This window comes from Corvus hawaiiensis, chromosome 4 (genome assembly GCF_020740725.1).
Source record: "Corvus hawaiiensis isolate bCorHaw1 chromosome 4, bCorHaw1.pri.cur, whole genome shotgun sequence".
Classification (NCBI taxonomy): domain Eukaryota; kingdom Metazoa; phylum Chordata; class Aves; order Passeriformes; family Corvidae; genus Corvus; species Corvus hawaiiensis.
This window is the reverse complement of record NC_063216.1, coordinates 8858796-8927395: the sequence shown is the minus strand read 5'-3', so window position 1 is coordinate 8927395 and position 68600 is coordinate 8858796.

The window sequence follows — 68600 nt, the reverse complement described above, 5'->3', positions numbered from 1 at the left end:
GGTTTCCACGCGTCGAGGGTAAGCTCCGGCTAAGCTCATTGACCTCAAACTGTTCTCTGTGCGAGACTTAGCTGAGAAGCTTTCCGTTAAGATTCAGGCTACCACGCAGACCGAATGTGCTGCTACCTAGCGCTGAGAGAGAAAGTGCAGAGGCCAGGCGTGTTTGGGCAGAGGCAGCAGCCTGGAGCATTTCTCTGCCGGCACCGTGCTCTCTGGGTGAGAAGTAGACACCGGTTCCACTCCGGCACAATGAAGGCGCAGAGCACGGAGCTGGTATGCGCATGGCACAGGCTGCAAGAGGAAGCGTGGCTGCCTCTCGCTTGTGTGCGGATTCACGTTAGCACTTGAAAACAGAAAGTTCAACCTGCGGCCACTTGTGCTGCTACCTATTTCTCTTCCAGCTTTGCCTGGAAAGAATTGTGCCCAGCTTGATGCTTGGAGATGCAGAGATGACAGTGGTAGATGCAGCGGAGACTGGAAATACAGAGTGCAGCCGAGAGTTTCTGGTGCTTTGACGTGAGGCAAGGGGAAAGTGCAGCCCAGCAGAGGCCTTGACTTCTGGAGCCTTTTATCTTGGCAGCAGCTGCTGCAAGTGGGCAAGGGAGCTGCGAGAGTGAAGAAGGGGACGGTCCATCTAGCTGAGGAAGAAGCTCCCCGAGGCGCAGTGTGTTGTGCTCAGTGGCAAGGCTGCCTGGAGGAGGGGAGTACTTGAAGAACGCCTTCTTTCTGGACGCCTCCTTCTGGCTGTGCTCCAGCTGCATGCACTCTGCAGCACGGAAGGTTTAGGAACCTGCTGCTGGCCAGCTTGTGTCCAGGAGTGCAAGGGCTGCGCCTTCCTTTCTGAAGCAGCCAGAGCATTCTCAGCTGCATGTGCTTGTGAAGCAGCTCTTGGCTGGACATTTGAAATTGGCTCCCCTGAGTACATGAGCCCGGTGCCCAGCTGCTTGGTTCTTCGCCTTCTGTGCTCTGGACAGAAGTGAAGCCCAGCCATGGCTTGGAGCTTTGCCGCTCTTCAGCGTGAACACTGCACGCAGCCACAGTGTGCTGTGCAGGGAGTTTCCTTCAGCTCGGCGGACAAGCATTTTCTTGCTGTTTCACCGAGTGCAAACTGTCCGTGTAGCTCTCGCTCAGCGAAATGCGTTTGGAGAGAAACACTTGCTGGAGTAGCTTTTCGCTGGGCAAGACTTTCAACACAGCACCACAATTCGGGCAAGGAGCAGCAGAAAGGAAGACCATCTTTTGGTCCTGGCACGTTCTTCTGGGCGAGACGCCTATCCGCCTCTTCGCTCCCTGCAAGGCTGTAAGCTTGGCGCTGGTACTTGCAAGTGAGAAGGCAGGTGCAGAGAGCACCGCCGTCTGCCGGCGCGCTGTGCAGGCTGGAAAGGAAAGAGGGCTACCACTAGGATGTGCTGCAAATACAGGTTTCCACGCGTCGAGGGTAAGCTCCGCGTAAGCTCGTTGACCTCAAACTGTTCTCTGTGCGAGACTTAGCTGAGAAGCTTTCCGTTAAGATTCAGGCTACCACGCAGACCGAATGTGCTGCTACCTAGCGCTGAGAGAGAAAGTGCAGAGGCCAGGCGTGTTTGGGCAGAGGCAGCAGCCTGGAGGCTTTCGCTGCCAGCACCGTGCTCTCTGGGCGAGAAGCAGACGACTGTTCGTCTCCAGCTAAACGAAAGCGCGACCTGCTACGAAGAGCATAAGAACGAAGGCAGAGCAGCAGGCTGCTGTGCGAATCGCCCAGGCTGCAAGAGGAAGCGTGCATGGCACTCGCTTGTTTGCGGATTCACTTTAGCAGTCGGAAGCAGAAAGTTCAACCTGCGGCTACTTGTGCTGCTACCTATTTCTCTTCCAGTATTCCCTGGAACCAATTCTGCTAGCTTCATGCTTGGAGATGCAGAGATGACAGTGGTAGATGCGGTGGAGAAGGGAAAAACAGAGTGCAGAGGACAGTTTCTGGTGCTTGACGTGAGGCAAGGGGAAGGTTCAGCCCAGCAGAGGCTGTTACCCCTGGAGCCTTTTTCTTTGGCAGCAGCTGCTGCAAGTGGGCAAGGGAGCTGCGAGAGTGAAGAAGGGGACGGTCCATCTAGCTGAGGAAAGAAGAAGCTCCCCGAGGCGCAGTTTGTTGTGCTCAGTTTCAAGGCTGCCTGGAGGAGGGGGGACTTGAAGAACGCCTTCTTTCTGGACGCCTCCTTCTGGCTGTGCTCCAGCTGCATGCACTCTGCAGCACGGAAGGTTTAGGAACCTGCTGCTGGCCAGCTTGTGTCCAGGAGTGCAAGGGCTGCGCCTTCCTTTCTGAAGCAGCCAGAGCATTCTCAGCTGCATGTGCTTGTGAAGCAGCTCTTGGCTGGACATTTGAAATTGGCTCCCCTGAGTACATGAGCCCGGTGCCCAGCTGCTTGGTTCTTCGCCTTCTGTGCTCTGGACAGAAGTGAAGCCCAGCCATGGCTTGGAGCTTTGCCGCTCTTCAGCGTGAACACTGCACGCAGCCACAGTGTGCTGTGCAGGGATTTTCCTTCAGCTCGACGGACAAGCATTTTCTTGCTGTTTCACCGAGTGCAAACTGTCCGTGTAGCTCTCGCTCAGCGAAATGCGTTTGGAGAGAAACACTTGCTGGAGTAGCTTTTCGCTGGGCAAGACTTTCAACACAGCACCACAATTCGGGCAAGGAGCAGCAGAAAGGAAGACCATCTTTTGGTCCTGGCACCTTCTTCTGGGCGAGACGCCTATCCGCCTCTTCGCTCCCTGCAAGGCTGTAAGCTTGGCGCTGGTACTTGCAAGTGAGAAGGCAGGTGCAGAGAGCACCGCCGTCTGCCGGCGCTGTGCAGGCTGGAAAGGAAAGAGGGCTACCACTAGGATGTGCTGCAAATACAGGTTTCCACGCGTCGAGGGTAAGCTCCGGCTAAGCTCATTGACCTCAAACTGTTCTCTGTGCGAGACTTAGCTGAGAAGCTTTCCGTTAAGATTCAGGCTACCACGCAGACCGAATGTGCTGCTACCTAGCGCTGAGAGAGAAAGTGCAGAGGCCAGGCGTGTTTGGGCAGAGGCAGCAGCCTGGAGCATTTCTCTGCCGGCACCGTGCTCTCTGGGTGAGAAGTAGACACCGGTTCCACTCCGGCACAATGAAGGCGCAGAGCACGGAGCTGGTATGCGCATGGCACAGGCTGCAAGAGGAAGCGTGGTTGCCTCTCGCTTGTGTGCGGATTCACGTTAGCACTTGAAAACAGAAAGTTCAACCTGCGGCCACTTGTGCTGCTACCTATTTCTCTTCCAGCTTTGCCTGGAAAGAATTGTGCCCAGCTTGATGCTTGGAGATGCAGAGATGACAGTGGTAGATGCAGCGGAGACTGGAAATACAGAGTGCAGCCGAGAGTTTCTGGTGCTTTGACGTGAGGCAAGGGGAAAGTGCAGCCCAGCAGAGGCCTTGACTTCTGGAGCCTTTTATCTTGGCAGCAGCTGCTGCAAGTGGGCAAGGGAGCTGCGAGAGTGAAGAAGGGGACGGTCCATCTAGCTGAGGAAGAAGCTCCCCGAGGCGCAGTGTGTTGTGCTCAGTGGCAAGGCTGCCTGGAGGAGAGGGGGACTTGAAGAACGCCTTCTTTCTGGACGCCTCCTTCTGGCTGTGCTCCAGCTGCATGCACTCTGCAGCACGGAAGGTTTAGGAACCTGCTGCTGGCCAGCTTGTGTCCAGGAGTGCAAGGGCTGCGCCTTCCTTTCTGAAGCAGCCAGAGCATTCTCAGCTGCATGTGCTTGTGAAGCAGCTCTTGGCTGGACATTTGAAATTGGCTCCCCTGAGTACATGAGCCCGGTGCCCAGCTGCTTGGTTCTTCGCCTTCTGTGCTCTGGACAGAAGTGAAGCCCAGCCATGGCTTGGAGCTTTGCCGCTCTTCAGCGTGAACACTGCACGCAGCCACAGTGTGCTGTGCAGGGAGTTTCCTTCAGCTCGGCGGACAAGCATTTTCTTGCTGTTTCACCGAGTGCAAACTGTCCGTGTAGCTCTCGCTCAGCGAAATGCGTTTGGAGAGAACCACTTGCTGGAGTAGCTTTTCGCTGGGCAAGACTTTCAACACAGCACCACAATTCGGGCAAGGAGCAGCAGAAAGGAAGACCATCTTTTGGTCCTGGCACGTTCTTCTGGGCGAGACGCCTATCCGCCTCTTCGCTCCCTGCAAGGCTGTAAGCTTGGCGCTGGTACTTGCAAGTGAGAAGGCAGGTGCAGAGAGCACCGCGATCTGCCGGCGCTGTGCAGGCTGGAAAGGAAAGAGGGCTACCACTAGGATGTGCTGCAAATACAGGTTTCCACGCGTCGAGGGTAAGCTCCGCGTAAGCTCGTTGACCTCAAACTGTTCTCTGTGCGAGACTTAGCTGAGAAGCTTTCCGTTAAGATTCAGGCTACCACGCAGACCGAATGTGCTGCTACCTAGCGCTGAGAGAGAAAGTGCAGAGGCCAGGCGTGTTTGGGCAGAGGCAGCAGCCTGGAGCATTTCTCTGCCGGCACCGTGCTCTCTGGGTGAGAAGTAGACACCGGTTCCACTCCGGCACAATGAAGGCGCAGAGCACGGAGCTGGTATGCGCATGGCACAGGCTGCAAGAGGAAGCGTGGCTGCCTCTCGCTTGTGTGCGGATTCACGTTAGCACTTGAAAACAGAAAGTTCAACCTGCGGCCACTTGTGCTGCTACCTATTTCTCTTCCAGCTTTGCCTGGAAAGAATTGTGCCCAGCTTGATGCTTGGAGATGCAGAGATGACAGTGGTAGATGCAGCGGAGACTGGAAATACAGAGTGCAGCCGAGAGTTTCTGGTGCTTTGACGTGAGGCAAGGGGAAAGTGCAGCCCAGCAGAGGCCTTGACTTCTGGAGCCTTTTATCTTGGCAGCAGCTGCTGCAAGTGGGCAAGGGAGCTGCGAGAGTGAAGAAGGGGACGGTCCATCTAGCTGAGGAAGAAGCTCCCCGAGGCGCAGTGTGTTGTGCTCAGTGGCAAGGCTGCCTGGAGGAGGGGAGTACTTGAAGAACGCCTTCTTTCTGGACGCCTCCTTCTGGCTGTGCTCCAGCTGCATGCACTCTGCAGCACGGAAGGTTTAGGAACCTGCTGCTGGCCAGCTTGTGTCCAGGAGTGCAAGGGCTGCGCCTTCCTTTCTGAAGCAGCCAGAGCATTCTCAGCTGCATGTGCTTGTGAAGCAGCTCTTGGCTGGACATTTGAAATTGGCTCCCCTGAGTACATGAGCCCGGTGCCCAGCTGCTTGGTTCTTCGCCTTCTGTGCTCTGGACAGAAGTGAAGCCCAGCCATGGCTTGGAGCTTTGCCGCTCTTCAGCGTGAACACTGCACGCAGCCACAGTGTGCTGTGCAGGGAGTTTCCTTCAGCTCGGCGGACAAGCATTTTCTTGCTGTTTCACCGAGTGCAAACTGTCCGTGTAGCTCTCGCTCAGCGAAATGCGTTTGGAGAGGAACACTTGCTGGAGTAGCTTTTCGCTGGGCAAGACTTTCAACACAGCACCACAATTCGGGCAAGGAGCAGCAGAAAGGAAGACCATCTTTTGGTCCTGGCACGTTCTTCTGGGCGAGACGCCTATCCGCCTCTTCGCTCCCTGCAAGGCTGTAAGCTTGGCGCTGGTACTTGCAAGTGAGAAGGCAGGTGCAGAGAGCACCGCCGTCTGCCGGCGCGCTGTGCAGGCTGGAAAGGAAAGAGGGCTACCACTAGGATGTGCTGCAAATACAGGTTTCCACGCGTCGAGGGTAAGCTCCGCGTAAGCTCGTTGACCTCAAACTGTTCTCTGTGCGAGACTTAGCTGAGAAGCTTTCCGTTAAGATTCAGGCTACCACGCAGACCGAATGTGCTGCTACCTAGCGCTGAGAGAGAAAGTGCAGAGGCCAGGCGTGTTTGGGCAGAGGCAGCAGCCTGGAGGCTTTCGCTGCCAGCACCGTGCTCTCTGGGCGAGAAGCAGACGACTGTTCGTCTCCAGCTAAACGAAAGCGCGACCTGCTACGAAGAGCATAAGAACGAAGGCAGAGCAGCAGGCTGCTGTGCGAATCGCCCAGGCTGCAAGAGGAAGCGTGCATGGCACTCGCTTGTTTGCGGATTCACTTTAGCAGTCGGAAGCAGAAAGTTCAACCTGCGGCTACTTGTGCTGCTACCTATTTCTCTTCCAGTATTCCCTGGAACCAATTCTGCTAGCTTCATGCTTGGAGATGCAGAGATGACAGTGGTAGATGCGGTGGAGAAGGGAAAAACAGAGTGCAGAGGACAGTTTCTGGTGCTTGACGTGAGGCAAGGGGAAGGTTCAGCCCAGCAGAGGCTGTTACCCCTGGAGCCTTTTTCTTTGGCAGCAGCTGCTGCAAGTGGGCAAGGGAGCTGCGAGAGTGAAGAAGGGGACGGTCCATCTAGCTGAGGAAAGAAGAAGCTCCCCGAGGCGCAGTTTGTTGTGCTCAGTTTCAAGGCTGCCTGGAGGAGGGGGGACTTGAAGAACGCCTTCTTTCTGGACGCCTCCTTCTGGCTGTGCTCCAGCTGCATGCACTCTGCAGCACGGAAGGTTTAGGAACCTGCTGCTGGCCAGCTTGTGTCCAGGAGTGCAAGGGCTGCGCCTTCCTTTCTGAAGCAGCCAGAGCATTCTCAGCTGCATGTGCTTGTGAAGCAGCTCTTGGCTGGACATTTGAAATTGGCTCCCCTGAGTACATGAGCCCGGTGCCCAGCTGCTTGGTTCTTCGCCTTCTGTGCTCTGGACAGAAGTGAAGCCCAGCCATGGCTTGGAGCTTTGCCGCTCTTCAGCGTGAACACTGCACGCAGCCACAGTGTGCTGTGCAGGGATTTTCCTTCAGCTCGACGGACAAGCATTTTCTTGCTGTTTCACCGAGTGCAAACTGTCCGTGTAGCTCTCGCTCAGCGAAATGCGTTTGGAGAGAAACACTTGCTGGAGTAGCTTTTCGCTGGGCAAGACTTTCAACACAGCACCACAATTCGGGCAAGGAGCAGCAGAAAGGAAGACCATCTTTTGGTCCTGGCACCTTCTTCTGGGCGAGACGCCTATCCGCCTCTTCGCTCCCTGCAAGGCTGTAAGCTTGGCGCTGGTACTTGCAAGTGAGAAGGCAGGTGCAGAGAGCACCGCCGTCTGCCGGCGCTGTGCAGGCTGGAAAGGAAAGAGGGCTACCACTAGGATGTGCTGCAAATACAGGTTTCCACGCGTCGAGGGTAAGCTCCGGCTAAGCTCATTGACCTCAAACTGTTCTCTGTGCGAGACTTAGCTGAGAAGCTTTCCGTTAAGATTCAGGCTACCACGCAGACCGAATGTGCTGCTACCTAGCGCTGAGAGAGAAAGTGCAGAGGCCAGGCGTGTTTGGGCAGAGGCAGCAGCCTGGAGCATTTCTCTGCCGGCACCGTGCTCTCTGGGTGAGAAGTAGACACCGGTTCCACTCCGGCACAATGAAGGCGCAGAGCACGGAGCTGGTATGCGCATGGCACAGGCTGCAAGAGGAAGCGTGGCTGCCTCTCGCTTGTGTGCGGATTCACGTTAGCACTTGAAAACAGAAAGTTCAACCTGCGGCCACTTGTGCTGCTACCTATTTCTCTTCCAGCTTTGCCTGGAAAGAATTGTGCCCAGCTTGATGCTTGGAGATGCAGAGATGACAGTGGTAGATGCAGCGGAGACTGGAAATACAGAGTGCAGCCGAGAGTTTCTGGTGCTTTGACGTGAGGCAAGGGGAAAGTGCAGCCCAGCAGAGGCCTTGACTTCTGGAGCCTTTTATCTTGGCAGCAGCTGCTGCAAGTGGGCAAGAGAGCTGCGAGAGTGAAGAAGGGGACGGTCCATCTAGCTGAGGAAGAAGCTCCCCGAGGCGCAGTGTGTTGTGCTCAGTGGCAAGGCTGCCTGGAGGAGAGGGGGACTTGAAGAACGCCTTCTTTCTGGACGCCTCCTTCTGGCTGTGCTCCAGCTGCATGCACTCTGCAGCACGGAAGGTTTAGGAACCTGCTGCTGGCCAGCTTGTGTCCAGGAGTGCAAGGGCTGCGCCTTCCTTTCTGAAGCAGCCAGAGCATTCTCAGCTGCATGTGCTTGTGAAGCAGCTCTTGGCTGGACATTTGAAATTGGCTCCCCTGAGTACATGAGCCCGGTGCCCAGCTGCTTGGTTCTTCGCCTTCTGTGCTCTGGACAGAAGTGAAGCCCAGCCATGGCTTGGAGCTTTGCCGCTCTTCAGCGTGAACACTGCACGCAGCCACAGTGTGCTGTGCAGGGAGTTTCCTTCAGCTCGGCGGACAAGCATTTTCTTGCTGTTTCACCGAGTGCAAACTGTCCGTGTAGCTCTCGCTCAGCGAAATGCGTTTGGAGAGAAACACTTGCTGGAGTAGCTTTTCGCTGGGCAAGACTTTCAACACAGCACCACAATTCGGGCAAGGAGCAGCAGAAAGGAAGACCATCTTTTGGTCCTGGCACGTTCTTCTGGGCGAGACGCCTATCCGCCTCTTCGCTCCCTGCAAGGCTGTAAGCTTGGCGCTGGTACTTGCAAGGGAGAAGGCAGGTGCAGAGAGCACCGCGATCTGCCGGCGCTGTGCAGGCTGGAAAGGAAAGAGGGCTACCACTAGGATGTGCTGCAAATACAGGTTTCCACGCGTCGAGGGTAAGCTCCGCGTAAGCTCGTTGACCTCAAACTGTTCTCTGTGCGAGACTTAGCTGAGAAGCTTTCCGTTAAGATTCAGGCTACCACGCAGACCGAATGTGCTGCTACCTAGCGCTGAGAGAGAAAGTGCAGAGGCCAGGCGTGTTTGGGCAGAGGCAGCAGCCTGGAGCATTTCTCTGCCGGCACCGTGCTCTCTGGGTGAGAAGTAGACACCGGTTCCACTCCGGCACAATGAAGGCGCAGAGCACGGAGCTGGTATGCGCATGGCACAGGCTGCAAGAGGAAGCGTGGCTGCCTCTCGCTTGTGTGCGGATTCACGTTAGCACTTGAAAACAGAAAGTTCAACCTGCGGCCACTTGTGCTGCTACCTATTTCTCTTCCAGCTTTGCCTGGAAAGAATTGTGCCCAGCTTGATGCTTGGAGATGCAGAGATGACAGTGGTAGATGCAGCGGAGACTGGAAATACAGAGTGCAGCCGAGAGTTTCTGGTGCTTTGACGTGAGGCAAGGGGAAAGTGCAGCCCAGCAGAGGCCTTGACTTCTGGAGCCTTTTATCTTGGCAGCAGCTGCTGCAAGTGGGCAAGGGAGCTGCGAGAGTGAAGAAGGGGACGGTCCATCTATCTGAGGAAAGAAGAAGCTCCCCGAGGCGCAGTGTGTTGTGCTCAGTGGCAAGGCTGCCTGGAGGAGGGGGGTACTTGAAGAACGCCTTCTTTCTGGACGCCTCCTTCTGGCTGTGCTCCAGCTGCATGCACTCTGCAGCACGGAAGGTTTAGGAACCTGCTGCTGGCCAGCTTGTGTCCAGGAGTGCAAGGGCTGCGCCTTCCTTTCTGAAGCAGCCAGAGCATTCTCAGCTGCATGTGCTTGTGAAGCAGCTCTTGGCTGGACATTTGAAATTGGCTCCCCTGAGTACATGAGCCCGGTGCCCAGCTGCTTGGTTCTTCGCCTTCTGTGCTCTGGACAGAAGTGAAGCCCAGCCATGGCTTGGAGCTTTGCCGCTCTTCAGCGTGAACACTGCACGCAGCCACAGTGTGCTGTGCAGGGAGTTTCCTTCAGCTCGGCGGACAAGCATTTTCTTGCTGTTTCACCGAGTGCAAACTGTCCGTGTAGCTCTCGCTCAGCGAAATGCGTTTGGAGAGAAACACTTGCTGGAGTAGCTTTTCGCTGGGCAAGACTTTCAACACAGCACCACAATTCGGGCAAGGAGCAGCAGAAAGGAAGACCATCTTTTGGTCCTGGCACCTTCTTCTGGGCGAGACGCCTATCCGCCTCTTCGCTCCCTGCAAGGCTGTAAGCTTGGCGCTGGTACTTGCAAGTGAGAAGGCAGGTGCAGAGAGCACCGCCGTCTGCCGGCGCGCTGTGCAGGCTGGAAAGGAAAGAGGGCTACCACTAGGATGTGCTGCAAATACAGGTTTCCACGCGTCGAGGGTAAGCTCCGCGTAAGCTCGTTGACCTCAACCTGTTCTCTGTGCGAGACTTAGCTGAGAAGCTTTCCGTTAAGATTCAGGCTACCACGCAGACCGAATGTGCTGCTACCTAGCGCTGAGAGAGAAAGTGCAGAGGCCAGGCGTGTTTGGGCAGAGGCAGCAGCCTGGAGGCTTTCGCTGCCAGCACCGTGCTCTCTGGGCGAGAAGCAGACGACTGTTCGTCTCCAGCTAAACGAAAGCGCGACCTGCTACGAAGAGCATAAGAACGAAGGCAGAGCAGCAGGCTGCTGTGCGAATCGCCCAGGCTGCAAGAGGAAGCGTGCGTGGCACTCGCTTGTTTGCGGATTCACTTTAGCAGTCGGAAGCAGAAAGTTCAACCTGCGGCTACTTGTGCTGCTACCTATTTCTCTTCCAGTATTCCCTGGAACCAATTCTGCTAGCTTCATGCTTGGAGATGCAGAGATGACAGTGGTAGATGCGGTGGAGAAGGGAAAAACAGAGTGCAGAGGACAGTTTCTGGTGCTTGACGTGAGGCAAGGGGAAGGTTCAGCCCAGCAGAGGCTGTTACCCCTGGAGCCTTTTTCTTTGGCAGCAGCTGCTGCAAGTGGGCAAGGGAGCTGCGAGAGTGAAGAAGGGGACGGTCCATCTAGCTGAGGAAAGAAGAAGCTCCCCGAGGCGCAGTTTGTTGTGCTCAGTTTCAAGGCTGCCTGGAGGAGGGGGGGACTTGAAGAACGCCTTCTTTCTGGACGCCTCCTCCTGGCTGTGCTCCAGCTGCATGCACTCTGCAGCACGGAAGGTTTAGGAACCTGCTGCTGGCCAGCTTGTGTCCAGGAGTGCAAGGGCTGCGCCTTCCTTTCTGAAGCAGCCAGAGCATTCTCAGCTGCATGTGCTTGTGAAGCAGCTCTTGGCTGGACATTTGAAATTGGCTCCCCTGAGTACATGAGCCCGGTGCCCAGCTGCTTGGTTCTTCGCCTTCTGTGCTCTGGACAGAAGTGAAGCCCAGCCATGGCTTGGAGCTTTGCCGCTCTTCAGCGTGAACACTGCACGCAGCCACAGTGTGCTGTGCAGGGATTTTCCTTCAGCTCGACGGACAAGCATTTTCTTGCTGTTTCACCGAGTGCAAACTGTCCGTGTAGCTCTCGCTCAGCGAAATGCGTTTGGAGAGAAACACTTGCTGGAGTAGCTTTTCGCTGGGCAAGACTTTCAACACAGCACCACAATTCGGGCAAGGAGCAGCAGAAAGGAAGACCATCTTTTGGTCCTGGCACCTTCTTCTGGGCGAGACGCCTATCCGCCTCTTCGCTCCCTGCAAGGCTGTAAGCTTGGCGCTGGTACTTGCAAGTGAGAAGGCAGGTGCAGAGAGCACCGCCGTCTGCCGGCGCTGTGCAGGCTGGAAAGGAAAGAGGGCTACCACTAGGATGTGCTGCAAATACAGGTTTCCACGCGTCGAGGGTCAGCTCCGGCTAAGCTCATTGACCTCAAACTGTTCTCTGTGCGAGACTTAGCTGAGAAGCTTTCCGTTAAGATTCAGGCTACAAGGCAGACCGAATGTGCTGCTACCTAGCGCTGAGAGAGAAAGTGCAGAGGCCAGGCGTGTTTGGGCAGAGGCAGCAGCCTGGAGGCTTTCGCTGCCAGCACCGTGCTCTCTGGGCGAGAAGCAGACGACTGTTCGTCTCCAGCTAAACGAAAGCGCGACCTGCTACGAAGAGCATAAGAACGAAGGCAGAGCAGCAGGCTGCTGTGCGAATCGCCCAGGCTGCAAGAGGAAGCGTGCGTGGCACTCGCTTGTTTGCGGATTCACTTTAGCAGTCGGAAGCAGAAAGTTCAACCTGCGGCTACTTGTGCTGCTACCTATTTCTCTTCCAGTATTCCCTGGAACCAATTCTGCTAGCTTCATGCTTGGAGATGCAGAGATGACAGTGGTAGATGCGGTGGAGAAGGGAAAAACAGAGTGCAGAGGACAGTTTCTGGTGCTTGACGTGAGGCAAGGGGAAGGTTCAGCCCAGCAAAGGCTGTTACCCCTGGAGCCTTTTTCTTTGGCAGCAGCTGCTGCAAGTGGGCAAGGGAGCTGCGAGAGTGAAGAAGGGGACGGTCCATCTAGCTGAGGAAAGAAGAAGCTCCCCGAGGCGCAGTTTGTTGTGCTCAGTTTCAAGGCTGCCTGGAGGAGGGGGGGACTTGAAGAACGCCTTCTTTCTGGACGCCTCCTTCTGGCTGTGCTCCAGCTGCATGCACTCTGCAGCACGGAAGGTTTAGGAACCTGCTGCTGGCCAGCTTGTGTCCAGGAGTGCAAGGGCTGCGCCTTCCTTTCTGAAGCAGCCAGAGCATTCTCAGCTGCATGTGCTTGTGAAGCAGCTCTTGGCTGGACATTTGAAATTGGCTCCCCTGAGTACATGAGCCCGGTGCCCAGCTGCTTGGTTCTTCGCCTTCTGTGCTCTGGACAGAAGTGAAGCCCAGCCATGGCTTGGAGCTTTGCCGCTCTTCAGCGTGAACACTGCACGCAGCCACAGTGTGCTGTGCAGGGATTTTCCTTCAGCTCGACGGACAAGCATTTTCTTGCTGTTTCACCGAGTGCAAACTGTCCGTGTAGCTCTCGCTCAGCGAAATGCGTTTGGAGAGAAACACTTGCTGGAGTAGCTTTTCGCTGGGCAAGACTTTCAACACAGCACCACAATTCGGGCAAGGAGCAGCAGAAAGGAAGACCATCTTTTGGTCCTGGCACCTTCTTCTGGGCGAGACGCCTATCCGCCTCTTCGCTCCCTGCAAGGCTGTAAGCTTGGCGCTGGTACTTGCAAATGAGAAGGCAGGTGCAGAGAGCACCGCGATCTGCCGGCGCTGTTGCAGGCTGGAAAGGAAAGAGGGCTACCACTAGGATGTGCTGCAAATACAGGTTTCCACGCGTCGAGGGTAAGCTCCGCGTAAGCTCGTTCACCTACAACTGTTCTCTGTGCGAGACGTAGCTGAGAAGCTTTCCGTTAAGATTCAGGCTACAAGGCAGACCGAATGTGCTGCTACCTAGCGCTGAGAGAGAAAGTGCAGAGGCCAGGCGTGTTTGGGCAGAGGCAGCAGCCTGGAGCATTTCTCTGCCGGCACCGTGCTCTCTGGGTGAGAAGTAGACACCGGTTCCACTCCGGCACAATGAAGGCGCAGAGCACGGAGCTGGTATGCGCATGGCACAGGCTGCAAGAGGAAGCGTGGCTGCCTCTCGCTTGTGTGCGGATTCACGTTAGCACTTGAAAACAGAAAGTTCAACCTGCGGCCACTTGTGCTGCTACCTATTTCTCTTCCAGCTTTGCCTGGAAAGAATTGTGCCCAGCTTGATGCTTGGAGATGCAGAGATGACAGTGGTAGATGCAGCGGAGACTGGAAATACAGAGTGCAGCCGAGAGTTTCTGGTGCTTTGACGTGAGGCAAGGGGAAAGTGCAGCCCAGCAGAGGCCTTGACTTCTGGAGCCTTTTATCTTGGCAGCAGCTGCTGCAAGTGGGCAAGGGAGCTGCGAGAGTGAAGAAGGGGACGGTCCATCTATCTGAGGAAGAAGCTCCCCGAGGCGCAGTGTGTTGTGCTCAGTGGCAAGGCTGCCTGGAGGAGGGGGGGACTTGAAGAACGCCTTCTTTCTGGACGCCTCCTTCTGGCTGTGCTCCAGCTGCATGCACTCTGCAGCACGGAAGGTTTAGGAACCTGCTGCTGGCCAGCTTGTGTCCAGGAGTGCAAGGGCTGCGCCTTCCTTTCTGAAGCAGCCAGAGCATTCTCAGCTGCATGTGCTTGTGAAGCAGCTCTTGGCTGGACATTTGAAATTGGCTCCCCTGAGTACATGAGCCCGGTGCCCAGCTGCTTGGTTCTTCGCCTTCTGTGCTCTGGACAGAACTGAAGCCCAGCCATGGCTTGGAGCTTTGCCGCTCTTCAGCGTGAACACTGCACGCAGCCACAGTGTGCTGTGCAGGGAGTTTCCTTCAGCTCGGCGGACAAGCATTTTCTTGCTGTTTCACCGAGTGCAAACTGTCCGTGTAGCTCTCGCTCAGCGAAATGCGTTTGGAGAGAACCACTTGCTGGAGTAGCTTTTCGCTGGGCAAGACTTTCAACACAGCACCACCATTCGGGCAAGGAGCAGGAGAAAGGAAGACCATCTTTTGGTCCTGGCACCTTCTTCTGGGCGAGACGCCTATCCGCCTCTTCGCTCCCTGCAAGGCTGTAAGCTTGGCGCTGGTACTTGCAAGTGAGAAGGCAGGTGCAGAGAGCACCGCCGTCTGCCGGCGCGCTGTGCAGGCTGGAAAGGAAAGAGGGCTACCACTAGGATGTGCTGCAAATACAGGTTTGCACGCGTCGAGGGTAAGCTCCGGCTAAGCTCGTTGACCTCAACCTGTTCTCTGTGCGAGACTTAGCTGAGAAGCTTTCCGTTAAGATTCAGGCTACAAGGCAGACCGAATGTGCTGCTACCTAGCGCTGAGAGAGAAAGTGCAGAGGCCAGGCGTGTTTGGGCAGAGGCAGCAGCCTGGAGGCTTTCGCTGCCAGCACCGTGCTCTCTGGGCGAGAAGCAGACGACTGTTCGTCTCCAGCTAAACGAAAGCGCGACCTGCTACGAAGAGCATAAGAACGAAGGCAGAGCAGCAGGCTGCTGTGCGAATCGCCCAGGCTGCAAGAGGAAGCGTGCGTGGCACTCGCTTGTTTGCGGATTCACTTTAGCAGTCGGAAGCAGAAAGTTCAACCTGCGGCTACTTGTGCTGCTACCTATTTCTCTTCCAGTATTCCCTGGAACCAATTCTGCTAGCTTCATGCTTGGAGACGCAGAGATGACAGTGGTAGATGCGGTGGAGAAGGGAAAAACAGAGTGCAGAGGACAGTTTCTGGTGCTTGACGTGAGGCAAGGGGAAGGTTCAGCCCAGCAAAGGCTGTTACCCCTGGAGCCTTTTTCTTTGGCAGCAGCTGCTGCAAGTGGGCAAGGGAGCTGCGAGAGTGAAGAAGGGGACGGTCCATCTATCTGAGGAAAGAAGAAGCTCCCCGAGGCGCAGTTTGTTGTGCTCAGTTTCAAGGCTGCCTGGAGGAGGCGGGGGACTTGAAGAACGCCTTCTTTCTGGACGCCTCCTCCTGGCTGTGCTCCAGCTGCATGCACTCTGCAGCACGGAAGGTTTAGGAACCTGCTGCTGGCCAGCTTGTGTCCAGGAGTGTAAGGGCTGCGCCTTCCTTTCTGAAGCAGCCAGAGCATTCTCAGCTGCATGTGCTTGTGAAGCAGCTCTTGGCTGGACATTTGAAATTGGCTCCCCTGAGTACATGAGCCCGGTGCCCAGCTGCTCGGTTCTTCGCCTTCTGTGCTCTGGACAGAAGTGAAGCCCAGCCATGGCTTGGAGCTTTGCCGCTCTTCAGCGTGAACACTGCACGCAGCCACAGTGTGCTGTGCAGGGATTTTCCTTCAGCTCGACGGACAAGCATTTTCTTGCTGTTTCACCGAGTGCAAACTGTCCGTGTAGCTCTCGCTCAGCGAAATGCGTTTGGAGAGAAACACTTGCTGGAGTAGCTTTTCGCTGGGCAAGACTTTCAACACAGCACCACAATTCGGGCAAGGAGCAGGAGAAAGGAAGACCATCTTTTGGTCCTGGCACCTTCTTCTGGGCGAGACGCCTATCCGCCTCTTCGCTCCCTGCAAGGCTGTAAGCTTGGCGCTGGTACTTGCAAGTGAGAAGGCAGGTGCAGAGAGCACCGCCGTCTGCCGGCGCTGTGCAGGCTGGAAAGGAAAGAGGGCTACCACTAGGATGTGCTGCAAATACAGGTTTCCACGCGTCGAGGGTAAGCTCCGGCTAAGCTCATTGACCTCAAACTGTTCTCTGTGCGAGACTTAGCTGAGAAGCTTTCCGTTAAGATTCAGGCTACCACGCAGACCGAATGTGCTGCTACCTAGCGCTGAGAGAGAAAGTGCAGAGGCCAGGCGTGTTTGGGCAGAGGCAGCAGCCTGGAGCATTTCTCTGCCGGCACCGTGCTCTCTGGGTGAGAAGTAGACACCGGTTCCACTCCGGCACAATGAAGGCGCAGAGCACGGAGCTGGTATGCGCATGGCACAGGCTGCAAGAGGAAGCGTGGCTGCCTCTCGCTTGTGTGCGGATTCACGTTAGCACTTGAAAACAGAAAGTTCAACCTGCGGCCACTTGTGCTGCTACCTATTTCTCTTCCAGCTTTGCCTGGAAAGAATTGTGCCCAGCTTGATGCTTGGAGATGCAGAGATGACAGTGGTAGATGCAGCGGAGACTGGAAATACAGAGTGCAGCCGAGAGTTTCTGGTGCTTTGACGTGAGGCAAGGGGAAAGTGCAGCCCAGCAGAGGCCTTGACTTCTGGAGCCTTTTATCTTGGCAGCAGCTGCTGCAAGTGGGCAAGGGAGCTGCGAGAGTGAAGAAGGGGACGGTCCATCTAGCTGAGGAAGAAGCTCCCCGAGGCGCAGTGTGTTGTGCTCAGTGGCAAGGCTGCCTGGAGGAGGGGAGTACTTGAAGAACGCCTTCTTTCTGGACGCCTCCTTCTGGCTGTGCTCCAGCTGCATGCACTCTGCAGCACGGAAGGTTTAGGAACCTGCTGCTGGCCAGCTTGTGTCCAGGAGTGCAAGGGCTGCGCCTTCCTTTCTGAAGCAGCCAGAGCATTCTCAGCTGCATGTGCTTGTGAAGCAGCTCTTGGCTGGACATTTGAAATTGGCTCCCCTGAGTACATGAGCCCGGTGCCCAGCTGCTTGGTTCTTCGCCTTCTGTGCTCTGGACAGAAGTGAAGCCCAGCCATGGCTTGGAGCTTTGCCGCTCTTCAGCGTGAACACTGCACGCAGCCACAGTGTGCTGTGCAGGGAGTTTCCTTCAGCTCGGCGGACAAGCATTTTCTTGCTGTTTCACCGAGTGCAAACTGTCCGTGTAGCTCTCGCTCAGCGAAATGCGTTTGGAGAGAAACACTTGCTGGAGTAGCTTTTCGCTGGGCAAGACTTTCAACACAGCACCACAATTCGGGCAAGGAGCAGCAGAAAGGAAGACCATCTTTTGGTCCTGGCACGTTCTTCTGGGCGAGACGCCTATCCGCCTCTTCGCTCCCTGCAAGGCTGTAAGCTTGGCGCTGGTACTTGCAAGTGAGAAGGCAGGTGCAGAGAGCACCGCCGTCTGCCGGCGCGCTGTGCAGGCTGGAAAGGAAAGAGGGCTACCACTAGGATGTGCTGCAAATACAGGTTTCCACGCGTCGAGGGTAAGCTCCGCGTAAGCTCGTTGACCTCAAACTGTTCTCTGTGCGAGACTTAGCTGAGAAGCTTTCCGTTAAGATTCAGGCTACCACGCAGACCGAATGTGCTGCTACCTAGCGCTGAGAGAGAAAGTGCAGAGGCCAGGCGTGTTTGGGCAGAGGCAGCAGCCTGGAGGCTTTCGCTGCCAGCACCGTGCTCTCTGGGCGAGAAGCAGACGACTGTTCGTCTCCAGCTAAACGAAAGCGCGACCTGCTACGAAGAGCATAAGAACGAAGGCAGAGCAGCAGGCTGCTGTGCGAATCGCCCAGGCTGCAAGAGGAAGCGTGCATGGCACTCGCTTGTTTGCGGATTCACTTTAGCAGTCGGAAGCAGAAAGTTCAACCTGCGGCTACTTGTGCTGCTACCTATTTCTCTTCCAGTATTCCCTGGAACCAATTCTGCTAGCTTCATGCTTGGAGATGCAGAGATGACAGTGGTAGATGCGGTGGAGAAGGGAAAAACAGAGTGCAGAGGACAGTTTCTGGTGCTTGACGTGAGGCAAGGGGAAGGTTCAGCCCAGCAGAGGCTGTTACCCCTGGAGCCTTTTTCTTTGGCAGCAGCTGCTGCAAGTGGGCAAGGGAGCTGCGAGAGTGAAGAAGGGGACGGTCCATCTAGCTGAGGAAAGAAGAAGCTCCCCGAGGCGCAGTTTGTTGTGCTCAGTTTCAAGGCTGCCTGGAGGAGGGGGGACTTGAAGAACGCCTTCTTTCTGGACGCCTCCTTCTGGCTGTGCTCCAGCTGCATGCACTCTGCAGCACGGAAGGTTTAGGAACCTGCTGCTGGCCAGCTTGTGTCCAGGAGTGCAAGGGCTGCGCCTTCCTTTCTGAAGCAGCCAGAGCATTCTCAGCTGCATGTGCTTGTGAAGCAGCTCTTGGCTGGACATTTGAAATTGGCTCCCCTGAGTACATGAGCCCGGTGCCCAGCTGCTTGGTTCTTCGCCTTCTGTGCTCTGGACAGAAGTGAAGCCCAGCCATGGCTTGGAGCTTTGCCGCTCTTCAGCGTGAACACTGCACGCAGCCACAGTGTGCTGTGCAGGGATTTTCCTTCAGCTCGACGGACAAGCATTTTCTTGCTGTTTCACCGAGTGCAAACTGTCCGTGTAGCTCTCGCTCAGCGAAATGCGTTTGGAGAGAAACACTTGCTGGAGTAGCTTTTCGCTGGGCAAGACTTTCAACACAGCACCACAATTCGGGCAAGGAGCAGCAGAAAGGAAGACCATCTTTTGGTCCTGGCACCTTCTTCTGGGCGAGACGCCTATCCGCCTCTTCGCTCCCTGCAAGGCTGTAAGCTTGGCGCTGGTACTTGCAAGTGAGAAGGCAGGTGCAGAGAGCACCGCCGTCTGCCGGCGCTGTGCAGGCTGGAAAGGAAAGAGGGCTACCACTAGGATGTGCTGCAAATACAGGTTTCCACGCGTCGAGGGTAAGCTCCGGCTAAGCTCATTGACCTCAAACTGTTCTCTGTGCGAGACTTAGCTGAGAAGCTTTCCGTTAAGATTCAGGCTACCACGCAGACCGAATGTGCTGCTACCTAGCGCTGAGAGAGAAAGTGCAGAGGCCAGGCGTGTTTGGGCAGAGGCAGCAGCCTGGAGCATTTCTCTGCCGGCACCGTGCTCTCTGGGTGAGAAGTAGACACCGGTTCCACTCCGGCACAATGAAGGCGCAGAGCACGGAGCTGGTATGCGCATGGCACAGGCTGCAAGAGGAAGCGTGGCTGCCTCTCGCTTGTGTGCGGATTCACGTTAGCACTTGAAAACAGAAAGTTCAACCTGCGGCCACTTGTGCTGCTACCTATTTCTCTTCCAGCTTTGCCTGGAAAGAATTGTGCCCAGCTTGATGCTTGGAGATGCAGAGATGACAGTGGTAGATGCAGCGGAGACTGGAAATACAGAGTGCAGCCGAGAGTTTCTGGTGCTTTGACGTGAGGCAAGGGGAAAGTGCAGCCCAGCAGAGGCCTTGACTTCTGGAGCCTTTTATCTTGGCAGCAGCTGCTGCAAGTGGGCAAGAGAGCTGCGAGAGTGAAGAAGGGGACGGTCCATCTAGCTGAGGAAGAAGCTCCCCGAGGCGCAGTGTGTTGTGCTCAGTGGCAAGGCTGCCTGGAGGAGAGGGGGACTTGAAGAACGCCTTCTTTCTGGACGCCTCCTTCTGGCTGTGCTCCAGCTGCATGCACTCTGCAGCACGGAAGGTTTAGGAACCTGCTGCTGGCCAGCTTGTGTCCAGGAGTGCAAGGGCTGCGCCTTCCTTTCTGAAGCAGCCAGAGCATTCTCAGCTGCATGTGCTTGTGAAGCAGCTCTTGGCTGGACATTTGAAATTGGCTCCCCTGAGTACATGAGCCCGGTGCCCAGCTGCTTGGTTCTTCGCCTTCTGTGCTCTGGACAGAAGTGAAGCCCAGCCATGGCTTGGAGCTTTGCCGCTCTTCAGCGTGAACACTGCACGCAGCCACAGTGTGCTGTGCAGGGAGTTTCCTTCAGCTCGACGGACAAGCATTTTCTTGCTGTTTCACCGAGTGCAAACTGTCCGTGTAGCTCTCGCTCAGCGAAATGCGTTTGGAGAGAACCACTTGCTGGAGTAGCTTTTCGCTGGGCAAGACTTTCAACACAGCACCACAATTCGGGCAAGGAGCAGCAGAAAGGAAGACCATCTTTTGGTCCTGGCACGTTCTTCTGGGCGAGACGCCTATCCGCCTCTTCGCTCCCTGCAAGGCTGTAAGCTTGGCGCTGGTACTTGCAAGTGAGAAGGCAGGTGCAGAGAGCACCGCGATCTGCCGGCGCTGTGCAGGCTGGAAAGGAAAGAGGGCTACCACTAGGATGTGCTGCAAATACAGGTTTCCACGCGTCGAGGGTAAGCTCCGCGTAAGCTCGTTGACCTCAAACTGTTCTCTGTGCGAGACTTAGCTGAGAAGCTTTCCGTTAAGATTCAGGCTACCACGCAGACCGAATGTGCTGCTACCTAGCGCTGAGAGAGAAAGTGCAGAGGCCAGGCGTGTTTGGGCAGAGGCAGCAGCCTGGAGCATTTCTCTGCCGGCACCGTGCTCTCTGGGTGAGAAGTAGACACCGGTTCCACTCCGGCACAATGAAGGCGCAGAGCACGGAGCTGGTATGCGCATGGCACAGGCTGCAAGAGGAAGCGTGGCTGCCTCTCGCTTGTGTGCGGATTCACGTTAGCACTTGAAAACAGAAAGTTCAACCTGCGGCCACTTGTGCTGCTACCTATTTCTCTTCCAGCTTTGCCTGGAAAGAATTGTGCCCAGCTTGATGCTTGGAGATGCAGAGATGACAGTGGTAGATGCAGCGGAGACTGGAAATACAGAGTGCAGCCGAGAGTTTCTGGTGCTTTGACGTGAGGCAAGGGGAAAGTGCAGCCCAGCAGAGGCCTTGACTTCTGGAGCCTTTTATCTTGGCAGCAGCTGCTGCAAGTGGGCAAGGGAGCTGCGAGAGTGAAGAAGGGGACGGTCCATCTATCTGAGGAAAGAAGAAGCTCCCCGAGGCGCAGTGTGTTGTGCTCAGTGGCAAGGCTGCCTGGAGGAGGGGGGTACTTGAAGAACGCCTTCTTTCTGGACGCCTCCTTCTGGCTGTGCTCCAGCTGCATGCACTCTGCAGCACGCAAGGTTTAGGAACCTGCTGCTGGCCAGCTTGTGTCCAGGAGTGCAAGGGCTGCGCCTTCCTTTCTGAAGCAGCCAGAGCATTCTCAGCTGCATGTGCTTGTGAAGCAGCTCTTGGCTGGACATTTGAAATTGGCTCCCCTGAGTACATGAGCCCGGTGCCCAGCTGCTTGGTTCTTCGCCTTCTGTGCTCTGGACAGAAGTGAAGCCCAGCCATGGCTTGGAGCTTTGCCGCTCTTCAGCGTGAACACTGCACGCAGCCACAGTGTGCTGTGCAGGGAGTTTCCTTCAGCTCGGCGGACAAGCATTTTCTTGCTGTTTCACCGAGTGCAAACTGTCCGTGTAGCTCTCGCTCAGCGAAATGCGTTTGGAGAGAAACACTTGCTGGAGTAGCTTTTCGCTGGGCAAGACTTTCAACACAGCACCACAATTCGGGCAAGGAGCAGCAGAAAGGAAGACCATCTTTTGGTCCTGGCACCTTCTTCTGGGCGAGACGCCTATCCGCCTCTTCGCTCCCTGCAAGGCTGTAAGCTTGGCGCTGGTACTTGCAAGTGAGAAGGCAGGTGCAGAGAGCACCGCCGTCTGCCGGCGCGCTGTGCAGGCTGGAAAGGAAAGAGGGCTACCACTAGGATGTGCTGCAAATACAGGTTTCCACGCGTCGAGGGTAAGCTCCGCGTAAGCTCGTTGACCTCAAACTGTTCTCTGTGCGAGACTTAGCTGAGAAGCTTTCCGTTAAGATTCAGGCTACCACGCAGACCGAATGTGCTGCTACCTAGCGCTGAGAGAGAAAGTGCAGAGGCCAGGCGTGTTTGGGCAGAGGCAGCAGCCTGGAGGCTTTCGCTGCCAGCACCGTGCTCTCTGGGCGAGAAGCAGACGACTGTTCGTCTCCAGCTAAACGAAAGCGCGACCTGCTACGAAGAGCATAAGAACGAAGGCAGAGCAGCAGGCTGCTGTGCGAATCGCCCAGGCTGCAAGAGGAAGCGTGCGTGGCACTCGCTTGTTTGCGGATTCACTTTAGCAGTCGGAAGCAGAAAGTTCAACCTGCGGCTACTTGTGCTGCTACCTATTTCTCTTCCAGTATTCCCTGGAACCAATTCTGCTAGCTTCATGCTTGGAGATGCAGAGATGACAGTGGTAGATGCGGTGGAGAAGGGAAAAACAGAGTGCAGAGGACAGTTTCTGGTGCTTGACGTGAGGCAAGGGGAAGGTTCAGCCCAGCAGAGGCTGTTACCCCTGGAGCCTTTTTCTTTGGCAGCAGCTGCTGCAAGTGGGCAAGGGAGCTGCGAGAGTGAAGAAGGGGACGGTCCATCTAGCTGAGGAAAGAAGAAGCTCCCCGAGGCGCAGTTTGTTGTGCTCAGTTTCAAGGCTGCCTGGAGGAGGGGGGGACTTGAAGAACGCCTTCTTTCTGGACGCCTCCTCCTGGCTGTGCTCCAGCTGCATGCACTCTGCAGCACGGAAGGTTTAGGAACCTGCTGCTGGCCAGCTTGTGTCCAGGAGTGCAAGGGCTGCGCCTTCCTTTCTGAAGCAGCCAGAGCATTCTCAGCTGCATGTGCTTGTGAAGCAGCTCTTGGCTGGACATTTGAAATTGGCTCCCCTGAGTACATGAGCCCGGTGCCCAGCTGCTTGGTTCTTCGCCTTCTGTGCTCTGGACAGAAGTGAAGCCCAGCCATGGCTTGGAGCTTTGCCGCTCTTCAGCGTGAACACTGCACGCAGCCACAGTGTGCTGTGCAGGGATTTTCCTTCAGCTCGACGGACAAGCATTTTCTTGCTGTTTCACCGAGTGCAAACTGTCCGTGTAGCTCTCGCTCAGCGAAATGCGTTTGGAGAGAAACACTTGCTGGAGTAGCTTTTCGCTGGGCAAGACTTTCAACACAGCACCACAATTCGGGCAAGGAGCAGCAGAAAGGAAGACCATCTTTTGGTCCTGGCACCTTCTTCTGGGCGAGACGCCTATCCGCCTCTTCGCTCCCTGCAAGGCTGTAAGCTTGGCGCTGGTACTTGCAAGTGAGAAGGCAGGTGCAGAGAGCACCGCCGTCTGCCGGCGCTGTGCAGGCTGGAAAGGAAAGAGGGCTACCACTAGGATGTGCTGCAAATACAGGTTTCCACGCGTCGAGGGTCAGCTCCGGCTAAGCTCATTGACCTCAAACTGTTCTCTGTGCGAGACTTAGCTGAGAAGCTTTCCGTTAAGATTCAGGCTACAAGGCAGACCGAATGTGCTGCTACCTAGCGCTGAGAGAGAAAGTGCAGAGGCCAGGCGTGTTTGGGCAGAGGCAGCAGCCTGGAGGCTTTCGCTGCCAGCACCGTGCTCTCTGGGCGAGAAGCAGACGACTGTTCGTCTCCAGCTAAACGAAAGCGCGACCTGCTACGAAGAGCATAAGAACGAAGGCAGAGCAGCAGGCTGCTGTGCGAATCGCCCAGGCTGCAAGAGGAAGCGTGCGTGGCACTCGCTTGTTTGCGGATTCACTTTAGCAGTCGGAAGCAGAAAGTTCAACCTGCGGCTACTTGTGCTGCTACCTATTTCTCTTCCAGTATTCCCTGGAACCAATTCTGCTAGCTTCATGCTTGGAGATGCAGAGATGACAGTGGTAGATGCGGTGGAGAAGGGAAAAACAGAGTGCAGAGGACAGTTTCTGGTGCTTGACGTGAGGCAAGGGGAAGGTTCAGCCCAGCAGAGGCTGTTACCCCTGGAGCCTTTTTCTTTGGCAGCAGCTGCTGCAAGTGGGCAAGGGAGCTGCGAGAGTGAAGAAGGGGACGGTCCATCTAGCTGAGGAAAGAAGAAGCTCCCCGAGGCGCAGTTTGTTGTGCTCAGTTTCAAGGCTGCCTGGAGGAGGGGGGGACTTGAAGAACGCCTTCTTTCTGGACGCCTCCTTCTGGCTGTGCTCCAGCTGCATGCACTCTGCAGCACGGAAGGTTTAGGAACCTGCTGCTGGCCAGCTTGTGTCCAGGAGTGCAAGGGCTGCGCCTTCCTTTCTGAAGCAGCCAGAGCATTCTCAGCTGCATGTGCTTGTGAAGCAGCTCTTGGCTGGACATTTGAAATTGGCTCCCCTGAGTACATGAGCCCGGTGCCCAGCTGCTTGGTTCTTCGCCTTCTGTGCTCTGGACAGAAGTGAAGCCCAGCCATGGCTTGGAGCTTTGCCGCTCTTCAGCGTGAACACTGCACGCAGCCACAGTGTGCTGTGCAGGGATTTTCCTTCAGCTCGACGGACAAGCATTTTCTTGCTGTTTCACCGAGTGCAAACTGTCCGTGTAGCTCTCGCTCAGCGAAATGCGTTTGGAGAGGAACACTTGCTGGAGTAGCTTTTCGCTGGGCAAGACTTTCAACACAGCACCACAATTCGGGCAAGGAGCAGGAGAAAGGAAGACCATCTTTTGGTCCTGGCACCTTCTTCTGGGCGAGACGCCTATCCGCCTCTTCGCTCCCTGCAAGGCTGTAAGCTTGGCGCTGGTACTGGCAAATGAGAAGGCAGGTGCAGAGAGCACCGCGATCTGCCGGCGCTGTGCAGGCTGGAAAGCAAAGAGGGCTACCACTAGGATGTGCTGCAAATACAGGTTTCCACGCGTCGAGGGTAAGCTCCGCGTAAGCTCGTTCACCTACAACTGTTCTCTGTGCGAGACGTAGCTGAGAAGCTTTCCGTTAAGATTCAGGCTACCACGCAGACCGAATGTGCTGCTACCTAGCGCTGAGAGAGAAAGTGCAGAGGCCAGGCGTGTTTGGGCAGAGGCAGCAGCCTGGAGCATTTCTCTGCCGGCACCGTGCTCTCTGGGTGAGAAGTAGACACCGGTTCCACTCCGGCACAATGAAGGCGCAGAGCACGGAGCTGGTATGCGCATGGCACAGGCTGCAAGAGGAAGCGTGGCTGCCTCTCGCTTGTGTGCGGATTCACGTTAGCACTTGAAAACAGAAAGTTCAACCTGCGGCCACTTGTGCTGCTACCTATTTCTCTTCCAGCTTTGCCTGGAAAGAATTGTGCCCAGCTTGATGCTTGGAGATGCAGAGATGACAGTGGTAGATGCAGCGGAGACTGGAAATACAGAGTGCAGCCGAGAGTTTCTGGTGCTTTGACGTGAGGCAAGGGGAAAGTGCAGCCCAGCAGAGGCCTTGACTTCTGGAGCCTTTTATCTTGGCAGCAGCTGCTGCAAGTGGGCAAGGGAGCTGCGAGAGTGAAGAAGGGGACGGTCCATCTATCTGAGGAAAGAAGAAGCTCCCCGAGGCGCAGTGTGTTGTGCTCAGTGGCAAGGCTGCCTGGAGGAGGGGGGGACTTGAAGAACGCCTTCTTTCTGGACGCCTCCTTCTGGCTGTGCTCCAGCTGCATGCACTCTGCAGCACGCAAGGTTTAGGAACCTGCTGCTGGCCAGCTTGTGTCCAGGAGTGCAAGGGCTGCGCCTTCCTTTCTGAAGCAGCCAGAGCATTCTCAGCTGCATGTGCTTGTGAAGCAGCTCTTGGCTGGACATTTGAAATTGGCTCCCCTGAGTACATGAGCCCGGTGCCCAGCTGCTTGGTTCTTCGCCTTCTGTGCTCTGGACAGAAGTGAAGCCCAGCCATGGCTTGGAGCTTTGCCGCTCTTCAGCGTGAACACTGCACGCAGCCACAGTGTGCTGTGCAGGGAGTTTCCTTCAGCTCGGCGGACAAGCATTTTCTTGCTGTTTCACCGAGTGCAAACTGTCCGTGTAGCTCTCGCTCAGCGAAATGCGTTTGGAGAGAAACACTTGCTGGAGTAGCTTTTCGCTGGGCAAGACTTTCAACACAGCACCACAATTCGGGCAAGGAGCAGCAGAAAGGAAGACCATCTTTTGGTCCTGGCACCTTCTTCTGGGCGAGACGCCTATCCGCCTCTTCGCTCCCTGCAAGGCTGTAAGCTTGGCGCTGGTACTTGCAAGTGAGAAGGCAGGTGCAGAGAGCACCGCCGTCTGCCGGCGCGCTGTGCAGGCTGGAAAGGAAAGAGGGCTACCACTAGGATGTGCTGCAAATACAGGTTTCCACGCGTCGAGGGTAAGCTCCGGCTAAGCTCGTTGACCTCAAACTGTTCTCTGTGCGAGACTTAGCTGAGAAGCTTTCCGTTAAGATTCAGGCTACCACGCAGACCGAATGTGCTGCTACCTAGCGCTGAGAGAGAAAGTGCAGAGGCCAGGCGTGTTTGGGCAGAGGCAGCAGCCTGGAGGCTTTCGCTGCCAGCACCGTGCTCTCTGGGCGAGAAGCAGACGACTGTTCGTCTCCAGCTAAACGAAAGCGCGACCTGCTACGAAGAGCATAAGAACGAAGGCAGAGCAGCAGGCTGCTGTGCGAATCGCCCAGGCTGCAAGAGGAAGCGTGCGTGGCACTCGCTTGTTTGCGGATTCACTTTAGCAGTCGGAAGCAGAAAGTTCAACCTGCGGCTACTTGTGCTGCTACCTATTTCTCTTCCAGTATTCCCTGGAACCAATTCTGCTAGCTTCATGCTTGGAGATGCAGAGATGACAGTGGTAGATGCGGTGGAGAAGGGAAAAACAGAGTGCAGAGGACAGTTTCTGGTGCTTGACGTGAGGCAAGGGGAAGGTTCAGCCCAGCAGAGGCTGTTACCCCTGGAGCCTTTTTCTTTGGCAGCAGCTGCTGCAAGTGGGCAAGGGAGCTGCGAGAGTGAAGAAGGGGACGGTCCATCTAGCTGAGGAAAGAAGAAGCTCCCCGAGGCGCAGTTTGTTGTGCTCAGTTTCAAGGCTGCCTGGAGGAGGGGGGGACTTGAAGAACGCCTTCTTTCTGGACGCCTCCTTCTGGCTGTGCTCCAGCTGCATGCACTCTGCAGCACGGAAGGTTTAGGAACCTGCTGCTGGCCAGCTTGTGTCCAGGAGTGCAAGGGCTGCGCCTTCCTTTCTGAAGCAGCCAGAGCATTCTCAGCTGCATGTGCTTGTGAAGCAGCTCTTGGCTGGACATTTGAAATTGGCTCCCCTGAGTACATGAGCCCGGTGCCCAGCTGCTTGGTTCTTCGCCTTCTGTGCTCTGGACAGAAGTGAAGCCCAGCCATGGCTTGGAGCTTTGCCGCTCTTCAGCGTGAACACTGCACGCAGCCACAGTGTGCTGTGCAGGGATTTTCCTTCAGCTCGACGGACAAGCATTTTCTTGCTGTTTCACCGAGTGCAAACTGTCCGTGTAGCTCTCGCTCAGCGAAATGCGTTTGGAGAGGAACACTTGCTGGAGTAGCTTTTCGCTGGGCAAGACTTTCAACACAGCACCACAATTCGGGCAAGGAGCAGGAGAAAGGAAGACCATCTTTTGGTCCTGGCACCTTCTTCTGGGCGAGACGCCTATCCGCCTCTTCGCTCCCTGCAAGGCTGTAAGCTTGGCGCTGGTACTGGCAAATGAGAAGGCAGGTGCAGAGAACACCGCGATCTGCCGGCGCTGTTGCAGGCTGGAAAGGAAAGAGGGCTACCACTAGGATGTGCTGCAAATACAGGTTTCCACGCGTCGAGGGTAAGCTCCGCGTAAGCTCGTTCACCTACAACTGTTCTCTGTGCGAGACTTAGCTGAGAAGCTTTCCGTTAAGATTCAGGCTACCACGCAGACCGAATGTGCTGCTACCTAGCGCTGAGAGAGAAAGTGCAGAGGCCAGGCGTGTTTGGGCAGAGGCAGCAGCCTGGAGCATTTCTCTGCCGGCACCGTGCTCTCTGGGTGAGAAGTAGACACCGGTTCCACTCCGGCACAATGAAGGCGCAGAGCACGGAGCTGGTATGCGCATGGCACAGGCTGCAAGAGGAAGCGTGGCTGCCTCTCGCTTGTGTGCGGATTCACGTTAGCACTTGAAAACAGAAAGTTCAACCTGCGGCCACTTGTGCTGCTACCTATTTCTCTTCCAGCTTTGCCTGGAAAGAATTGTGCCCAGCTTGATGCTTGGAGATGCAGAGATGACAGTGGTAGATGCAGCGGAGACTGGAAATACAGAGTGCAGCCGAGAGTTTCTGGTGCTTTGACGTGAGGCAAGGGGAAAGTGCAGCCCAGCAGAGGCCTTGACTTCTGGAGCCTTTTATCTTGGCAGCAGCTGCTGCAAGTGGGCAAGGGAGCTGCGAGAGTGAAGAAGGGGACGGTCCATCTATCTGAGGAAAGAAGAAGCTCCCCGAGGCGCAGTGTGTTGTGCTCAGTGGCAAGGCTGCCTGGAGGAGGGGGGTACTTGAAGAACGCCTTCTTTCTGGACGCCTCCTTCTGGCTGTGCTCCAGCTGCATGCACTCTGCAGCACGGAAGGTTTAGGAACCTGCTGCTGGCCAGCTTGTGTCCAGGAGTGCAAGGGCTGCGCCTTCCTTTCTGAAGCAGCCAGAGCATTCTCAGCTGCATGTGCTTGTGAAGCAGCTCTTGGCTGGACATTTGAAATTGGCTCCCCTGAGTACATGAGCCCGGTGCCCAGCTGCTTGGTTCTTCGCCTTCTGTGCTCTGGACAGAAGTGAAGCCCAGCCATGGCTTGGAGCTTTGCCGCTCTTCAGCGTGAACACTGCACGCAGCCACAGTGTGCTGTGCAGGGAGTTTCCTTCAGCTCGGCGGACAAGCATTTTCTTGCTGTTTCACCGAGTGCAAACTGTCCGTGTAGCTCTCGCTCAGCGAAATGCGTTTGGAGAGAAACACTTGCTGGAGTAGCTTTTCGCTGGGCAAGACTTTCAACACAGCACCACAATTCGGGCAAGGAGCAGGAGAAAGGAAGACCATCTTTTGGTCCTGGCACCTTCTTCTGGGCGAGACGCCTATCCGCCTCTTCGCTCCCTGCAAGGCTGTAAGCTTGGCGCTGGTACTTGCAAGTGAGAAGGCAGGTGCAGAGAGCACCGCCGTCTGCCGGCGCGCTGTGCAGGCTGGAAAGGAAAGAGGGCTACCACTAGGATGTGCTGCAAATACAGGTTTCCACGCGTCGAGGGTAAGCTCCGCGTAAGCTCGTTCACCTACAACTGTTCTCTGTGCGAGACTTAGCTGAGAAGCTTTCCGTTAAGATTCAGGCTACCACGCAGACCGAATGTGCTGCTACCTAGCGCTGAGAGAGAAAGTGCAGAGGCCAGGCGTGTTTGGGCAGAGGCAGCAGCCTGGAGGCTTTCGCTGCCAGCACCGTGCTCTCTGGGCGAGAAGCAGACGACTGTTCGTCTCCAGCTAAACGAAAGCGCGACCTGCTACGAAGAGCATAAGAACGAAGGCAGAGCAGCAGGCTGCTGTGCGAATCGCCCAGGCTGCAAGAGGAAGCGTGCGTGGCACTCGCTTGTTTGCGGATTCACTTTAGCAGTCGGAAGCAGAAAGTTCAACCTGCGGCTACTTGTGCTGCTACCTATTTCTCTTCCAGTATTCCCTGGAACCAATTCTGCTAGCTTCATGCTTGGAGATGCAGAGATGACAGTGGTAGATGCGGTGGAGAAGGGAAAAACAGAGTGCAGAGGACAGTTTCTGGTGCTTGACGTGAGGCAAGGGGAAGGTTCAGCCCAGCAGAGGCTGTTACCCCTGGAGCCTTTTTCTTTGGCAGCAGCTGCTGCAAGTGGGCAAGGGAGCTGCGAGAGTGAAGAAGGGGACGGTCCATCTAGCTGAGGAAAGAAGAAGCTCCCCGAGGCGCAGTGTGTTGTGCTCAGTGGCAAGGCTGCCTGGAGGAGGGGGGTACTTGAAGAACGCCTTCTTTCTGGACGCCTCCTTCTGGCTGTGCTCCAGCTGCATGCACTCTGCAGCACGGAAGGTTTAGGAACCTGCTGCTGGCCAGCTTGTGTCCGGGAGTGCAAGGGCTGCGCCTTCCTTTCTGAAGCAGCCAGAGCATTCTCAGCTGCATGTGCTTGTGAAGCAGCTCTTGGCTGGACATTTGAAATTGGCTCCCCTGAGTACATGAGCCCGGTGCCCAGCTGCTTGGTTCTTCGCCTTCTGTGCTCTGGACAGAAGTGAAGCCCAGCCATGGCTTGGAGCTTTGCCGCTCTTCAGCGTGAACACTGCACGCAGCCACAGTGTGCTGTGCAGGGAGTTTCCTTCAGCTCGGCGGACAAGCATTTTCTTGCTGTTTCACCGAGTGCAAACTGTCCGTGTAGCTCTCGCTCAGCGAAATGCGTTTGGAGAGAAACACTTGCTGGAGTAGCTTTTCGCTGGGCAAGACTTTCAACACAGCACCACAATTCGGGCAAGGAGCAGCAGAAAGGAAGACCATCTTTTGGTCCTGGCACCTTCTTCTGGGCGAGACGCCTATCCGCCTCTTCGCTCCCTGCAAGGCTGTAAGCTTGGCGCTGGTACTTGCAAGTGAGAAGGCAGGTGCAGAGAGCACCGCGATCTGCCGGCGCTGTGCAGGCTGGAAAGGAAAGAGGGCTACCACTAGGATGTGCTGCAAATACAGGTTTCCACGCGTCGAGGGTAAGCTCCGCGTAAGCTCGTTGACCTCAAACTGTTCTCTGTGCGAGACTTAGCTGAGAAGCTTTCCGTTAAGATTCAGGCTACCACGCAGACCGAATGTGCTGCTACCTAGCGCTGAGAGAGAAAGTGCAGAGGCCAGGCGTGTTTGGGCAGAGGCAGCAGCCTGGAGGCTTTCGCTGCCAGCACCGTGCTCTCTGGGCGAGAAGCAGACGACTGTTCGTCTCCAGCTAAACGAAAGCGCGACCTGCTACGAAGAGCATAAGAACGAAGGCAGAGCAGCAGGCTGCTGTGCGAATCGCCCAGGCTGCAAGAGGAAGCGTGCGTGGCACTCGCTTGTTTGCGGATTCACTTTAGCAGTCGGAAGCAGAAAGTTCAACCTGCGGCTACTTGTGCTGCTACCTATTTCTCTTCCAGTATTCCCTGGAACCAATTCTGCTAGCTTCATGCTTGGAGATGCAGAGATGACAGTGGTAGATGCGGTGGAGAAGGGAAAAACAGAGTGCAGAGGACAGTTTCTGGTGCTTGACGTGAGGCAAGGGGAAGGTTCAGCCCAGCAGAGGCTGTTACCCCTGGAGCCTTTTTCTTTGGCAGCAGCTGCTGCAAGTGGGCAAGGGAGCTGCGAGAGTGAAGAAGGGGACGGTCCATCTAGCTGAGGAAAGAAGAAGCTCCCCGAGGCGCAGTTTGTTGTGCTCAGTTTCAAGGCTGCCTGGAGGAGGGGGGGACTTGAAGAACGCCTTCTTTCTGGACGCCTCCTCCTGGCTGTGCTCCAGCTGCATGCACTCTGCAGCACGGAAGGTTTAGGAACCTGCTGCTGGCCAGCTTGTGTCCAGGAGTGCAAGGGCTGCGCCTTCCTTTCTGAAGCAGCCAGAGCATTCTCAGCTGCATGTGCTTGTGAAGCAGCTCTTGGCTGGACATTTGAAATTGGCTCCCCTGAGTACATGAGCCCGGTGCCCAGCTGCTTGGTTCTTCGCCTTCTGTGCTCTGGACAGAAGTGAAGCCCAGCCATGGCTTGGAGCTTTGCCGCTCTTCAGCGTGAACACTGCACGCAGCCACAGTGTGCTGTGCAGGGATTTTCCTTCAGCTCGACGGACAAGCATTTTCTTGCTGTTTCACCGAGTGCAAACTGTCCGTGTAGCTCTCGCTCAGCGAAATGCGTTTGGAGAGAAACACTTGCTGGAGTAGCTTTTCGCTGGGCAAGACTTTCAACACAGCACCACAATTCGGGCAAGGAGCAGCAGAAAGGAAGACCATCTTTTGGTCCTGGCACCTTCTTCTGGGCGAGACGCCTATCCGCCTCTTCGCTCCCTGCAAGGCTGTAAGCTTGGCGCTGGTACTTGCAAGTGAGAAGGCAGGTGCAGAGAGCACCGCGATCTGCCGGCGCTGTTGCAGGCTGGAAAGGAAAGAGGGCTACCACTAGGATGTGCTGCAAATACAGGTTTCCACGCGTCGAGGGTAAGCTCCGCGTAAGCTCGTTCACCTACAACTGTTCTCTGTGCGAGACGTAGCTGAGAAGCTTTCCGTTAAGATTCAGGCTACCACGCAGACCGAATGTGCTGCTACCTAGCGCTGAGAGAGAAAGTGCAGAGGCCAGGCGTGTTTGGGCAGAGGCAGCAGCCTGGAGCATTTCTCTGCCGGCACCGTGCTCTCTGGGTGAGAAGTAGACACCGGTTCCACTCCGGCACAATGAAGGCGCAGAGCACGGAGCTGGTATGCGCATGGCACAGGCTGCAAGAGGAAGCGTGGCTGCCTCTCGCTTGTGTGCGGATTCACGTTAGCACTTGAAAACAGAAAGTTCAACCTGCGGCCACTTGTGCTGCTACCTATTTCTCTTCCAGCTTTGCCTGGAAAGAATTGTGCCCAGCTTGATGCTTGGAGATGCAGAGATGACAGTGGTAGATGCAGCGGAGACTGGAAATACAGAGTGCAGCCGAGAGTTTCTGGTGCTTTGACGTGAGGCAAGGGGAAAGTGCAGCCCAGCAGAGGCCTTGACTTCTGGAGCCTTTTATCTTGGCAGCAGCTGCTGCAAGTGGGCAAGGGAGCTGCGAGAGTGAAGAAGGGGACGGTCCATCTATCTGAGGAAGAAGCTCCCCGAGGCGCAGTGTGTTGTGCTCAGTGGCAAGGCTGCCTGGAGGAGGGGGGTACTTGAAGAACGCCTTCTTTCTGGACGCCTCCTTCTGGCTGTGCTCCAGCTGCATGCACTCTGCAGCACGCAAGGTTTAGGAACCTGCTGCTGGCCAGCTTGTGTCCAGGAGTGCAAGGGCTGCGCCTTCCTTTCTGAAGCAGCCAGAGCATTCTCAGCTGCATGTGCTTGTGAAGCAGCTCTTGGCTGGACATTTGAAATTGGCTCCCCTGAGTACATGAGCCCGGTGCCCAGCTGCTTGGTTCTTCGCCTTCTGTGCTCTGGACAGAAGTGAAGCCCAGCCATGGCTTGGAGCTTTGCCGCTCTTCAGCGTGAACACTGCACGCAGCCACAGTGTGCTGTGCAGGGAGTTTCCTTCAGCTCGGCGGACAAGCATTTTCTTGCTGTTTCACCGAGTGCAAACTGTCCGTGTAGCTCTCGCTCAGCGAAATGCGTTTGGAGAGAACCACTTGCTGGAGTAGCTTTTCGCTGGGCAAGACTTTCAACACAGCACCACAATTCGGGCAAGGAGCAGCAGAAAGGAAGACCATCTTTTGGTCCTGGCACCTTCTTCTGGGCGAGACGCCTATCCGCCTCTTCGCTCCCTGCAAGGCTGTAAGCTTGGCGCTGGTACTTGCAAGTGAGAAGGCAGGTGCAGAGAGCACCGCCGTCTGCCGGCGCGCTGTGCAGGCTGGAAAGGAAAGAGGGCTACCACTAGGATGTGCTGCAAATACAGGTTTCCACGCGTCGAGGGTAAGCTCCGCGTAAGCTCGTTGACCTCAAACTGTTCTCTGTGCGAGACTTAGCTGAGAAGCTTTCCGTTAAGATTCAGGCTACCACGCAGACCGAATGTGCTGCTACCTAGCGCTGAGAGAGAAAGTGCAGAGGCCAGGCGTGTTTGGGCAGAGGCAGCAGCCTGGAGGCTTTCGCTGCCAGCACCGTGCTCTCTGGGCGAGAAGCAGACGACTGTTCGTCTCCAGCTAAACGAAAGCGCGACCTGCTACGAAGAGCATAAGAACGAAGGCAGAGCAGCAGGCTGCTGTGCGAATCGCCCAGGCTGCAAGAGGAAGCGTGCGTGGCACTCGCTTGTTTGCGGATTCACTTTAGCAGTCGGAAGCAGAAAGTTCAACCTGCGGCTACTTGTGCTGCTACCTATTTCTCTTCCAGTATTCCCTGGAACCAATTCTGCTAGCTTCATGCTTGGAGATGCAGAGATGACAGTGGTAGATGCGGTGGAGAAGGGAAAAACAGAGTGCAGAGGACAGTTTCTGGTGCTTGACGTGAGGCAAGGGGAAGGTTCAGCCCAGCAGAGGCTGTTACCCCTGGAGCCTTTTTCTTTGGCAGCAGCTGCTGCAAGTGGGCAAGGGAGCTGCGAGAGTGAAGAAGGGGACGGTCCATCTAGCTGAGGAAAGAAGAAGCTCCCCGAGGCGCAGTTTGTTGTGCTCAGTTTCAAGGCTGCCTGGAGGAGGGGGGGACTTGAAGAACGCCTTCTTTCTGGACGCCTCCTTCTGGCTGTGCTCCAGCTGCATGCACTCTGCAGCACGGAAGGTTTAGGAACCTGCTGCTGGCCAGCTTGTGTCCAGGAGTGCAAGGGCTGCGCCTTCCTTTCTGAAGCAGCCAGAGCATTCTCAGCTGCATGTGCTTGTGAAGCAGCTCTTGGCTGGACATTTGAAATTGGCTCCCCTGAGTACATGAGCCCGGTGCCCAGCTGCTTGGTTCTTCGCCTTCTGTGCTCTGGACAGAAGTGAAGCCCAGCCATGGCTTGGAGCTTTGCCGCTCTTCAGCGTGAACACTGCACGCAGCCACAGTGTGCTGTGCAGGGATTTTCCTTCAGCTCGACGGACAAGCATTTTCTTGCTGTTTCACCGAGTGCAAACTGTCCGTGTAGCTCTCGCTCAGCGAAATGCGTTTGGAGAGGAACACTTGCTGGAGTAGCTTTTCGCTGGGCAAGACTTTCAACACAGCACCACAATTCGGGCAAGGAGCAGCAGAAAGGAAGACCATCTTTTGGTCCTGGCACCTTCTTCTGGGCGAGACGCCTATCCGCCTCTTCGCTCCCTGCAAGGCTGTAAGCTTGGCGCTGGTACTTGCAAATGAGAAGGCAGGTGCAGAGAGCACCGCGATCTGCCGGCGCTGTTGCAGGCTGGAAAGGAAAGAGGGCTACCACTAGGATGTGCTGCAAATACAGGTTTCCACGCGTCGAGGGTAAGCTCCGCGTAAGCTCGTTCACCTACAACTGTTCTCTGTGCGAGACGTAGCTGAGAAGCTTTCCGTTAAGATTCAGGCTACCACGCAGACCGAATGTGCTGCTACCTAGCGCTGAGAGAGAAAGTGCAGAGGCCAGGCGTGTTTGGGCAGAGGCAGCAGCCTGGAGCATTTCTCTGCCGGCACCGTGCTCTCTGGGTGAGAAGTAGACACCGGTTCCACTCCGGCACAATGAAGGCGCAGAGCACGGAGCTGGTATGCGCATGGCACAGGCTGCAAGAGGAAGCGTGGCTGCCTCTCGCTTGTGTGCGGATTCACGTTAGCACTTGAAAACAGAAAGTTCAACCTGCGGCCACTTGTGCTGCTACCTATTTCTCTTCCAGCTTTGCCTGGAAAGAATTGTGCCCAGCTTGATGCTTGGAGATGCAGAGATGACAGTGGTAGATGCAGCGGAGACTGGAAATACAGAGTGCAGCCGAGAGTTTCTGGTGCTTTGACGTGAGGCAAGGGGAAAGTGCAGCCCAGCAGAGGCCTTGACTTCTGGAGCCTTTTATCTTGGCAGCAGCTGCTGCAAGTGGGCAAGGGAGCTGCGAGAGTGAAGAAGGGGACGGTCCATCTAGCTGAGGAAGAAGCTCCCCGAGGCGCAGTGTGTTGTGCTCAGTGGCAAGGCTGCCTGGAGGAGGGGGGGACTTGAAGAACGCCTTCTTTCTGGACGCCTCCTTCTGGCTGTGCTCCAGCTGCATGCACTCTGCAGCACGGAAGGTTTAGGAACCTGCTGCTGGCCAGCTTGTGTCCAGGAGTGCAAGGGCTGCGCCTTCCTTTCTGAAGCAGCCAGAGCATTCTCAGCTGCATGTGCTTGTGAAGCAGCTCTTGGCTGGACATTTGAAATTGGCTCCCCTGAGTACATGAGCCCGGTGCCCAGCTGCTTGGTTCTTCGCCTTCTGTGCTCTGGACAGAAGTGAAGCCCAGCCATGGCTTGGAGCTTTGCCGCTCTTCAGCGTGAACACTGCACGCAGCCACAGTGTGCTGTGCAGGGAGTTTCCTTCAGCTCGGCGGACAAGCATTTTCTTGCTGTTTCACCGAGTGCAAACTGTCCGTGTAGCTCTCGCTCAGCGAAATGCGTTTGGAGAGAACCACTTGCTGGAGTAGCTTTTCGCTGGGCAAGACTTTCAACACAGCACCACAATTCGGGCAAGGAGCAGGAGAAAGGAAGACCATCTTTTGGTCCTGGCACCTTCTTCTGGGCGAGACGCCTATCCGCCTCTTCGCTCCCTGCAAGGCTGTAAGCTTGGCGCTGGTACTTGCAAGTGAGAAGGCAGGTGCAGAGAGCACCGCGATCTGCCTGCGCTGTGCAGGCTGGAAAGGAAAGAGGGCTACCACTAGGATGTGCTGCAAATACAGGTTTCCACGCGTCGAGGGTAAGCTCCGCGTAAGCTCGTTCACCTACAACTGTTCTCTGTGCGAGACTTAGCTGAGAAGCTTTCCGTTAAGATTCAGGCTACCACGCAGACCGAATGTGCTGCTACCTAGCGCTGAGAGAGAAAGTGCAGAGGCCAGGCGTGTTTGGGCAGAGGCAGCAGCCTGGAGGCTTTCGCTGCCAGCACCGTGCTCTCTGGGCGAGAAGCAGACGACTGTTCGTCTCCAGCTAAACGAAAGCGCGACCTGCTACGAAGAGCATAAGAACGAAGGCAGAGCAGCAGGCTGCTGTGCGAATCGCCCAGGCTGCAAGAGGAAGCGTGCGTGGCACTCGCTTGTTTGCGGATTCACTTTAGCAGTCGGAAGCAGAAAGTTCAACCTGCGGCTACTTGTGCTGCTACCTATTTCTCTTCCAGTATTCCCTGGAACCAATTCTGCTAGCTTCATGCTTGGCGATGCAGAGATGACAGTGGTAGATGCGGTGGAGAAGGGAAAAACAGAGTGCAGAGGACAGTTTCTGGTGCTTGACGTGAGGCAAGGGGAAGGTTCAGCCCAGCAGAGGCTGTTACCCCTGGAGCCTTTTTCTTTGGCAGCAGCTGCTGCAAGTGGGCAAGGGAGCTGCGAGAGTGAAGAAGGGGACGGTCCATCTAGCTGAGGAAAGAAGAAGCTCCCCGAGGCGCAGTTTGTTGTGCTCAGTTTCAAGGCTGCCTGGAGGAGGGGGGGACTTGAAGAACGCCTTCTTTCTGGACGCCTCCTTCTGGCTGTGCTCCAGCTGCATGCACTCTGCAGCACGGAAGGTTTAGGAACCTGCTGCTGGCCAGCTTGTGTCCAGGAGTGCAAGGGCTGCGCCTTCCTTTCTGAAGCAGCCAGAGCATTCTCAGCTGCATGTGCTTGTGAAGCAGCTCTTGGCTGGACATTTGAAATTGGCTCCCCTGAGTACATGAGCCCGGTGCCCAGCTGCTTGGTTCTTCGCCTTCTGTGCTCTGGACAGAAGTGAAGCCCAGCCATGGCTTGGAGCTTTGCCGCTCTTCAGCGTGAACACTGCACGCAGCCACAGTGTGCTGTGCAGGGATTTTCCTTCAGCTCGACGGACAAGCATTTTCTTGCTGTTTCACCGAGTGCAAACTGTCCGTGTAGCTCTCGCTCAGCGAAATGCGTTTGGAGAGAAACACTTGCTGGAGTAGCTTTTCGCTGGGCAAGACTTTCAACACAGCACCACAATTCGGGCAAGGAGCAGCAGAAAGGAAGACCATCTTTTGGTCCTGGCACCTTCTTCTGGGCGAGACGCCTATCCGCCTCTTCGCTCCCTGCAAGGCTGTAAGCTTGGCGCTGGTACTTGCAAGTGAGAAGGCAGGTGCAGAGAGCACCGCCGTCTGCCGGCGCTGTGCAGGCTGGAAAGGAAAGAGGGCTACCACTAGGATGTGCTGCAAATACAGGTTTCCACGCGTCGAGGGTAAGCTCCGGCTAAGCTCATTGACCTCAAACTGTTCTCTGTGCGAGACTTAGCTGAGAAGCTTTCCGTTAAGATTCAGGCTACAAGGCAGACCGAATGTGCTGCTACGTAGCGCTGAGAGAGAAAGTGCAGAGGCCAGGCGTGTTTGGGCAGAGGCAGCAGCCTGGAGGCTTTCGCTGCCAGCACCGTGCTCTCTGGGCGAGAAGCAGACGACTGTTCGTCTCCAGCTAAACGAAAGCGCGACCTGCTACGAAGAGCATAAGAACGAAGGCAGAGCAGCAGGCTGCTGTGCGAATCGCCCAGGCTGCAAGAGGAAGCGTGCGTGGCACTCGCTTGTTTGCGGATTCACTTTAGCAGTCGGAAGCAGAAAGTTCAACCTGCGGCTACTTGTGCTGCTACCTATTTCTCTTCCAGTATTCCCTGGAACCAATTCTGCTAGCTTCATGCTTGGAGATGCAGAGATGACAGTGGTAGATGCGGTGGAGAAGGGAAAAACAGAGTGCAGAGGACAGTTTCTGGTGCTTGACTTGAGGCAAGGGGAAGGTTCAGCCCAGCAGAGGCTGTTACCCCTGGAGCCTTTTTCTTTGGCAGCAGCTGCTGCAAGTGGGCAAGGGAGCTGCGAGAGTGAAGAAGGGGACGGTCCATCTAGCTGAGGAAAGAAGAAGCTCCCCGAGGCGCAGTTTGTTGTGCTCAGTTTCAAGGTTGCCTGGAGGAGGGGGGGACTTGAAGAACGCCTTCTTTCTGGACGCCTCCTTCTGGCTGTGCTCCAGCTGCATGCACTCTGCAGCACGGAAGGTTTAGGAACCTGCTGCTGGCCAGCTTGTGTCCAGGAGTGCAAGGGCTGCGCCTTCCTTTCTGAAGCAGCCAGAGCATTCTCAGCTGCATGTGCTTGTGAAGCAGCTCTTGGCTGGACATTTGAAATTGGCTCCCCTGAGTACATGAGCCCGGTGCCCAGCTGCTTGCTTCTTCGCCTTCTGTGCTCTGGACAGAAGTGAAGCCCAGCCATGGCTTGGAGCTTTGCCGCTCTTCAGCGTGAACACTGCACGCAGCCACAGTGTGCTGTGCAGGGATTTTCCTTCAGCTCGACGGACAAGCATTTTCTTGCTGTTTCACCGAGTGCAAACTGTCCGTGTAGCTCTCGCTCAGCGAAATGCGTTTGGAGAGAAACACTTGCTGGAGTAGCTTTTCGCTGGGCAAGACTTTCAACACAGCACCACAATTCGGGCAAGGAGCAGCAGAAAGGAAGACCATCTTTTGGTCCTGGCACCTTCTTCTGGGCGAGACGCCTATCCGCCTCTTCGCTCCCTGCAAGGCTGTAAGCTTGGCGCTGGTACTTGCAAATGAGAAGGCAGGTGCAGAGAGCACCGCGATCTGCCGGCGCTGTTGCAGGCTGGAAAGGAAAGAGGGCTACCACTAGGATGTGCTGCAAATACAGGTTTCCACGCGTCGAGGGTAAGCTCCGCGTAAGCTCGTTCACCTACAACTGTTCTCTGTGCGAGACGTAGCTGAGAAGCTTTCCGTTAAGATTCAGGCTACAAGGCAGACCGAATGTGCTGCTACCTAGCGCTGAGAGAGAAAGTGCAGAGGCCAGGCGTGTTTGGGCAGAGGCAGCAGCCTGGAGCATTTCTCTGCCGGCACCGTGCTCTCTGGGTGAGAAGTAGACACCGGTTCCACTCCGGCACAATGAAGGCGCAGAGCACGGAGCTGGTATGCGCATGGCACAGGCTGCAAGAGGAAGCGTGGCTGCCTCTCGCTTGTGTGCGGATTCACGTTAGCACTTGAAAACAGAAAGTTCAACCTGCGGCCACTTGTGCTGCTACCTATTTCTCTTCCAGCTTTGCCTGGAAAGAATTGTGCCCAGCTTGATGCTTGGAGATGCAGAGATGACAGTGGTAGATGCAGCGGAGACTGGAAATACAGAGTGCAGCCGAGAGTTTCTGGTGCTTTGACGTGAGGCAAGGGGAAAGTGCAGCCCAGCAGAGGCCTTGACTTCTGGAGCCTTTTATCTTGGCAGCAGCTGCTGCAAGTGGGCAAGGGAGCTGCGAGAGTGAAGAAGGGGACGGTCCATCTAGCTGAGGAAGAAGCTCCCCGAGGCGCAGTGTGTTGTGCTCAGTGGCAAGGCTGCCTGGAGGAGGGGGGTACTTGAAGAACGCCTTCTTTCTGGACGCCTCCTTCTGGCTGTGCTCCAGCTGCATGCACTCTGCAGCACGGAAGGTTTAGGAACCTGCTGCTGGCCAGCTTGTGTCCAGGAGTGCAAGGGCTGCGCCTTCCTTTCTGAAGCAGCCAGAGCATTCTCAGCTGCATGTGCTTGTGAAGCAGCTCTTGGCTGGACATTTGAAATTGGCTCCCCTGAGTACATGAGCCCGGTGCCCAGCTGCTTGGTTCTTCGCCTTCTGTGCTCTGGACAGAAGTGAAGCCCAGCCATGGCTTGGAGCTTTGCCGCTCTTCAGCGTGAACACTGCACGCAGCCACAGTGTGCTGTGCAGGGATTTTCCTTCAGCTCGACGGACAAGCATTTTCTTGCTGTTTCACCGAGTGCAAACTGTCCGTGTAGCTCTCGCTCAGCGAAATGCGTTTGGAGAGAACCACTTGCTGGAGTAGCTTTTCGCTGGGCAAGACTTTCAACACAGCACCACAATTCGGGCAAGGAGCAGGAGAAAGGAAGACCATCTTTTGGTCCTGGCACCTTCTTCTGGGCGAGACGCCTATCCGCCTCTTCGCTCCCTGCAAGGCTGTAAGCTTGGCGCTGGTACTTGCAAGTGAGAAGGCAGGTGCAGAGAGCACCGCGATCTGCTGGCGCTGTGCAGGCTGGAAAGGAAAGAGGGCTACCACTAGGATGTGCTGCAAATACAGGTTTCCACGCGTCGAGGGTAAGCTCCGCGTAAGCTCGTTCACCTACAACTGTTCTCTGTGCGAGACTTAGCTGAGAAGCTTTCCGTTAAGATTCAGGCTACCACGCAGACCGAATGTGCTGCTACCTAGCGCTGAGAGAGAAAGTGCAGAGGCCAGGCGTGTTTGGGCAGAGGCAGCAGCCTGGAGGCTTTCGCTGCCAGCACCGTGCTCTCTGGGCGAGAAGCAGACGACTGTTCGTCTCCAGCTAAACGAAAGCGCGACCTGCTACGAAGAGCATAAGAACGAAGGCAGAGCAGCAGGCTGCTGTGCGAATCGCCCAGGCTGCAAGAGGAAGCGTGCGTGGCACTCGCTTGTTTGCGGATTCACTTTAGCAGTCGGAAGCAGAAAGTTCAACCTGCGGCTACTTGTGCTGCTACCTATTTCTCTTCCAGTATTCCCTGGAACCAATTCTGCTAGCTTCATGCTTGGAGATGCAGAGATGACAGTGGTAGATGCGGTGGAGAAGGCAAAAACAGAGTGCAGAGGACAGTTTCTGGTGCTTGACGTGAGGCAAGGGGAAGGTTCAGCCCAGCAGAGGCTGTTACCCCTGGAGCCTTTTTCTTTGGCAGCAGCTGCTGCAAGTGGGCAAGGGAGCTGCGAGAGTGAAGAAGGGGACGGTCCATCTAGCTGAGGAAAGAAGAAGCTCCCCGAGGCGCAGTGTGTTGTGCTCAGTGGCAAGGCTGCCTGGAGGAGGGGGGTACTTGAAGAACGCCTTCTTTCTGGATGCCTCCTTCTGGCTGTGCTCCAGCTGCATGCACTCTGCAGCACGGAAGGTTTAGGAACCTGCTGCTGGCCAGCTTGTGTCCAGGAGTGCAAGGGCTGCGCCTTCCTTTCTGAAGCAGCCAGAGCATTCTCAGCTGCATGTGCTTGTGAAGCAGCTCTTGGCTGGACATTTGAAATTGGCTCCCCTGAGTACATGAGCCCGGTGCCCAGCTGCTTGGTTCTTCGCCTTCTGTGCTCTGGACAGAAGTGAAGCCCAGCCATGGCTTGGAGCTTTGCCGCTCTTCAGCGTGAACACTGCACGCAGCCACAGTGTGCTGTGCAGGGAGTTTCCTTCAGCTCGACGGACAAGCATTTTCTTGCTGTTTCACCGAGTGCAAACTGTCCGTGTAGCTCTCGCTCAGCGAAATGCGTTTGGAGAGGAACACTTGCTGGAGTAGCTTTTCGCTGGGCAAGACTTTCAACACAGCACCACAATTCGGGCAAGGAGCAGGAGAAAGGAAGACCATCTTTTGGTCCTGGCACGTTCTTCTGGGCGAGACGCCTATCCGCCTCTTCGCTCCCTGCAAGGCTGTAAGCTTGGCGCTGGTACTTGCAAATGAGAAGGCAGGTGCAGAGAGCACCGCGATCTGCCGGCGCTGTTGCAGGCTGGAAAGGAAAGAGGGCTACCACTAGGATGTGCTGCAAATACAGGTTTCCACGCGTCGAGGGTAAGCTCCGCGTAAGCTCGTTCACCTACAACTGTTCTCTGTGCGAGACGTAGCTGAGAAGCTTTCCGTTAAGATTCAGGCTACCACGCAGACCGAATGTGCTGCTACCTAGCGCTGAGAGAGAAAGTGCAGAGGCCAGGCGTGTTTGGGCAGAGGCAGCAGCCTGGAGCATTTCTCTGCCGGCACCGTGCTCTCTGGGTGAGAAGTAGACACCGGTTCCACTCCGGCACAATGAAGGCGCAGAGCACGGAGCTGGTATGCGCATGGCACAGGCTGCAAGAGGAAGCGTGGCTGCCTCTCGCTTGTGTGCGGATTCACGTTAGCACTTGAAAACAGAAAGTTCAACCTGCGGCCACTTGTGCTGCTACCTATTTCTCTTCCAGCTTTGCCTGGAAAGAATTGTGCCCAGCTTGATGCTTGGAGATGCAGAGATGACAGTGGTAGATGCAGCGGAGACTGGAAATACAGAGTGCAGCCGAGAGTTTCTGGTGCTTTGACGTGAGGCAAGGGGAAAGTGCAGCCCAGCAGAGGCCTTGACTTCTGGAGCCTTTTATCTTGGCAGCAGCTGCTGCAAGTGGGCAAGGGAGCTGCGAGAGTGAAGAAGGGGACGGTCCATCTAGCTGAGGAAAGAAGAAGCTCCCCGAGGCGCAGTGTGTTGTGCTCAGTGGCAAGGCTGCCTGGAGGAGGGGGGTACTTGAAGAACGCCTTCTTTCTGGACGCCTCCTTCTGGCTGTGCTCCAGCTGCATGCACTCTGCAGCATGGAAGGTTTAGGAACCTGCTGCTGGCCAGCTTGTGTCCAGGAGTGCAAGGGCTGCGCCTTCCTTTCTGAAGCAGCCAGAGCATTCTCAGCTGCATGTGCTTGTGAAGCAGCTCTTGGCTGGACATTTGAAATTGGCTCCCCTGAGTACATGAGCCCGGTGCCCAGCTGCTTGGTTCTTCGCCTTCTGTGCTCTGGACAGAAGTGAAGCCCAGCCATGGCTTGGAGCTTTGCCGCTCTTCAGCGTGAACACTGCACGCAGCCACAGTGTGCTGTGCAGGGAGTTTCCTTCAGCTCGGCGGACAAGCATTTTCTTGCTGTTTCACCGAGTGCAAACTGTCCGTGTAGCTCTCGCTCAGCGAAATGCGTTTGGAGAGAACCACTTGCTGGAGTAGCTTTTCGCTGGGCAAGACTTTCAACACAGCACCACAATTCGGGCAAGGAGCAGGAGAAAGGAAGACCATCTTTTGGTCCTGGCACCTTCTTCTGGGCGAGACGCCTATCCGCCTCTTCGCTCCCTGCAAGGCTGTAAGCTTGGCGCTGGTACTTGCAAGTGAGAAGGCAGGTGCAGAGAGCACCGCGATCTGCCGGCGCTGTGCAGGCTGGAAAGGAAAGAGGGCTACCACTAGGATGTGCTGCAAATACAGGTTTCCACGCGTCGAGGGTAAGCTCCGCGTAAGCTCGTTGACCTCAAACTGTTCTCTGTGCGAGACTTAGCTGAGAAGCTTTCCGTTAAGATTCAGGCTACCACGCAGACCGAATGTGCTGCTACCTAGCGCTGAGAGAGAAAGTGCAGAGGCCAGGCGTGTTTGGGCAGAGGCAGCAGCCTGGAGGCTTTCGCTGCCAGCACCGTGCTCTCTGGGCGAGAAGCAGACGACTGTTCGTCTCCAGCTAAACGAAAGCGCGACCTGCTACGAAGAGCATAAGAACGAAGGCAGAGCAGCAGGCTGCTGTGCGAATCGCCCAGGCTGCAAGAGGAAGCGTGCGTGGCACTCGCTTGTTTGCGGATTCACTTTAGCAGTCGGAAGCAGAAAGTTCAACCTGCGGCTACTTGTGCTGCTACCTATTTCTCTTCCAGTATTCCCTGGAACCAATTCTGCTAGCTTCATGCTTGGCGATGCAGAGATGACAGTGGTAGATGCGGTGGAGAAGGGAAAAACAGAGTGCAGAGGACAGTTTCTGGTGCTTGACGTGAGGCAAGGGGAAGGTTCAGCCCAGCAGAGGCTGTTACCCCTGGAGCCTTTTTCTTTGGCAGCAGCTGCTGCAAGTGGGCAAGGGAGCTGCGAGAGTGAAGAAGGGGACGGTCCATCTAGCTGAGGAAAGAAGAAGCTCCCCGAGGCGCAGTTTGTTGTGCTCAGTTTCAAGGCTGCCTGGAGGAGGGGGGGACTTGAAGAACGCCTTCTTTCTGGACGCCTCCTCCTGGCTGTGCTCCAGCTGCATGCACTCTGCAGCACGGAAGGTTTAGGAACCTGCTGCTGGCCAGCTTGTGTCCAGGAGTGCAAGGGCTGCACCTTCCTTTCTGAAGCAGCCAGAGCATTCTCAGCTGCATGTGCTTGTGAAGCAGCTCTTGGCTGGACATTTGAAATTGGCTCCCCTGAGTACATGAGCCCGGTGCCCAGCTGCTTGGTTCTTCGCCTTCTGTGCTCTGGACAGAAGTGAAGCCCAGCCATGGCTTGGAGCTTTGCCGCTCTTCAGCGTGAACACTGCACGCAGCCACAGTGTGCTGTGCAGGGATTTTCCTTCAGCTCGACGGACAAGCATTTTCTTGCTGTTTCACCGAGTGCAAACTGTCCGTGTAGCTCTCGCTCAGCGAAATGCGTTTGGAGAGAAACACTTGCTGGAGTAGCTTTTCGCTGGGCAAGACTTTCAACACAGCACCACAATTCGGGCAAGGAGCAGCAGAAAGGAAGACCATCTTTTGGTCCTGGCACGTTCTTCTGGGCGAGACGCCTATCCGCCTCTTCGCTCCCTGCAAGGCTGTAAGCTTGGCGCTGGTACTTGCAAGTGAGAAGGCAGGTGCAGAGAGCACCGCCGTCTGCCGGCGCTGTGCAGGCTGGAAAGGAAAGAGGGCTACCACTAGGATGTGCTGCAAATACAGGTTTCCACGCGTCGAGGGTAAGCTCCGGCTAAGCTCATTGACCTCAAACTGTTCTCTGTGCGAGACGTAGCTGAGAAGCTTTCCGTTAAGATTCAGGCTACCACGCAGACCGAATGTGCTGCTACCTAGCGCTGAGAGAGAAAGTGCAGAGGCCAGGCGTGTTTGGGCAGAGGCAGCAGCCTGGAGCATTTCTCTGCCGGCACCGTGCTCTCTGGGTGAGAAGTAGACACCGGTTCCACTCCGGCACAATGAAGGCGCAGAGCACGGAGCTGGTATGCGCATGGCACAGGCTGCAAGAGGAAGCGTGGCTGCCTCTCGCTTGTGTGCGGATTCACGTTAGCACTTGAAAACAGAAAGTTCAACCTGCGGCCACTTGTGCTGCTACCTATTTCTCTTCCAGCTTTGCCTGGAAAGAATTGTGCCCAGCTTGATGCTTGGAGATGCAGAGATGACAGTGGTAGATGCAGCGGAGACTGGAAATACAGAGTGCAGCCGAGAGTTTCTGGTGCTTTGACGTGAGGCAAGGGGAAAGTGCAGCCCAGCAGAGGCCTTGACTTCTGGAGCCTTTTATCTTGGCAGCAGCTGCTGCAAGTGGGCAAGGGAGCTGCGAGAGTGAAGAAGGGGACGGTCCATCTAGCTGAGGAAAGAAGAAGCTCCCCGAGGCGCAGTGTGTTGTGCTCAGTGGCAAGGCTGCCTGGAGGAGGGGGGGACTTGAAGAACGCCTTCTTTCTGGACGCCTCCTTCTGGCTGTGCTCCAGCTGCATGCACTCTGCAGCACGGAAGGTTTAGGAACCTGCTGCTGGCCAGCTTGTGTCCAGGAGTGCAAGGGCTGCGCCTTCCTTTCTGAAGCAGCCAGAGCATTCTCAGCTGCATGTGCTTGTGAAGCAGCTCTTGGCTGGACATTTGAAATTGGCTCCCCTGAGTACATGAGCCCGGTGCCCAGCTGCTTGGTTCTTCGCCTTCTGTGCTCTGGACAGAAGTGAAGCCCAGCCATGGCTTGGAGCTTTGCCGCTCTTCAGCGTGAACACTGCACGCAGCCACAGTGTGCTGTGCAGGGAGTTTCCTTCAGCTCGGCGGACAAGCATTTTCTTGCTGTTTCACCGAGTGCAAACTGTCCGTGTAGCTCTCGCTCAGCGAAATGCGTTTGGAGAGAACCACTTGCTGGAGTAGCTTTTCGCTGGGCAAGACTTTCAACACAGCACCACAATTCGGGCAAGGAGCAGGAGAAAGGAAGACCATCTTTTGGTCCTGGCACCTTCTTCTGGGCGAGACGCCTATCCGCCTCTTCGCTCCCTGCAAGGCTGTAAGCTTGGCGCTGGTACTTGCAAGTGAGAAGGCAGGTGCAGACAGCACCGCGATCTGCCTGCGCTGTGCAGGCTGGAAAGGAAAGAGGGCTACCACTAGGATGTGCTGCAAATACAGGTTTCCACGCGTCGAGGGTAAGCTCCGCGTAAGCTCGTTCACCTACAACTGTTCTCTGTGCGAGACTTAGCTGAGAAGCTTTCCGTTAAGATTCAGGCTACCACGCAGACCGAATGTGCTGCTACCTAGCGCTGAGAGAGAAAGTGCAGAGGCCAGGCGTGTTTGGGCAGAGGCAGCAGCCTGGAGGCTTTCGCTGCCAGCACCGTGCTCTCTGGGCGAGAAGCAGACGACTGTTCGTCTCCAGCTAAACGAAAGCGCGACCTGCTACGAAGAGCATAAGAACGAAGGCAGAGCAGCAGGCTGCTGTGCGAATCGCCCAGGCTGCAAGAGGAAGCGTGCGTGGCACTCGCTTGTTTGCGGATTCACTTTAGCAGTCGGAAGCAGAAAGTTCAACCTGCGGCTACTTGTGCTGCTACCTATTTCTCTTCCAGTATTCCCTGGAACCAATTCTGCTAGCTTCATGCTTGGAGATGCAGAGATGACAGTGGTAGATGCGGTGGAGAAGGGAAAAACAGAGTGCAGAGGACAGTTTCTGGTGCTTGACGTGAGGCAAGGGGAAGGTTCAGCCCAGCAGAGGCTGTTACCCCTGGAGCCTTTTTCTTTGGCAGCAGCTGCTGCAAGTGGGCAAGGGAGCTGCGAGAGTGAAGAAGGGGACGGTCCATCTAGCTGAGGAAAGAAGAAGCTCCCCGAGGCGCAGTTTGTTGTGCTCAGTTTCAAGGCTGCCTGGAGGAGGGGGGTACTTGAAGAACGCCTTCTTTCTGGACGCCTCCTTCTGGCTGTGCTCCAGCTGCATGCACTCTGCAGCACGGAAGGTTTAGGAACCTGCTGCTGGCCAGCTGTGTCCAGGAGTGCAAGGGCTGCGCCTTCCTTTCTGAAGCAGCCAGAGCATTCTCAGCTGCATGTGCTTGTGAAGCAGCTCTTGGCTGGACATTTGAAATTGGCTCCCCTGAGTACATGAGCCCGGTGCCCAGCTGCTTGGTTCTTCGCCTTCTGTGCTCTGGACAGAAGTGAAGCCCAGCCATGGCTTGGAGCTTTGCCGCTCTTCAGCGTGAACACTGCACGCAGCCACAGTGTGCTGTGCAGGGATTTTCCTTCAGCTCGACGGACAAGCATTTTCTTGCTGTTTCACCGAGTGCAAACTGTCCGTGTAGCTCTCGCTCAGCGAAATGCGTTTGGAGAGAACCACTTGCTGGAGTAGCTTTTCGCTGGGCAAGACTTTCAACACAGCACCACAATTCGGGCAAGGAGCAGCAGAAAGGAAGACCATCTTTTGGTCCTGGCACCTTCTTCTGGGCGAGACGCCTATCCGCCTCTTCGCTCCCTGCAAGGCTGTAAGCTTGGCGCTGGTACTTGCAAGTGAGAAGGCAGGTGCAGAGAGCACCGCCGTCTGCCGGCGCTGTGCAGGCTGGAAAGGAAAGAGGGCTACCACTAGGATGTGCTGCAAATACAGGTTTCCACGCGTCGAGGGTAAGCTCCGGCTAAGCTCATTGACCTCAAACTGTTCTCTGTGCGAGACTTAGCTGAGAAGCTTTCCGTTAAGATTCAGGCTACAAGGCAGACCGAATGTGCTGCTACCTAGCGCTGAGAGAGAAAGTGCAGAGGCCAGGCGTGTTTGGGCAGAGGCAGCAGCCTGGAGGCTTTCGCTGCCAGCACCGTGCTCTCTGGGCGAGAAGCAGACGACTGTTCGTCTCCAGCTAAACGAAAGCGCGACCTGCTACGAAGAGCATAAGAACGAAGGCAGAGCAGCAGGCTGCTGTGCGAATCGCCCAGGCTGCAAGAGGAAGCGTGCGTGGCACTCGCTTGTTTGCGGATTCACTTTAGCAGTCGGAAGCAGAAAGTTCAACCTGCGGCTACTTGTGCTGCTACCTATTTCTCTTCCAGTATTCCCTGGAACCAATTCTGCTAGCTTCATGCTTGGAGATGCAGAGATGACAGTGGTAGATGCGGTGGAGAAGGCAAAAACAGAGTGCAGAGGACAGTTTCTGGTGCTTGACGTGAGGCAAGGGGAAGGTTCAGCCCAGCAGAGGCTGTTACCCCTGGAGCCTTTTTCTTTGGCAGCAGCTGCTGCAAGTGGGCAAGGGAGCTGCGAGAGTGAAGAAGGGGACGGTCCATCTAGCTGAGGAAAGAAGAAGCTCCCCGAGGCGCAGTGTGTTGTGCTCAGTGGCAAGGCTGCCTGGAGGAGGGGGGTACTTGAAGAACGCCTTCTTTCTGGATGCCTCCTTCTGGCTGTGCTCCAGCTGCATGCACTCTGCAGCACGGAAGGTTTAGGAACCTGCTGCTGGCCAGCTTGTGTCCAGGAGTGCAAGGGCTGCGCCTTCCTTTCTGAAGCAGCCAGAGCATTCTCAGCTGCATGTGCTTGTGAAGCAGCTCTTGGCTGGACATTTGAAATTGGCTCCCCTGAGTACATGAGCCCGGTGCCCAGCTGCTTGGTTCTTCGCCTTCTGTGCTCTGGACAGAAGTGAAGCCCAGCCATGGCTTGGAGCTTTGCCGCTCTTCAGCGTGAACACTGCACGCAGCCACAGTGTGCTGTGCAGGGAGTTTCCTTCAGCTCGACGGACAAGCATTTTCTTGCTGTTTCACCGAGTGCAAACTGTCCGTGTAGCTCTCGCTCAGCGAAATGCGTTTGGAGAGAAACACTTGCTGGAGTAGCTTTTCGCTGGGCAAGACTTTCAACACAGTACCACAATTCGGGCAAGGAGCAGCAGAAAGGAAGACCATCTTTTGGTCCTGGCACGTTCTTCTGGGCGAGACGCCTATCCGCCTCTTCGCTCCCTGCAAGGCTGTAAGCTTGGCGCTGGTACTTGCAAATGAGAAGGCAGGTGCAGAGAGCACCGCGATCTGCCGGCGCTGTTGCAGGCTGGAAAGGAAAGAGGGCTACCACTAGGATGTGCTGCAAATACAGGTTTCCACGCGTCGAGGGTAAGCTCCGCGTAAGCTCGTTCACCTACAACTGTTCTCTGTGCGAGACGTAGCTGAGAAGCTTTCCGTTAAGATTCAGGCTACCACGCAGACCGAATGTGCTGCTACCTAGCGCTGAGAGAGAAAGTGCAGAGGCCAGGCGTGTTTGGGCAGAGGCAGCAGCCTGGAGCATTTCTCTGCCGGCACCGTGCTCTCTGGGTGAGAAGTAGACACCGCTTCCACTCCGGCACAATGAAGGCGCAGAGCACGGAGCTGGTATGCGCATGGCACAGGCTGCAAGAGGAAGCGTGGCTGCCTCTCGCTTGTGTGCGGATTCACGTTAGCACTTGAAAACAGAAAGTTCAACCTGCGGCCACTTGTGCTGCTACCTATTTCTCTTCCAGCTTTGCCTGGAAAGAATTGTGCCCAGCTTGATGCTTGGAGATGCAGAGATGACAGTGGTAGATGCAGCGGAGACTGGAAATACAGAGTGCAGCCGAGAGTTTCTGGTGCTTTGACGTGAGGCAAGGGGAAAGTGCAGCCCAGCAGAGGCCTTGACTTCTGGAGCCTTTTATCTTGGCAGCAGCTGCTGCAAGTGGGCAAGGGAGCTGCGAGAGTGAAGAAGGGGACGGTCCATCTAGCTGAGGAAGAAGCTCCCCGAGGCGCAGTGTGTTGTGCTCAGTGGCAAGGCTGCCTGGAGGAGGGGGGTACTTGAAGAACGCCTTCTTTCTGGACGCCTCCTTCTGGCTGTGCTCCAGCTGCATGCACTCTGCAGCACGGAAGGTTTAGGAACCTGCTGCTGGCCAGCTTGTGTCCAGGAGTGCAAGGGCTGCGCCTTCCTTTCTGAAGCAGCCAGAGCATTCTCAGCTGCATGTGCTTGTGAAGCAGCTCTTGGCTGGACATTTGAAATTGGCTCCCCTGAGTACATGAGCCCGGTGCCCAGCTGCTTGGTTCTTCGCCTTCTGTGCTCTGGACAGAAGTGAAGCCCAGCCATGGCTTGGAGCTTTGCCGCTCTTCAGCGTGAACACTGCACGCAGCCACAGTGTGCTGTGCAGGGAGTTTCCTTCAGCTCGGCGGACAAGCATTTTCTTGCTGTTTCACCGAGTGCAAACTGTCCGTGTAGCTCTCGCTCAGCGAAATGCGTTTGGAGAGAACCACTTGCTGGAGTAGCTTTTCGCTGGGCAAGACTTTCAACACAGCACCACAATTCGGGCAAGGAGCAGGAGAAAGGAAGACCATCTTTTGGTCCTGGCACCTTCTTCTGGGCGAGACGCCTATCCGCCTCTTCGCTCCCTGCAAGGCTGTAAGCTTGGCGCTGGTACTTGCAAGTGAGAAGGCAGGTGCAGAGAGCACCGCGATCTGCCTGCGCTGTGCAGGCTGGAAAGGAAAGAGGGCTACCACTAGGATGTGCTGCAAATACAGGTTTCCACGCGTCGAGGGTAAGCTCCGCGTAAGCTCGTTGACCTCAAACTGTTCTCTGTGCGAGACTTAGCTGAGAAGCTTTCCGTTAAGATTCAGGCTACCACGCAGACCGAATGTGCTGCTACCTAGCGCTGAGAGAGAAAGTGCAGAGGCCAGGCGTGTTTGGGCAGAGGCAGCAGCCTGGAGGCTTTCGCTGCCAGCACCGTGCTCTCTGGGCGAGAAGCAGACGACTGTTCGTCTCCAGCTAAACGAAAGCGCGACCTGCTACGAAGAGCATAAGAACGAAGGCAGAGCAGCAGGCTGCTGTGCGAATCGCCCAGGCTGCAAGAGGAAGCGTGCGTGGCACTCGCTTGTTTGCGGATTCACTTTAGCAGTCGGAAGCAGAAAGTTCAACCTGCGGCTACTTGTGCTGCTACCTATTTCTCTTCCAGTATTCCCTGGAACCAATTCTGCTAGCTTCATGCTTGGCGATGCAGAGATGACAGTGGTAGATGCGGTGGAGAAGGCAAAAACAGAGTGCAGAGGACAGTTTCTGGTGCTTGACGTGAGGCAAGGGGAAGGTTCAGCCCAGCAGAGGCTGTTACCCCTGGAGCCTTTTTCTTTGGCAGCAGCTGCTGCAAGTGGGCAAGGGAGCTGCGAGAGTGAAGAAGGGGACGGTCCATCTAGCTGAGGAAAGAAGAAGCTCCCCGAGGCGCAGTTTGTTGTGCTCAGTTTCAAGGCTGCCTGGAGGAGGGGGGGACTTGAAGAACGCCTTCTTTCTGGACGCCTCCTTCTGGCTGTGCTCCAGCTGCATGCACTCTGCAGCACGGAAGGTTTAGGAACCTGCTGCTGGCCAGCTTGTGTCCAGGAGTGCAAGGGCTGCGCCTTCCTTTCTGAAGCAGCCAGAGCATTCTCAGCTGCATGTGCTTGTGAAGCAGCTCTTGGCTGGACATTTGAAATTGGCTCCCCTGAGTACATGAGCCCGGTGCCCAGCTGCTTGGTTCTTCGCCTTCTGTGCTCTGGACAGAAGTGAAGCCCAGCCATGGCTTGGAGCTTTGCCGCTCTTCAGCGTGAACACTGCACGCAGCCACAGTGTGCTGTGCAGGGATTTTCCTTCAGCTCGACGGACAAGCATTTTCTTGCTGTTTCACCGAGTGCAAACTGTCCGTGTAGCTCTCGCTCAGCGAAATGCGTTTGGAGAGAAACACTTGCTGGAGTAGCTTTTCGCTGGGCAAGACTTTCAACACAGCACCACAATTCGGGCAAGGAGCAGCAGAAAGGAAGACCATCTTTTGGTCCTGGCACGTTCTTCTGGGCGAGACGCCTATCCGCCTCTTCGCTCCCTGCAAGGCTGTAAGCTTGGCGCTGGTACTTGCAAATGAGAAGGCAGGTGCAGAGAGCACCGCGATCTGCCGGCGCTGTTGCAGGCTGGAAAGGAAAGAGGGCTACCACTAGGATGTGCTGCAAATACAGGTTTCCACGCGTCGAGGGTAAGCTCCGCGTAAGCTCGTTCACCTACAACTGTTCTCTGTGCGAGACGTAGCTGAGAAGCTTTCCGTTAAGATTCAGGCTACCACGCAGACCGAATGTGCTGCTACCTAGCGCTGAGAGAGAAAGTGCAGAGGCCAGGCGTGTTTGGGCAGAGGCAGCAGCCTGGAGCATTTCTCTGCCGGCACCGTGCTCTCTGGGTGAGAAGTAGACACCGGTTCCACTCCGGCACAATGAAGGCGCAGAGCACGGAGCTGGTATGCGCATGGCACAGGCTGCAAGAGGAAGCGTGGCTGCCTCTCGCTTGTGTGCGGATTCACGTTAGCACTTGAAAACAGAAAGTTCAACCTGCGGCCACTTGTGCTGCTACCTATTTCTCTTCCAGCTTTGCCTGGAAAGAATTGTGCCCAGCTTGATGCTTGGAGATGCAGAGATGACAGTGGTAGATGCAGCGGAGACTGGAAATACAGAGTGCAGCCGAGAGTTTCTGGTGCTTTGACGTGAGGCAAGGGGAAAGTGCAGCCCAGCAGAGGCCTTGACTTCTGGAGCCTTTTATCTTGGCAGCAGCTGCTGCAAGTGGGCAAGGGAGCTGCGAGAGTGAAGAAGGGGACGGTCCATCTAGCTGAGGAAGAAGCTCCCCGAGGCGCAGTGTGTTGTGCTCAGTGGCAAGGCTGCCTGGAGGAGGGGGGTACTTGAAGAACGCCTTCTTTCTGGACGCCTCCTTCTGGCTGTGCTCCAGCTGCATGCACTCTGCAGCACGGAAGGTTTAGGAACCTGCTGCTGGCCAGCTTGTGTCCAGGAGTGCAAGGGCTGCGCCTTCCTTTCTGAAGCAGCCAGAGCATTCTCAGCTGCATGTGCTTGTGAAGCAGCTCTTGGCTGGACATTTGAAATTGGCTCCCCTGAGTACATGAGCCCGGTGCCCAGCTGCTTGGTTCTTCGCCTTCTGTGCTCTGGACAGAAGTGAAGCCCAGCCATGGCTTGGAGCTTTGCCGCTCTTCAGCGTGAACACTGCACGCAGCCACAGTGTGCTGTGCAGGGAGTTTCCTTCAGCTCGGCGGACAAGCATTTTCTTGCTGTTTCACCGAGTGCAAACTGTCCGTGTAGCTCTCGCTCAGCGAAATGCGTTTGGAGAGAACCACTTGCTGGAGTAGCTTTTCGCTGGGCAAGACTTTCAACACAGCACCACAATTCGGGCAAGGAGCAGGAGAAAGGAAGACCATCTTTTGGTCCTGGCACCTTCTTCTGGGCGAGACGCCTATCCGCCTCTTCGCTCCCTGCAAGGCTGTAAGCTTGGCGCTGGTACTTGCAAGTGAGAAGGCAGGTGCAGAGAGCACCGCGATCTGCCTGCGCTGTGCAGGCTGGAAAGGAAAGAGGGCTACCACTAGGATGTGCTGCAAATACAGGTTTCCACGCGTCGAGGGTAAGCTCCGCGTAAGCTCGTTGACCTCAAACTGTTCTCTGTGCGAGACTTAGCTGAGAAGCTTTCCGTTAAGATTCAGGCTACCACGCAGACCGAATGTGCTGCTACCTAGCGCTGAGAGAGAAAGTGCAGAGGCCAGGCGTGTTTGGGCAGAGGCAGCAGCCTGGAGGCTTTCGCTGCCAGCACCGTGCTCTCTGGGCGAGAAGCAGACGACTGTTCGTCTCCAGCTAAACGAAAGCGCGACCTGCTACGAAGAGCATAAGAACGAAGGCAGAGCAGCAGGCTGCTGTGCGAATCGCCCAGGCTGCAAGAGGAAGCGTGCGTGGCACTCGCTTGTTTGCGGATTCACTTTAGCAGTCGGAAGCAGAAAGTTCAACCTGCGGCTACTTGTGCTGCTACCTATTTCTCTTCCAGTATTCCCTGGAACCAATTCTGCTAGCTTCATGCTTGGCGATGCAGAGATGACAGTGGTAGATGCGGTGGAGAAGGCAAAAACAGAGTGCAGAGGACAGTTTCTGGTGCTTGACGTGAGGCAAGGGGAAGGTTCAGCCCAGCAGAGGCTGTTACCCCTGGAGCCTTTTTCTTTGGCAGCAGCTGCTGCAAGTGGGCAAGGGAGCTGCGAGAGTGAAGAAGGGGACGGTCCATCTAGCTGAGGAAAGAAGAAGCTCCCCGAGGCGCAGTTTGTTGTGCTCAGTTTCAAGGCTGCCTGGAGGAGGGGGGGACTTGAAGAACGCCTTCTTTCTGGACGCCTCCTTCTGGCTGTGCTCCAGCTGCATGCACTCTGCAGCACGGAAGGTTTAGGAACCTGCTGCTGGCCAGCTTGTGTCCAGGAGTGCAAGGGCTGCGCCTTCCTTTCTGAAGCAGCCAGAGCATTCTCAGCTGCATGTGCTTGTGAAGCAGCTCTTGGCTGGACATTTGAAATTGGCTCCCCTGAGTACATGAGCCCGGTGCCCAGCTGCTTGGTTCTTCGCCTTCTGTGCTCTGGACAGAAGTGAAGCCCAGCCATGGCTTGGAGCTTTGCCGCTCTTCAGCGTGAACACTGCACGCAGCCACAGTGTGCTGTGCAGGGATTTTCCTTCAGCTCGACGGACAAGCATTTTCTTGCTGTTTCACCGAGTGCAAACTGTCCGTGTAGCTCTCGCTCAGCGAAATGCGTTTGGAGAGAAACACTTGCTGGAGTAGCTTTTCGCTGGGCAAGACTTTCAACACAGCACCACAATTCGGGCAAGGAGCAGCAGAAAGGAAGACCATCTTTTGGTCCTGGCACGTTCTTCTGGGCGAGACGCCTATCCGCCTCTTCGCTCCCTGCAAGGCTGTAAGCTTGGCGCTGGTACTTGCAAATGAGAAGGCAGGTGCAGAGAGCACCGCGATCTGCCGGCGCTGTTGCAGGCTGGAAAGGAAAGAGGGCTACCACTAGGATGTGCTGCAAATACAGGTTTCCACGCGTCGAGGGTAAGCTCCGCGTAAGCTCGTTCACCTACAACTGTTCTCTGTGCGAGACGTAGCTGAGAAGCTTTCCGTTAAGATTCAGGCTACCACGCAGACCGAATGTGCTGCTACCTAGCGCTGAGAGAGAAAGTGCAGAGGCCAGGCGTGTTTGGGCAGAGGCAGCAGCCTGGAGCATTTCTCTGCCGGCACCGTGCTCTCTGGGTGAGAAGTAGACACCGGTTCCACTCCGGCACAATGAAGGCGCAGAGCACGGAGCTGGTATGCGCATGGCACAGGCTGCAAGAGGAAGCGTGGCTGCCTCTCGCTTGTGTGCGGATTCACGTTAGCACTTGAAAACAGAAAGTTCAACCTGCGGCCACTTGTGCTGCTACCTATTTCTCTTCCAGCTTTGCCTGGAAAGAATTGTGCCCAGCTTGATGCTTGGAGATGCAGAGATGACAGTGGTAGATGCAGCGGAGACTGGAAATACAGAGTGCAGCCGAGAGTTTCTGGTGCTTTGACGTGAGGCAAGGGGAAAGTGCAGCCCAGCAGAGGCCTTGACTTCTGGAGCCTTTTATCTTGGCAGCAGCTGCTGCAAGTGGGCAACGGAGCTGCGAGAGTGAAGAAGGGGACGGTCCATCTATCTGAGGAAGAAGCTCCCCGAGGCGCAGTGTGTTGTGCTCAGTGGCAAGGCTGCCTGGAGGAGGGGGGGACTTGAAGAACGCCTTCTTTCTGGACGCCTCCTTCTGGCTGTGCTCCAGCTGCATGCACTCTGCAGCACGGAAGGTTTAGGAACCTGCTGCTGGCCAGCTTGTGTCCAGGAGTGCAAGGGCTGCGCCTTCCTTTCTGAAGCAGCCAGAGCATTCTCAGCTGCATGTGCTTGTGAAGCAGCTCTTGGCTGGACATTTGAAATTGGCTCCCCTGAGTACATGAGCCCGGTGCCCAGCTGCTTGGTTCTTCGCCTTCTGTGCTCTGGACAGAAGTGAAGCCCAGCCATGGCTTGGAGCTTTGCCGCTCTTCAGCGTGAACACTGCACGCAGCCACAGTGTGCTGTGCAGGGAGTTTCCTTCAGCTCGGCGGACAAGCATTTTCTTGCTGTTTCACCGAGTGCAAACTGTCCGTGTAGCTCTCGCTCAGCGAAATGCGTTTGGAGAGAACCACTTGCTGGAGTAGCTTTTCGCTGGGCAAGACTTTCAACACAGCACCACAATTCGGGCAAGGAGCAGGAGAAAGGAAGACCATCTTTTGGTCCTGGCACGTTCTTCTGGGCGAGACGCCTATCCGCCTCTTCGCTCCCTGCAAGGCTGTAAGCTTGGCGCTGGTACTTGCAAGTGAGAAGGCAGGTGCAGAGAGCACCGCCGTCTGCCGGCGCTGTGCAGGCTGGAAAGGAAAGAGGGCTACCACTAGGATGTGCTGCAAATACAGGTTTCCACGCGTCGAGGGTAAGCTCCGGCTAAGCTCATTGACCTCAAACTGTTCTCTGTGCGAGACTTAGCTGAGAAGCTTTCCGTTAAGATTCAGGCTACAAGGCAGACCGAATGTGCTGCTACCTAGCGCTGAGAGAGAAAGTGCAGAGGCCAGGCGTGTTTGGGCAGAGGCAGCAGCCTGGAGCATTTCTCTGCCGGCACCGTGCTCTCTGGGTGAGAAGTAGACACCGGTTCCACTCCGGCACAATGAAGGCGCAGAGCACGGAGCTGGTATGCGCATGGCACAGGCTGCAAGAGGAAGCGTGGCTGCCTCTCGCTTGTGTGCGGATTCACGTTAGCACTTGAAAACAGAAAGTTCAACCTGCGGCCACTTGTGCTGCTACCTATTTCTCTTCCAGCTTTGCCTGGAAAGAATTGTGCCCAGCTTGATGCTTGGAGATGCAGAGATGACAGTGGTAGATGCAGCGGAGACTGGAAATACAGAGTGCAGCCGAGAGTTTCTGGTGCTTTGACGTGAGGCAAGGGGAAAGTGCAGCCCAGCAGAGGCCTTGACTTCTGGAGCCTTTTATCTTGGCAGCAGCTGCTGCAAGTGGGCAAGGGAGCTGCGAGAGTGAAGAAGGGGACGGTCCATCTATCTGAGGAAGAAGCTCCCCGAGGCGCAGTGTGTTGTGCTCAGTGGCAAGGCTGCCTGGAGGAGGGGGGTACTTGAAGAACGCCTTCTTTCTGGACGCCTCCTTCTGGCTGTGCTCCAGCTGCATGCACTCTGCAGCACGGAAGGTTTAGGAACCTGCTTCTGGCCAGCTTGTGTCCAGGAGTGCAAGGGCTGCGCCTTCCTTTCTGAAGCAGCCAGAGCATTCTCAGCTGCATGTGCTTGTGAAGCAGCTCTTGGCTGGACATTTGAAATTGGCTCCCCTGAGTACATGAGCCCGGTGCCCAGCTGCTTGGTTCTTCGCCTTCTGTGCTCTGGACAGAACTGAAGCCCAGCCATGGCTTGGAGCTTTGCCGCTCTTCAGCGTGAACACTGCACGCAGCCACAGTGTGCTGTGCAGGGAGTTTCCTTCAGCTCGGCGGACAAGCATTTTCTTGCTGTTTCACCGAGTGCAAACTGTCCGTGTAGCTCTCAGCGAAATGCGTTTGGAGAGAAACACTTGCTGGAGTAGCTTTTCGCTGGGCAAGACTTTCAACACAGCACCACAATTCGGGCAAGGAGCAGGAGAAAGGAAGACCATCTTTTGGTCCTGGCACGTTCTTCTGGGCGAGACGCCTATCCGCCTCTTCGCTCCCTGCAAGGCTGTAAGCTTGGCGCTGGTACTTGCAAGTGAGAAGGCAGGTGCAGAGAGCACCGCCGTCTGCCGGCGCGCTGTGCAGGCTGGAAAGGAAAGAGGGCTACCACTAGGATGTGCTGCAAATACAGGTTTCCACGCGTCGAGGGTAAGCTCCGGCTAAGCTCGTTGACCTCAAACTGTTCTCTGTGCGAGACTTAGCTGAGAAGCTTTCCGTTAAGATTCAGGCTACCACGCAGACCGAATGTGCTGCTACCTAGCGCTGAGAGAGAAAGTGCAGAGGCCAGGCGTGTTTGGGCAGAGGCAGCAGCCTGGAGGCTTTCGCTGCCAGCACCGTGCTCTCTGGGCGAGAAGCAGACGACTGTTCGTCTCCAGCTAAACGAAAGCGCGACCTGCTACGAAGAGCATAAGAACGAAGGCAGAGCAGCAGGCTGCTGTGCGAATCGCCCAGGCTGCAAGAGGAAGCGTGCGTGGCACTCGCTTGTTTGCGGATTCACTTTAGCAGTCGGAAGCAGAAAGTTCAACCTGCGGCTACTTGTGCTGCTACCTATTTCTCTTCCAGTATTCCCTGGAACCAATTCTGCTAGCTTCATGCTTGGAGATGCAGAGATGACAGTGGTAGATGCGGTGGAGAAGGGAAAAACAGAGTGCAGAGGACAGTTTCTGGTGCTTGACGTGAGGCAAGGGGAAGGTTCAGCCCAGCAGAGGCTGTTACCCCTGGAGCCTTTTTCTTTGGCAGCAGCTGCTGCAAGTGGGCAAGGGAGCTGCGAGAGTGAAGAAGGGGACGGTCCATCTAGCTGAGGAAAGAAGAAGCTCCCCGAGGCGCAGTTTGTTGTGCTCAGTTTCAAGGCTGCCTGGAGGAGGGGGGGACTTGAAGAACGCCTTCTTTCTGGACGCCTCCTTCTGGCTGTGCTCCAGCTGCATGCACTCTGCAGCACGGAAGGTTTAGGAACCTGCTGCTGGCCAGCTTGTGTCCAGGAGTGCAAGGGCTGCGCCTTCCTTTCTGAAGCAGCCAGAGCATTCTCAGCTGCATGTGCTTGTGAAGCAGCTCTTGGCTGGACATTTGAAATTGGCTCCCCTGAGTACATGAGCCCGGTGCCCAGCTGCTTGGTTCTTCGCCTTCTGTGCTCTGGACAGAAGTGAAGCCCAGCCATGGCTTGGAGCTTTGCCGCTCTTCAGCGTGAACACTGCACGCAGCCACAGTGTGCTGTGCAGGGATTTTCCTTCAGCTCGACGGACAAGCATTTTCTTGCTGTTTCACCGAGTGCAAACTGTCCGTGTAGCTCTCGCTCAGCGAAATGCGTTTGGAGAGAAACACTTGCTGGAGTAGCTTTTCGCTGGGCAAGACTTTCAACACAGCACCACAATTCGGGCAAGGAGCAGCAGAAAGGAAGACCATCTTTTGGTCCTGGCACCTTCTTCTGGGCGAGACGCCTATCCGCCTCTTCGCTCCCTGCAAGGCTGTAAGCTTGGCGCTGGTACTTGCAAGTGAGAAGGCAGGTGCAGAGAGCACCGCCGTCTGCCGGCGCTGTGCAGGCTGGAAAGGAAAGAGGGCTACCACTAGGATGTGCTGCAAATACAGGTTTCCACGCGTCGAGGGTAAGCTCCGGCTAAGCTCATTGACCTCAAACTGTTCTCTGTGCGAGACTTAGCTGAGAAGCTTTCCGTTAAGATTCAGGCTACAAGGCAGACCGAATGTGCTGCTACCTAGCGCTGAGAGAGAAAGTGCAGAGGCCAGGCGTGTTTGGGCAGAGGCAGCAGCCTGGAGGCTTTCGCTGCCAGCACCGTGCTCTCTGGGCGAGAAGCAGACGACTGTTCGTCTCCAGCTAAACGAAAGCGCGACCTGCTACGAAGAGCATAAGAACGAAGGCAGAGCAGCAGGCTGCTGTGCGAATCGCCCAGGCTGCAAGAGGAAGCGTGCGTGGCACTCGCTTGTTTGCGGATTCACTTTAGCAGTCGGAAGCAGAAAGTTCAACCTGCGGCTACTTGTGCTGCTACCTATTTCTCTTCCAGTATTCCCTGGAACCAATTCTGCTAGCTTCATGCTTGGAGATGCAGAGATGACAGTGGTAGATGCGGTGGAGAAGGCAAAAACAGAGTGCAGAGGACAGTTTCTGGTGCTTGACGTGAGGCAAGGGGAAGGTTCAGCCCAGCAGAGGCTGTTACCCCTGGAGCCTTTTTCTTTGGCAGCAGCTGCTGCAAGTGGGCAAGGGAGCTGCGAGAGTGAAGAAGGGGACGGTCCATCTAGCTGAGGAAAGAAGAAGCTCCCCGAGGCGCAGTGTGTTGTGCTCAGTGGCAAGGCTGCCTGGAGGAGGGGGGTACTTGAAGAACGCCTTCTTTCTGGATGCCTCCTTCTGGCTGTGCTCCAGCTGCATGCACTCTGCAGCACGGAAGGTTTAGGAACCTGCTGCTGGCCAGCTTGTGTCCAGGAGTGCAAGGGCTGCGCCTTCCTTTCTGAAGCAGCCAGAGCATTCTCAGCTGCATGTGCTTGTGAAGCAGCTCTTGGCTGGACATTTGAAATTGGCTCCCCTGAGTACATGAGCCCGGTGCCCAGCTGCTTGGTTCTTCGCCTTCTGTGCTCTGGACAGAAGTGAAGCCCAGCCATGGCTTGGAGCTTTGCCGCTCTTCAGCGTGAACACTGCACGCAGCCACAGTGTGCTGTGCAGGGAGTTTCCTTCAGCTCGACGGACAAGCATTTTCTTGCTGTTTCACCGAGTGCAAACTGTCCGTGTAGCTCTCGCTCAGCGAAATGCGTTTGGAGAGGAACACTTGCTGGAGTAGCTTTTCGCTGGGCAAGACTTTCAACACAGCACCACAATTCGGGCAAGGAGCAGGAGAAAGGAAGACCATCTTTTGGTCCTGGCACGTTCTTCTGGGCGAGACGCCTATCCGCCTCTTCGCTCCCTGCAAGGCTGTAAGCTTGGCGCTGGTACTTGCAAATGAGAAGGCAGGTGCAGAGAGCACCGCGATCTGCCGGCGCTGTTGCAGGCTGGAAAGGAAAGAGGGCTACCACTAGGATGTGCTGCAAATACAGGTTTCCACGCGTCGAGGGTAAGCTCCGCGTAAGCTCGTTCACCTACAACTGTTCTCTGTGCGAGACGTAGCTGAGAAGCTTTCCGTTAAGATTCAGGCTACCACGCAGACCGAATGTGCTGCTACCTAGCGCTGAGAGAGAAAGTGCAGAGGCCAGGCGTGTTTGGGCAGAGGCAGCAGCCTGGAGCATTTCTCTGCCGGCACCGTGCTCTCTGGGTGAGAAGTAGACACCGGTTCCACTCCGGCACAATGAAGGCGCAGAGCACGGAGCTGGTATGCGCATGGCACAGGCTGCAAGAGGAAGCGTGGCTGCCTCTCGCTTGTGTGCGGATTCACGTTAGCACTTGAAAACAGAAAGTTCAACCTGCGGCCACTTGTGCTGCTACCTATTTCTCTTCCAGCTTTGCCTGGAAAGAATTGTGCCCAGCTTGATGCTTGGAGATGCAGAGATGACAGTGGTAGATGCAGCGGAGACTGGAAATACAGAGTGCAGCCGAGAGTTTCTGGTGCTTTGACGTGAGGCAAGGGGAAAGTGCAGCCCAGCAGAGGCCTTGACTTCTGGAGCCTTTTATCTTGGCAGCAGCTGCTGCAAGTGGGCAAGGGAGCTGCGAGAGTGAAGAAGGGGACGGTCCATCTAGCTGAGGAAAGAAGAAGCTCCCCGAGGCGCAGTGTGTTGTGCTCAGTGGCAAGGCTGCCTGGAGGAGGGGGGGACTTGAAGAACGCCTTCTTTCTGGACGCCTCCTTCTGGCTGTGCTCCAGCTGCATGCACTCTGCAGCATGGAAGGTTTAGGAACCTGCTGCTGGCCAGCTTGTGTCCAGGAGTGCAAGGGCTGCGCCTTCCTTTCTGAAGCAGCCAGAGCATTCTCAGCTGCATGTGCTTGTGAAGCAGCTCTTGGCTGGACATTTGAAATTGGCTCCCCTGAGTACATGAGCCCGGTGCCCAGCTGCTTGGTTCTTCGCCTTCTGTGCTCTGGACAGAAGTGAAGCCCAGCCATGGCTTGGAGCTTTGCCGCTCTTCAGCGTGAACACTGCACGCAGCCACAGTGTGCTGTGCAGGGAGTTTCCTTCAGCTCGGCGGACAAGCATTTTCTTGCTGTTTCACCGAGTGCAAACTGTCCGTGTAGCTCTCGCTCAGCGAAATGCGTTTGGAGAGAACCACTTGCTGGAGTAGCTTTTCGCTGGGCAAGACTTTCAACACAGCACCACAATTCGGGCAAGGAGCAGGAGAAAGGAAGACCATCTTTTGGTCCTGGCACCTTCTTCTGGGCGAGACGCCTATCCGCCTCTTCGCTCCCTGCAAGGCTGTAAGCTTGGCGCTGGTACTTGCAAGTGAGAAGGCAGGTGCAGAGAGCACCGCGATCTGCCGGCGCTGTGCAGGCTGGAAAGGAAAGAGGGCTACCACTAGGATGTGCTGCAAATACAGGTTTCCACGCGTCGAGGGTAAGCTCCGCGTAAGCTCGTTGACCTCAAACTGTTCTCTGTGCGAGACTTAGCTGAGAAGCTTTCCGTTAAGATTCAGGCTACCACGCAGACCGAATGTGCTGCTACCTAGCGCTGAGAGAGAAAGTGCAGAGGCCAGGCGTGTTTGGGCAGAGGCAGCAGCCTGGAGGCTTTCGCTGCCAGCACCGTGCTCTCTGGGCGAGAAGCAGACGACTGTTCGTCTCCAGCTAAACGAAAGCGCGACCTGCTACGAAGAGCATAAGAACGAAGGCAGAGCAGCAGGCTGCTGTGCGAATCGCCCAGGCTGCAAGAGGAAGCGTGCGTGGCACTCGCTTGTTTGCGGATTCACTTTAGCAGTCGGAAGCAGAAAGTTCAACCTGCGGCTACTTGTGCTGCTACCTATTTCTCTTCCAGTATTCCCTGGAACCAATTCTGCTAGCTTCATGCTTGGCGATGCAGAGATGACAGTGGTAGATGCGGTGGAGAAGGGAAAAACAGAGTGCAGAGGACAGTTTCTGGTGCTTGACGTGAGGCAAGGGGAAGGTTCAGCCCAGCAGAGGCTGTTACCCCTGGAGCCTTTTTCTTTGGCAGCAGCTGCTGCAAGTGGGCAAGGGAGCTGCGAGAGTGAAGAAGGGGACGGTCCATCTAGCTGAGGAAAGAAGAAGCTCCCCGAGGCGCAGTTTGTTGTGCTCAGTTTCAAGGCTGCCTGGAGGAGGGGGGGACTTGAAGAACGCCTTCTTTCTGGACGCCTCCTCCTGGCTGTGCTCCAGCTGCATGCACTCTGCAGCACGGAAGGTTTAGGAACCTGCTGCTGGCCAGCTTGTGTCCAGGAGTGCAAGGGCTGCGCCTTCCTTTCTGAAGCAGCCAGAGCATTCTCAGCTGCATGTGCTTGTGAAGCAGCTCTTGGCTGGACATTTGAAATTGGCTCCCCTGAGTACATGAGCCCGGTGCCCAGCTGCTTGGTTCTTCGCCTTCTGTGCTCTGGACAGAAGTGAAGCCCAGCCATGGCTTGGAGCTTTGCCGCTCTTCAGCGTGAACACTGCACGCAGCCACAGTGTGCTGTGCAGGGATTTTCCTTCAGCTCGACGGACAAGCATTTTCTTGCTGTTTCACCGAGTGCAAACTGTCCGTGTAGCTCTCGCTCAGCGAAATGCGTTTGGAGAGAAACACTTGCTGGAGTAGCTTTTCGCTGGGCAAGACTTTCAACACAGCACCACAATTCGGGCAAGGAGCAGGAGAAAGGAAGACCATCTTTTGGTCCTGGCACGTTCTTCTGGGCGAGACGCCTATCCGCCTCTTCGCTCCCTGCAAGGCTGTAAGCTTGGCGCTGGTACTTGCAAGTGAGAAGGCAGGTGCAGAGAGCACCGCCGTCTGCCGGCGCTGTGCAGGCTGGAAAGGAAAGAGGGCTACCACTAGGATGTGCTGCAAATACAGGTTTCCACGCGTCGAGGGTAAGCTCCGGCTAAGCTCATTGACCTCAAACTGTTCTCTGTGCGAGACGTAGCTGAGAAGCTTTCCGTTAAGATTCAGGCTACCACGCAGACCGAATGTGCTGCTACCTAGCGCTGAGAGAGAAAGTGCAGAGGCCAGGCGTGTTTGGGCAGAGGCAGCAGCCTGGAGCATTTCTCTGCCGGCACCGTGCTCTCTGGGTGAGAAGTAGACACCGGTTCCACTCCGGCACAATGAAGGCGCAGAGCACGGAGCTGGTATGCGCATGGCACAGGCTGCAAGAGGAAGCGTGGCTGCCTCTCGCTTGTGTGCGGATTCACGTTAGCACTTGAAAACAGAAAGTTCAACCTGCGGCCACTTGTGCTGCTACCTATTTCTCTTCCAGCTTTGCCTGGAAAGAATTGTGCCCAGCTTGATGCTTGGAGATGCAGAGATGACAGTGGTAGATGCAGCGGAGACTGGAAATACAGAGTGCAGCCGAGAGTTTCTGGTGCTTTGACGTGAGGCAAGGGGAAAGTGCAGCCCAGCAGAGGCCTTGACTTCTGGAGCCTTTTATCTTGGCAGCAGCTGCTGCAAGTGGGCAAGGGAGCTGCGAGAGTGAAGAAGGGGACGGTCCATCTAGCTGAGGAAAGAAGAAGCTCCCCGAGGCGCAGTGTGTTGTGCTCAGTGGCAAGGCTGCCTGGAGGAGGGGGGGACTTGAAGAACGCCTTCTTTCTGGACGCCTCCTTCTGGCTGTGCTCCAGCTGCATGCACTCTGCAGCACGGAAGGTTTAGGAACCTGCTGCTGGCCAGCTTGTGTCCAGGAGTGCAAGGGCTGCGCCTTCCTTTCTGAAGCAGCCAGAGCATTCTCAGCTGCATGTGCTTGTGAAGCAGCTCTTGGCTGGACATTTGAAATTGGCTCCCCTGAGTACATGAGCCCGGTGCCCAGCTGCTTGGTTCTTCGCCTTCTGTGCTCTGGACAGAAGTGAAGCCCAGCCATGGCTTGGAGCTTTGCCGCTCTTCAGCGTGAACACTGCACGCAGCCACAGTGTGCTGTGCAGGGAGTTTCCTTCAGCTCGGCGGACAAGCATTTTCTTGCTGTTTCACCGAGTGCAAACTGTCCGTGTAGCTCTCGCTCAGCGAAATGCGTTTGGAGAGAAACACTTGCTGGAGTAGCTTTTCGCTGGGCAAGACTTTCAACACAGCACCACAATTCGGGCAAGGAGCAGGAGAAAGGAAGACCATCTTTTGGTCCTGGCACCTTCTTCTGGGCGAGACGCCTATCCGCCTCTTCGCTCCCTGCAAGGCTGTAAGCTTGGCGCTGGTACTTGCAAGTGAGAAGGCAGGTGCAGACAGCACCGCGATCTGCCTGCGCTGTGCAGGCTGGAAAGGAAAGAGGGCTACCACTAGGATGTGCTGCAAATACAGGTTTCCACGCGTCGAGGGTAAGCTCCGCGTAAGCTCGTTCACCTACAACTGTTCTCTGTGCGAGACTTAGCTGAGAAGCTTTCCGTTAAGATTCAGGCTACCACGCAGACCGAATGTGCTGCTACCTAGCGCTGAGAGAGAAAGTGCAGAGGCCAGGCGTGTTTGGGCAGAGGCAGCAGCCTGGAGGCTTTCGCTGCCAGCACCGTGCTCTCTGGGCGAGAAGCAGACGACTGTTCGTCTCCAGCTAAACGAAAGCGCGACCTGCTACGAAGAGCATAAGAACGAAGGCAGAGCAGCAGGCTGCTGTGCGAATCGCCCAGGCTGCAAGAGGAAGCGTGCGTGGCACTCGCTTGTTTGCGGATTCACTTTAGCAGTCGGAAGCAGAAAGTTCAACCTGCGGCTACTTGTGCTGCTACCTATTTCTCTTCCAGTATTCCCTGGAACCAATTCTGCTAGCTTCATGCTTGGAGATGCAGAGATGACAGTGGTAGATGCGGTGGAGAAGGGAAAAACAGAGTGCAGAGGACAGTTTCTGGTGCTTGACGTGAGGCAAGGGGAAGGTTCAGCCCAGCAGAGGCTGTTACCCCTGGAGCCTTTTTCTTTGGCAGCAGCTGCTGCAAGTGGGCAAGGGAGCTGCGAGAGTGAAGAAGGGGACGGTCCATCTAGCTGAGGAAAGAAGAAGCTCCCCGAGGCGCAGTTTGTTGTGCTCAGTTTCAAGGCTGCCTGGAGGAGGGGGGTACTTGAAGAACGCCTTCTTTCTGGACGCCTCCTTCTGGCTGTGCTCCAGCTGCATGCACTCTGCAGCACGGAAGGTTTAGGAACCTGCTGCTGGCCAGCTGTGTCCAGGAGTGCAAGGGCTGCGCCTTCCTTTCTGAAGCAGCCAGAGCATTCTCAGCTGCATGTGCTTGTGAAGCAGCTCTTGGCTGGACATTTGAAATTGGCTCCCCTGAGTACATGAGCCCGGTGCCCAGCTGCTTGGTTCTTCGCCTTCTGTGCTCTGGACAGAAGTGAAGCCCAGCCATGGCTTGGAGCTTTGCCGCTCTTCAGCGTGAACACTGCACGCAGCCACAGTGTGCTGTGCAGGGATTTTCCTTCAGCTCGACGGACAAGCATTTTCTTGCTGTTTCACCGAGTGCAAACTGTCCGTGTAGCTCTCGCTCAGCGAAATGCGTTTGGAGAGAAACACTTGCTGGAGTAGCTTTTCGCTGGGCAAGACTTTCAACACAGCACCACAATTCGGGCAAGGAGCAGCAGAAAGGAAGACCATCTTTTGGTCCTGGCACCTTCTTCTGGGCGAGACGCCTATCCGCCTCTTCGCTCCCTGCAAGGCTGTAAGCTTGGCGCTGGTACTTGCAAATGAGAAGGCAGGTGCAGAGAGCACCGCGATCTGCCGGCGCTGTTGCAGGCTGGAAAGGAAAGAGGGCTACCACTAGGATGTGCTGCAAATACAGGTTTCCACGCGTCGAGGGTAAGCTCCGCGTAAGCTCGTTCACCTACAACTGTTCTCTGTGCGAGACGTAGCTGAGAAGCTTTCCGTTAAGATTCAGGCTACCACGCAGACCGAATGTGCTGCTACCTAGCGCTGAGAGAGAAAGTGCAGAGGCCAGGCGTGTTTGGGCAGAGGCAGCAGCCTGGAGCATTTCTCTGCCGGCACCGTGCTCTCTGGGTGAGAAGTAGACACCGCTTCCACTCCGGCACAATGAAGGCGCAGAGCACGGAGCTGGTATGCGCATGGCACAGGCTGCAAGAGGAAGCGTGGCTGCCTCTCGCTTGTGTGCGGATTCACGTTAGCACTTGAAAACAGAAAGTTCAACCTGCGGCCACTTGTGCTGCTACCTATTTCTCTTCCAGCTTTGCCTGGAAAGAATTGTGCCCAGCTTGATGCTTGGAGATGCAGAGATGACAGTGGTAGATGCAGCGGAGACTGGAAATACAGAGTGCAGCCGAGAGTTTCTGGTGCTTTGACGTGAGGCAAGGGGAAAGTGCAGCCCAGCAGAGGCCTTGACTTCTGGAGCCTTTTATCTTGGCAGCAGCTGCTGCAAGTGGGCAAGGGAGCTGCGAGAGTGAAGAAGGGGACGGTCCATCTAGCTGAGGAAAGAAGAAGCTCCCCGAGGCGCAGTGTGTTGTGCTCAGTGGCAAGGCTGCCTGGAGGAGGGGGGTACTTGAAGAACGCCTTCTTTCTGGACGCCTCCTTCTGGCTGTGCTCCAGCTGCATGCACTCTGCAGCACGGAAGGTTTAGGAACCTGCTGCTGGCCAGCTTGTGTCCAGGAGTGCAAGGGCTGCGCCTTCCTTTCTGAAGCAGCCAGAGCATTCTCAGCTGCATGTGCTTGTGAAGCAGCTCTTGGCTGGACATTTGAAATTGGCTCCCCTGAGTACATGAGCCCGGTGCCCAGCTGCTTGGTTCTTCGCCTTCTGTGCTCTGGACAGAAGTGAAGCCCAGCCATGGCTTGGAGCTTTGCCGCTCTTCAGCGTGAACACTGCACGCAGCCACAGTGTGCTGTGCAGGGAGTTTCCTTCAGCTCGGCGGACAAGCATTTTCTTGCTGTTTCACCGAGTGCAAACTGTCCGTGTAGCTCTCGCTCAGCGAAATGCGTTTGGAGAGAACCACTTGCTGGAGTAGCTTTTCGCTGGGCAAGACTTTCAACACAGCACCACAATTCGGGCAAGGAGCAGGAGAAAGGAAGACCATCTTTTGGTCCTGGCACGTTCTTCTGGGCGAGACGCCTATCCGCCTCTTCGCTCCCTGCAAGGCTGTAAGCTTGGCGCTAGTACTTGCAAGTGAGAAGGCAGGTGCAGAGAGCACCGCCGTCTGCCGGCGCTGTGCAGGCTGGAAAGGAAAGAGGGCTACCACTAGGATGTGCTGCAAATACAGGTTTCCACGCGTCGAGGGTAAGCTCCGCGTAAGCTCGTTCACCTACAACTGTTCTCTGTGCGAGACTTAGCTGAGAAGCTTTCCGTTAAGATTCAGGCTACCACGCAGACCGAATGTGCTGCTACCTAGCGCTGAGAGAGAAAGTGCAGAGGCCAGGCGTGTTTGGGCAGAGGCAGCAGCCTGGAGGCTTTCGCTGCCAGCACCGTGCTCTCTGGGCGAGAAGCAGACGACTGTTCGTCTCCAGCTAAACGAAAGCGCGACCTGCTACGAAGAGCATAAGAACGAAGGCAGAGCAGCAGGCTGCTGTGCGAATCGCCCAGGCTGCAAGAGGAAGCGTGCGTGGCACTCGCTTGTTTGCGGATTCACTTTAGCAGTCGGAAGCAGAAAGTTCAACCTGCGGCTACTTGTGCTGCTACCTATTTCTCTTCCAGTATTCCCTGGAACCAATTCTGCTAGCTTCATGCTTGGCGATGCAGAGATGACAGTGGTAGATGCGGTGGAGAAGGCAAAAACAGAGTGCAGAGGACAGTTTCTGGTGCTTGACGTGAGGCAAGGGGAAGGTTCAGCCCAGCAGAGGCTGCTACCCCTGGAGCCTTTTTCTTTGGCAGCAGCTGCTGCAAGTGGGCAAGGGAGCTGCGAGAGTGAAGAAGGGGACGGTCCATCTAGCTGAGGAAAGAAGAAGCTCCCCGAGGCGCAGTTTGTTGTGCTCAGTTTCAAGGCTGCCTGGAGGAGGGGGGGACTTGAAGAACGCCTTCTTTCTGGACGCCTCCTTCTGGCTGTGCTCCAGCTGCATGCACTCTGCAGCACGGAAGGTTTAGGAACGTGCTGCTGGCCAGCTTGTGTCCAGGAGTGCAAGGGCTGCGCCTTCCTTTCTGAAGCAGCCAGAGCATTCTCAGCTGCATGTGCTTGTGAAGCAGCTCTTGGCTGGACATTTGAAATTGGCTCCCCTGAGTACATGAGCCCGGTGCCCAGCTGCTTGGTTCTTCGCCTTCTGTGCTCTGGACAGAAGTGAAGCCCAGCCATGGCTTGGAGCTTTGCCGCTCTTCAGCGTGAACACTGCACGCAGCCACAGTGTGCTGTGCAGGGATTTTCCTTCAGCTCG